General features: G+C 48.0%; 2 protein-coding genes across 3 annotated transcripts; both read right to left on the minus strand.

Annotated features, from left to right (window-relative positions):
* Window positions 1-4,223: 4,223 nt before the first annotated feature.
* On the minus strand, window positions 4,224-51,187 carry LOC137558535 (granzyme A-like). Of its 2 annotated transcripts, none has more exons than XM_068271749.1 (5): window positions 51,093-51,187; window positions 47,060-47,213; window positions 23,621-23,762; window positions 10,918-11,181; window positions 4,224-4,625 (listed from the first exon to the last, which is right to left on the minus strand). In XM_068271749.1, exons 1-5 carry the CDS (start codon window positions 51,145-51,147, stop codon window positions 4,437-4,439), a joined length of 804 nt encoding a protein of 267 aa, XP_068127850.1. In that variant the 5' UTR covers window positions 51,148-51,187; the 3' UTR covers window positions 4,224-4,436. The 2 variants fall into 2 exon arrangements, with proteins under 2 accessions (XP_068127850.1, XP_068127851.1); XM_068271750.1 differs by lacking the exon at window positions 51,093-51,187 and adding an exon at window positions 47,330-47,492.
* A 4,905-nt stretch (window positions 51,188-56,092) lies between these two features.
* Window positions 56,093-62,037, minus strand: LOC137541476 (uncharacterized). Its single transcript, XM_068262820.1, has 2 exons — window positions 60,683-62,037; window positions 56,093-60,452 (listed from the first exon to the last, which is right to left on the minus strand). Exons 1-2 carry the CDS (start codon window positions 62,035-62,037, stop codon window positions 56,093-56,095), a joined length of 5,715 nt encoding a protein of 1,904 aa, XP_068118921.1.
* Window positions 62,038-71,497: the final 9,460 nt, after the last annotated feature.

Raw genomic sequence — 71,497 nt, forward strand, 5'->3', positions numbered from 1 at the left:
CCTCAACCTGGTGGTACAGAGGTTCATGCGCACCTACCAGGGGATTGAGGAGCTGTTGGAAGCAGCTCGGAAAATTGTGCGCACTTTCTGCCGCTCAGCTGCTGCCACAGCAAACCTGGCAGCCATCCAGCAGAGCGAGGGCCTGTCACGACACCGCCTTGCCATTGATGTACCAACCTGCTGGAACTCCACCCTGGTGATGTTGGAGCGGCTGGTTGAGCAGAAGAGGGCTGTCCACCACTACATCTATGATGCCACTGTCGCCGGCAACACCAAACTCCAGCTCATCTCCAACGTGCAGTGGGTGCAGATGCAACAGGTCTGCTTGGTGTTGGCTCCCTTCCTGCAGGGAACCAACCTGGTGAGTGAGGAACGGGCATCCCTCTGCCAGTGGGTGCTCTATGTTTGTCTGCTGGACAGGGCACTGGGTGATTTGATGGATGTGGGAAGAGGAGTTGGAGGTGCTGGACGTTGCTGTTGAGGGGGAACAGCGGAGCGCAGCAGCAGTGGTGAGAGGGTGGAGAGAGGAGGAAGAGGCTCAGGGGCCAGAGGAGGAGGACAGCGACCTTGAGGCCACTGACCCTGATGTTCAAAATCTCAAGGCACATGCAGACCCCAGGGTTAAGCAGATGCAAGCGAGGGAGGACGCCTGCATCAGCATGATCCTGGACCGATGGCTGAGGGGGAGGGTGACTCAGTTTCTGCCTGCCGGATACCGTGAGCAGCGAACAAGGGAGTTGCAGGAGAGCCTTGTTCGGCGATTGGAGGAAGCCTTCCCCCAGCCTTCCACCCCCTCTGTCCCTGTCCAGCCAACACAGCAGCCGGTGCATGCAGACAGCAGCAGCATCAGGTGCCCAGGACACTTGCTGTCATTGACAAAGGCGATCTACCTGACGGTTGAGCAGCCAAGAGAGGAGGTGGACAGACTCACATTTCTGAAGATAAACCAGGCCTGGATTGAAGGCACGTTCCTGGCACCTGTTGTCGGCGAGAGGGGGTTTCTGTATAGGAGGATCGATTTAAATCAAGTGAAGCCACAAAATAGCGATCTGTTTCCAAAATTTTAGTTTCACACTTTATTATATTCACAAAAAATTATTTTTCTTCAAAAAGGTAGAAAATTCTTTGTAAAACAGCAGAAGAATTTGTGGTACACACATAAAAAAATCAATACAAAAAGCATATGATAGACACTGTGTGCTTTGTTTGATGAAAAAAGTAATTTTAGTTCAGGCGACGACACTAGTCCGTTTTGGGTTGTTAACCCTTCGTCAGGCCTTTACGAGGAATAGAGAATTATCTTGACCAGAGAATATGTACAGTCATAAAAGACCAAAAATGAATTTGATTAGTAAAGAGGTATCTGTTCCAACCAGACACAACCCAGCACCTGACTGATGGCTGACATAGGGAGACTCAGCTGCAAACACAGTGTCGGTGAGAGGAGGACATGAGGTGCCTGGGAATTATTGTTTGACATCAACCTTTAGTCCCTGGGTCCAGATAATTTGACCTGTTTTTTCTTTAGTTGCTGTGGTACTAACGCTAGGTACCATGGCCCGTGACATGCCTGCTTCCACACCTCACCCTTCCTCCTGCTGCTGCTGCTGCTGTATTCAACATCCTGCTGTCTGTGTTCCCACCGCTAGGGTCCACAGAATACATTGCCTGCTGCCAAATGTCACTCCTCCTCCTCCTGCTGCTGTGTTTATTTATTTATTGTATTTATAAAGCGCCAACATATTACGCAGTGCAGATTTTTATCCTCCTGCTGTCTGTGTTTCCACTGCCAGGGTCCACAGAATACATTGCCTGCTGCCAAACGTCTTTCCTCCTCCTCCTTCTGTTGTATTTATTTATTTATGTATGTATTTATTTATTGTATTTATAAAGCGCCAACATATTACGCAGCGTGGATTTTTATCCTCCTGCTGTCTGTGTTCCCACCGCGAGGGTCTACAGAATACATTGCCTGCTGCCAAACGTCACTCCTCCTCCTCCTCCTGCTGTATTTATCCTCCTGCTGTCTGTGTTCCCACCACCAGGGTACACAGAATACATTGCCTGCTGCCAAACGTCACTCCTCCTCCTCCTGCTGCTGTATTTTTTTATTTATTGTATTTATAAAGCGCCAACATATTACACAGCACAGATTTTTATCCTCCTGCTGTCTGTGTTCCCACCGCTAAGGTCCACAGGATACATTGCCTTCTGCCAAAAGTCACTCCTCCTCCTGCTGTATTTATCCTCTTGCTGTCTGTGTTCCCACCGCCAGGGTCCACAGAATTATGTGCTGCTGCCATGCGCCACTAGCTATTACGCCACTACAATAGCTATACACTGTTCTAAAAATAAAATTCTGAGATGTCTGGGTGGAAAACTGTGCTGTCCCAGTTGTGCATTGGACACAAGGGGCTTGATTCACAAAGCGGTGCTAACCTACTTAGCACGTCTAACGTCTTTAGGCGCGCTAACCAGGGTGCTAAGTAGGTTAGCACCATTTTTCTCAATTGATAAATCCGGTGCTAACCTACTTAGCACCCTGGTTAGCACGTCTAAAGACTTTAGACGTGCTAAGTAGGTTAGCACCGCTTTGTGAATCAAGCCCAATGTGGGCTTCACGACTTCTGTCCAGAACCTCCTGCTGTATGGTGTTTATTATTACAGCCGTGGTACCAACGCTAAGTGCCACGGCCTACGACATTGCCTGCTGCCACATGTCACTCCTCCTCCTCCTGGCTTCACGACTGCTGTCTGGAACCTCCTGCTGTATGGTGTTTATTTACAGCCGTGCTACCAACACTAGGTACCATGGCCCGTTACATTGCCTGCTGCCACACGTCACTCTTCCTCCTCCTGCTCCTCCTGCTGCTGCTGTATTTAACCTCCTGCTGTCTGTGTTCCCACCGCCAGAGTCCACAGAATTATGCGCTGCTGCCATGCGCCACTAGCTATTGCGCCACTACAATAGCTATACACTGTTGTAAAAAAAACAAAAAAAAATCTGAGGTGTCTGGGTTGAAAACTGAGCTGTCCCAGTTGTGCATTGGACACAATGTGGGCTTCACGACTACTGTCCAGAACCTCCTGCTGTATGGTGTTTATTATTACAGCCACGGCCTACTACATTGCCTGCTGCCACACGTCACTCCTCCTCCTCCTGCTCCTCCTGCTGCTGCTGTATTTAACCTCCCACCACCAGGGTCCATTTTTATTTATTTTTTTTAAATTACAACTATTTAAAGGTGATTTCCCATTAAAAAAAAAGGCCTACCGAATTCTCGAACACGAATATTTCCCGAAGTGATGAACACGATCACGAACCGAATTCGAATCGAATTTGGTGGTCGTGATCGAATTCGAATCCGAATTAGCCCTGACCCGAAGTCGAATGTTGGCAAATTGAATTTAGGTACATGTAAGCATGCCTGCACACAGGAGACTGCATTACAGCCAGCAGTATGTGTGCCTCTGCCCATTACTGTGCACAGCAGATGAACAGAGAGCTACAGAGTTAACCTGTACAGAGCACTGAGGGAGACAGGCACCAGGTACTCACTCTCTGTTGAGCAATATACAGCCTTTGTGCATACCTAGCATTGAGTCTCTCGCAGTGCACCAGGTCCCTTCTCTGCTCCACCCCCTGAGTCACATAATACTGAGCAGACTCAAGATCCCAGCTGCCCTTGTGTTTTCTGCAGGCACAGGGAGGAGGAAGAGAGTGATAATGGACACAGTAGCACTGCGCCCCCTTATGGTTTGAAGGAGGAATCGCCCATGACACATGCCATGCATGCACCCCTGTAAATGGGCATCTGCAAGTGTAACTATTATGTTTCCCCACTTAACAAAATTCCACCATTATATTTCCATGTATAAATGCCACCATTGCACCCACTTTAATGTGTAACAGGTGCAGGCATCCTGCTATACATCATCCCCACTGTAAATGTACCAATCTTGTAGCATGTGGGCCCACATGCCCAGTGCTTTGCTATTGTGTGGACCTACTGGAGAGGGTTCTTTTACTGGGTATGACCACCTAAATAGTACATTAGAATGTTATGTTCTGTCTGTGCCCATGTCTAGTTATGCTGTAGCCAGGTGTCATTTTCCTGTAAAAATAATTGAAAAGAACAAAACAAAAACAAAACAAGCACAGGCGACTAAAATGAATGAAATACTTTATTTATTTGCGCAACACGCTAGAAAAAAGCAAGGCACAAAATTGCAGTTGTATTAAAAATAGATGGTCCAGACATTCTTACCTAATAAGAGATCTTCATTTTTTCATTTTTTTATGTGTTTAATTGTTGCTGCAATCTAACTGTTTTTCCTCCTCCTTTTCCTAGACAGCTAATAATATTGCATTATTGGTAGCAAATAAATGCACAAGCAAGCAATGAGAGTAAACAGTTGGCAGAAGCTGCTCATTTTCATTTCTTTATCATTTCTCTTTTAATCCAGTTGACGTTTTTGATTCCTCCTGTAATCCAGTTGACAATATTTTCATTGAGGAAAGCAAATCCTGGTGGATATTCAGCATTTCCACAATTATTTTTTGGTCCAAAAGAAACAACTCCTCGGAGCTGCCCCTGGCAAATCAAAGGTCCTCCAGAATCACCCTTAGGCAAAAAAAAGGAAAGAAACATCAAATCTATATTATTGATTGTACTGATTGTTGCCCATTGTTGTCTGCAATGAAGTGATATGTTTTCTGTTTAAACGGTAATTAGCACAGTATAAAGTAAAAGGCACCCATAGTAAGAACCCAATGGCCAACATACAGTACATCATTGCTCACAACTGTCCCTCTTTGGGAGCCCTGTCCCTCTGTCCCTCTTTCCTCCTCATTTGTCTCTCTTTCAGGGCTTTGTCCCTCTTTCTATGTAAATATCTATCTATATATATAATTGAGTAAGTGCCTCAACCTTCAAGCAAGAAGAAGAAGTAGCGCCCTGCCCCCAGGGCCGGTCCAAGCAAGAAGAAGGGGCTGGTCCAAGCAAGAAGAAGAAGTAGTGTCATATCAAACCAAGGGCAAAGAGGGATAATTTGCATATTCAGTAGCAGTGCATTGTGGGTAACCACAAATGTTCACTTATAGCTGAATTATTGCAGATTTGCTTCTGTTTTAAGAAGGAAAATTACACCAAGCTTTGCTTATTTTAGTAGGAGGGCTTTTTGATCTCTTTTTTTTTATCCTCCTATACATTCTTAATAGTTTGGGTCACCCTGAGCTGCTTGGTTAGTCTGTTGTACTGGTCCAAGCCCTATCTCATACAGCCTTATCAATTCTTGCTATCTACTGATGAGGGCCAAATGTCTGAAATAGGCTGGCACGTGTGGGTTTGATATGACTGTGTAAAACTTAAAGCTATAGGCATGCTTGACTTTTCATGGGTGAAAAGGAATAATTTGCATATTTAGTAGCGGTGCATTGTGGTAACCACAAATGTTCACTTATAGCTGAATTATTGCATATTTCCTTCTGTTTTAAGAAGGCAAATTACATCAAGCTTTGAATATTTTAGTAGAAGGTCTTTTTGGTCCCTTTTATCCCCCTATACATTCGAGTGGTTTGGGTCACCCTGAGCTGCTTGGGTTCTCTGTTGCACTGGTCCAAGCCCTATCTCATACAGCCATATCAATCCCTGCCATGTACTAATGAGGACCAAAAGTCTGAAACAGGCTGTCACATGTGGGTTTGATATGGTTGTGTAAAATGTAAAGCTATAGGCTTGCTACACACCAGTGGTTCTGGATGCTTGCTTGACGTACTAAGGGTGAAAAGGAATTATTTGCATATTTAGTAGCAGTGCATTGTGGGTAACCACAAATGTTCACTTATAGCTGAATTATTGCATATTTCCTTCTGTTTTAGGAAGGCAAATTACACCAAGCTTTGCTTTTTTTAGTAGGAGGTCTTTTTGGTCCCTTTTATTCCCCTATACATTCCGAGTGGTTTGGGTCACCCTGAGCTGCTTGGTTACTCTGTTGTACTAGTCCAAGCCCTATCTCATACAGCTGTATCAATCCCTGTCATGTACTGATGAGGACCTAAAGTCTGAAACAGGCTGTCTACATGTGGGTTTGATATGACTGTGTAACATTTAAAGCGATATGCTTGCTATACACCAGCGGCTCTGGATGCTTGCTTGACTTACCAAGGGGGAAAAAGGGTAATTTGCATATTTAGTAGCAGTGCATTGTGGGTAACCACAAATATTCACTTATAGCTGAATTATTGCAGATTTCCTTCTGTTTTAAAAAGGCAAATTACACCAATACAGTGTGCGGCGTTGCAGGAAGTGACGACAGTGGAACGCACGATGGAACACGGAAGAGGTGAGTCATCCCCGCCCGCTGCCCCTTGACTAATAGTGGCGGCTGCTACTGTGCTTAAGCAGGAGGGGGAGTGCACATGGGGGACCCAGGTGAGGGGGGGTCCAATCCCCCTCCCCGCCGCTGTTCCCAATACCAGGGCCGGAGCTACCATAGAAAAAAATAGGCAGCTGCCCCAGGGCCCCAGAGCCTGTAGGGGCCCCCAAGTTGTCCCTCCCCATCTTAACTGTTGCTCCCCAGGGACTCTGCAGAGTCTGTTAAGTTGGGAGGTGATTGGGGGAGGGTCAGCAGCCAGCTCAGGGGCCCAGGAGGGAAATTTAGCTGCAACAAAGGGCCTCTAATGATGCTTTTTCGTCGGGGGGTGTCTGTTGGGGGGCCCCCAGGCTAATCTTGCCCTAGGGCCCCATTGTTACTTGAACCGGCCCTGCCCAATACCCCCTTCCTGCCCTCTACCCTCTTATGCGGCGTATGCTACGCCGTGGGTCGGCTAGTCTATATATATAATTGAGTAAGTGCCTCAACCTTCAAGCAAGAAGAAGAAGTAGCGCCCTGCCCCCAGGGCCGGTCCAAGCAAGAAGAAGAGGCTGATCCAAGCAAGAAGAAGAAGTAGTGTCATATCAAACCAAGGGCAAAGAGGGATAATTTGCATATTCAGTAGCAGTGCATTGTGGGTAACCACAAATGTTCACTTATAGCTGAATTATTGCAGATTTGCTTCTGTTTTAAGAAGGAAAATTACACCAAGCTTTGCTTATTTTAGTAGGAGGGCTTTTTGATCTCTTTTTTTTATCCTCCTATACATTCTTAGTAGTTTGGGTCACCCTGAGCTGCTTGGTTAGTCTGTTGTACTGGTCCAAGCCCTAGCTCATACAGCCTTATCAATTCCTGCTATGTACTGATGAGGGTCAAAGCTCTGAATTAATGTTTGTGTCCAGTCTCCATTGTAGTTCACACACTGTTTAACACATACGTTATACAACACACACTGTGAATGTAGCTTTAAAGGACAACTGAATTGAGAAGACTATGGAGGCTGTCATAGTTGTCTAATTTTAAACAGGCCTGTTTTTAGGGGGCGTGCGGCACGTGCGGCTGCCCTGAGTGCTGAGGGAGGGGGAGGGCACCGTGTTGGTGGGGGGAGCCGCGGCTGTGGGGAGGGTGGCCCGACCTCTCCCTCCCTTCCTCTCCCCGGGACCGCCCTCCTTGCTCCCCTCTCTATGCAGAGGAATGCAGAGGAAAGCGAGAAGAAGAGCAGAGGAACTCACCTTCTTTCATTCTGATCGCCATTCACTTGCCGCTGGTCTATTCTGCATAGCCGGAGAAACACACTCTACTTCCTGTATAGCAGGAAGAAAAGCCTGTATCTCCGGCTATGCAGAAGAGACCAGCTGCAAGTGAACAGCGATCGGAATGAAGGAAGGTGAGTTCCTCTGCTCTTTTCCTCGCTTCCCTGCACATTACTCTGCATAGAGGGGGGAGCACACAAGGCAGCCCCGGTGGAGAGGAAAGGAGGAAGAGGTTGGACCACCCTCCCCATGGCTGACTCCCACCTCCATTTTGTGAGGCACCTACCTAGCTCACCTATACTGGGGGACCTACCTATCTCACCTATACTGGGGGCATCTATCTATCTCACCTACATGGGGGGGGACCTACCTATGTCACCTATACTGGGGGCACCTACCTATTTCACCTATACTGGGGGGACCTACCTATCTCACCTATACTGGGGGACTTACCTATCTCACCTATACTGGGGGCACCTACCTATTTCACCTATACTGGGGGGGGGGCTACCTATCTCACCTATACTGGGGGGACCTACCTATCTCACGTATACTGGGGGCACCTACCTATCTAACCTATACTGGTGGCAACTATACTGGCTACCTATATTGCAGGCACCTACCTAGCTAACCTATATTGGGGGCAACAACTGTACTGGCTACCTATACTAGAGACACCTACCTGGCTAAGGTTTGGGGCAATTATACTAGTTACCTATACTGGGGCACCTATGCCTGGCTTCCTTTACTGGGGTGGGCTATAGCTGGCCACCTATACTGGGGGCAACTAGACCTGGCTAGCTTATACTGCAGGCACCTATACCTGGCTCCTGGGAGGGGGGGTGCAATTTTTACACTCCGCCCTGGGTGCAATTTAGCCTAGAAACCGCCCTTATTTTAAACAATGCCAGTTGCCTGCAGCCTTGTTGATCTCTGTGGCTGCAGTAGTCTGAATCACTCAAGGAACAAGCATGCAGCTAACCTTGTCAGATTTGACAATACTGTCAGAAATACCTGATCCAGTGTCCTCTCCGAGAGATGCTTCAGTGTGGCCGGTGGCGTGGTCACAGAGAAGCGCTCTCGGCTTTCCCACGCCTCTATGGACAAACTCACCTTCCTGAAAATAAACCAGGCTTGGGTGGAAGGTGAGTGCCGGCCACTATTGTCGGACACAGGGGGACATGAAGTGGCTGCTGCAATGTGTTAACCATGCCTGCCTTTGTAAAGAAAGTTACAACCTGCTTATCTTGGTTCATTTTTTTGGCTGTGGTACTACCAGTGAGTTGCCATGGTCCTTCTGTGCTGCTGAACTGACCATCCACTTTGTCCTCCTGACTCAGTCACTACTACACTCTGCGTTCACACTGCCCGGGTCACCAGACGCATTGAATTTTTTGGGCAGCACTATTACACTGTGGTACTACCAGTGAGTTGCTATGGTCCTTCTATGCTGCCGAACTGACCGGCCGCTTTGTCCTCCAGACTCAGTCGCTATTAAAGGCTGCGTTCACACTGCCCCGGTCACCGGACACTTCTAATTTTTTGGGCAGCACTATTACACTGTGGTACTACCAATGAGTTGCCATGGTCCTTTTCTGCTGCGGAACTGACTGGCTGCTTTGTCCTTCTGACTCAGTCACTACTACACTCTGCGTTCACACTGCCTGGGTCCACTGACAACTCTGCTGTCATGTCATTGCTAATCGCTGCAAAAAAAAAAAAAAAATTACAAAAACCTCTCTGGGTCTTTTTGGCGTCAGCCACTCATCCTCCTCCAGTGGTACCATCACTGCCAAGTGCCATTGGGACTCACCTTCACCTCTGTGATTGCCTAAAGTGTATTTCCCTGTTTAACCACTTACCAATTTATAGCCCCATTTAAAGTGTTGATTTCACTTTAAAATCCATTTTCTCTAAAACAAAAAATTATTTTTTGAATTTTTTTTGTTTAAGTTGTAGCCCCTTATCACCTTGATAATCCATGCAATTTGGGGGATTGTAGCATGTATGGGGGCTTTGCTATTAACGTTAAAAGAAAATCCGGATCCGGTCTTGGATCCGGACGTGATTATGTAATTCACGGCTGAAAATCCGTGTCATGGCATGGGTGCGTATCAAAATTCGGAACCAATCACGCCAGATTTCTTTTTTTTTCGCAACGCCCTTGGTTGCCGAATTTTGGATCGGGACATCCGAGCACCCCTGCTTGCAAGTCTCCACTGCGTGGCTCTTGGGTGACACCAACCCCACCACAAATGGCAGTCATGCCTTCAGCTGCCGGCAGCCTGACACCTGCTGACTTTGTTTAGTTTTTTTTATTTTTTTAATTGTCATTGAAATTAGAATTATCACCTTGAATTGTTTTTTTTTTTTTATAAATAAAGTTGTTTTTCTTACTAACAAATCTATACTTACTGTAAATAACTTTCAATATTTTTTTTCATGAACCTACGTTTCCCTGAAACTTATAAAAACTGATACTACAAATTGAGATGGCATAGGTATTACTTTGTGCCCAACACAAGTTCTTTATGGCACTGTAGAGGTCATCGCTTGTCGACACTCACCAGGTACTAGCTCTGGAATTATCACAGTTATCAAAGTAACATATCAGGAAAAATAATTGTAGAATTTCATAAGTAACTTCAATTTTCAATTAATGAAAAACAAAACATATTTTTCAATTTTCATCATCATGGCCTTCACTCTCGCCAACGTGCGCAAGAGCACGGCCATTACTACACAAACATTGCCACCGAGAGGACTGACAGTTTATGTCCTGGGAGTGTCAACTAATGACAACCCTTTGCTGCTGTTTGCGGTGCGTTAAACAGTGAGTTTGGTCTGTCAGTGTGAAGCAGTACACTACTTACAATACCTGATCGATGTATACACACGCAAGATGTTTTAAACCACTTTATGCCTCCAATTTAGCAATGGAATGTGATTTCAGCCCTTTAGGGATTATAACCATACTCTTCGTCAAATATGTAATTTTCCCTGGGATTTTTGGCATGTATCCCACTCCGCCATGCCCCCTCCAGGTGTTAGACCCCTTGAAACAACTTTTCCTTCACTTTTGTGGGCAGGAACAGTCTTTTTAGATTTTAAAATTTGCCAGCTCATTGAAGTCTATGGCGGTCCGCCCAGTTTGCACAAACTCAAACTTTTTTGAAAGTTCGCGTCTGCAGTCCGCAGACCCAAAATCTGTGGTTCGAGCCATCTCTAATTATAATACAAATCTAGTTATAGGAATCTTCTCATATAAACTAAAGTATTGTATACTTACATTGCATGTAGTTTTTCCTCCTAGGGCATCCAAAGTGCACATCATATTTTTGGTGATTTTATGAAGTTTCCACATGGCAGCACATTTCTCTCTACTTATAGCAGGCAGGTTGACTTCCAATAGCTTGTCTGACCCGCTGTTTGAGTCATTACTGGTTATGCCCCATCCTGCTGATTCACAAATGGTCCCAGGTTCCACATCACTGAATGTTGTTGGCAATTTCCGAGGCTTCACACCAGTGGTTAACTTTGCTTTACCAGAGAGCTGAAAGAAGAGGTTTTGTAAAGACTTGGCTCAGGCAACAAGTCAAATCGCTCTAATAACTCTCAATTTATCCATTAAAGTATCACAGTTACAGAAAAATCTGAGAACTTTCTCAGGTCCCAAAGTATACATTCTATTTTGGAATTATAGTAGGGCCTGCGCTGCACTAGCCTGGAATTATTTTTAATGAAAATATATTAGTTATATTCAAACATTGCTGTTATTTTGGAGGTCAATGCAATGTAATGTATTAGTGTGCTAAAGCCCATCTCTACGTTTGAGCACGTTTGCCTTCTCATCCTACCCTCAAACAAACTCAAAGCTTTTCCTTACAATCCCCCTTTTATTTGAAAGGGGTGTGTGCGTGTGTGTGCGTGTGTGTGTGTGTGCGTGCGCGCGCGTGCGTGTGTGTGTGTGTGTGTGTGTGCGTGCGTGTGTGCGTGTGTGTGTGTGTGTATTGCAGTAGCATAACCTCATAGGAGTTTCACAATCCTTCCCTTAGACTCTGATTGGAGTAAATGATAGGGGTAAGGGGACGGTTATGTGGTTCATTGGAAGAGTGGTAATGTAACAGTGAAATTAAGATTCTTGGGGAAAAATGCAGAGGCTCTTGAGGTACAGTGCTGTACAGTGCAGCAGACAGTGGTGCTCGGAAAGAACCCATTTACAGATTTGAGTGGTTTCGAATACGGCTTCACCAGCTTCCGATTTAATCATAATCATAATTACGAATAGAATAGGAGTTCCAATTCGAACGTGGTTACGAATCGGAATTACGCTTTACATCCGTAATAACGAGTCGGAGTCCACAATTAATTTAGTGGTTAATAGAGAAAAACACCGTATGTGCCAGAAACAGAAAAATCAAATTTGCAGGGCATGTTAAGAAGAATAGTGGAAATAAAAGGAAAAACATTCAAAAATAACTTATAGTTTTTGAAAAAAATCATTTTTAAAGTTCTCGCTCTGAGTGTGGGAAATTACTTTAGCAGTCAATAGCAAAGCCCCCATAAGTGCTAGAAACGCCAAATTTGCATGGTATGTTAAGGGGCAGTGGGAGTAAGAGGGAAAAAATGTTTTCAAAAAGACTTAATATTTTTTTTTACATGATGTTAAATTAAGAAGGAAAAATTAGCCACTACACTAAAATTACAGATAATGTATTAACATGTATATAATCTTTTTTTATATGTTCAGTGTGTGGGAAATGTAAAAAAAAAAAAAAATGATGTGGAGTCCCACCTCCTGAGTTTCTTTAATCCCTTGTCCCCTTGCAGGCTGGGATAGCCAGAATGTGGAGCCCCAGATATGTGGGGCTTTGCACCCTGAGCTAGACCCACCTGCATGGTCCATGGCATGGGGGGGGGGGGGCTCCAGGGGAGAGGGACGGCCAAGCCTTCTTCTCTCCCCACAGCATTTGTCCAATCTATGGACAATGGGCTCTTCCCCACCTCTGGTTCCCCAGGAGGAAGTTAGGGCTGACAACACCATGGGGGAGTTCATTATGGCATCTGGAAGTCCCTTTTAAGAAGGGGACCCCCAGATGTCAGCCCCCCTCCTAGGAGAAATGGGTATAGGGGTACGTAGTACCCCTTTCCCATTTCCACAAAGGGGTAAGTGACATAAAAACGCAACAACGTGTAAGTCCTTAAATATTCTTAATTAAAGGTAACCTCCAGACTAAAAATCTACTCAGCAGCACTGAAAAGGCTTGGTGTTTCTTTAATAGTTTCACAGCATCAGAACCTTTTTTTTCTTACCCAAGCCTCATTTGTAACTGCACAGAAGAAAACTGCCTGGGAATTTTTACCCTGATGCTGTGCAAAGCATGATAGGATTTATGATGTTGTTGCTCTCCTTCTGCTCTCCTTCTGCTGTTTTGCACAAATTTGTTTTTTACATTTTGAATTTGAGTTTTGAAGCCTAGCGCACAGCTAGGAGGGGTGATCAGGACACAGGACAGTTGGAACTGTGTCTCATGCTCCCTGTCACCTCCTTTCAACCGAAAAGATGGCTGTCCCCATGAAAAAGATGTCTGCCCCCATGAAATCACAAACATTTGCCTGTTCTTTTAAAACAGTGTGGGTAAGAGTAGTGTTCAGCCGAAATGTTTGAAATTTTATGTTTTCTTGATAATGGACGCAAATTTTGCAGCTCCGACACGAATTCGTAATTTTGCAATTGCCATACAAACCGTAATTTGGAATTCCATAAGCGAAATTTTGCTTTTGTAATTTCGAGTTTCGTCGCAAATTCGTGTTTAACAAAGTTATTTTAGTTACAAAAATGAACATAATATTGTTTCTAATAGTAATTATGCGCATTTAGGTATTGACTAAACTCAGGAAAGTCACTCATTGATTGAAATTACTGATAATGCAAAGGCCCCTGCACATGCTGTCACTTTAAATGTATCAGAAGGCTCTATCTGCAGCCACTTCTAAGACAGGTGCTCTTTGCCATGGCACTTAGGACCAAAAGTCCGAAACAGGCTGTCTACGTGTGGGTTTGATATGGCTGTGTAAAACTTGAAGCTATAGGCTTGCTATACACCAGCGGTTCTGGATGCTTGCTTGGCTTAACAAGGGCGAAAAGGGATAATTTGCATATTTAGTGGTAGTGCATTGTGGGTAACCACAAATGTTCATTTATAACTGAATTATTGAAAATTTCCTTCTGTTTTAAGAAGGCAATTACACCAAGCTTTGCTTTTTTAGTAGAAGGGCTTTTTGGTTCCTTTGATCCCCCTATACATTCCTAGTAGTTTGGGTCACCCTGAGCTGCTTGGTTACTCTGTTGTACTCGTCCAAGCCCTATTTCATACAGCCTTATCAATCCCTGCCATGTACTGATGAGGACCAAAAGTCTGAAACAGGCTGTCTACATGTGGGTTTGATATGGCTGTGTAAAACTTAAAGCTCTAGGCTTGCTATACACCAGTGATGCTTGCTTGGCTTAGCAAGGGTAAAAAGGGATAATTTGCATATATAGAGGTAGTGCATTGTGGGTAACCATTTTTAACTGAATTATTGCAATTTTCCTTCTGTTTTAAGAAGGCAATTACACCAAACCATGGCACTTAGCTGTCATGTTGAGACACTTGGTTTTGGGCCTTGCAATATCTGATAATGTAAAGGTCCCTGCCCTTGCTGTCACCATAAATTTATCAGGAGGCTTTACCTGCAGCCACTTCTAAGACAGGTGCTCTTTGTGAAGGTGCACTTAGCGGTCATGCATGCTGAGACACTTGGTTTTGGGCGTTGCAATATCTGATAATGCAAAGGTCCCTGCACTTGCTGTCACTGTAAATGTATCAGGAGCCTCTGGACTGGAACACAATTTTGAGAAAAGTTGAATTTGCGTGTTAAACATGAAATTCTGATTTGTTTGGGTTACATAAACGATCGTAATTATAAAAAAGATCGTAATTATGAAATTCCCCATAAACACAAAATTTCGCGTAATTTCGTGAAATTCACGAAATTTCGATTACGGCCCTAATTGTTATTTCGTGAATTATGTGAAATTTTGTGAAATTTAGTGTAATCATAATTTGGTCATTACGCTCATCACTAGGTAAGAGATTATACTACCTATCTATTTTAATTAAAATAACTAAAGTAACTTAATGACAGTATGTTTGTTTAGGCTGAAGCTCCCCTTCAACCAGAAATACTTACCTGTACCTTTAAAAAAAAGATCACATGCCAATATCCTCGGAAATGGTCCCACGCCAATATCCTAAATATCCTATAATCTTGTGATCTTGTAACCTTGATGGATGATCTTCATGTACCTGGCGCCACACACCACTGCCCCCCCCCCCCCCCCACACACACACACGCAGCTCTAGCTATACTAAGTATAGCTAAAGCTAAAAAATATCACATTTAAGTTTTGGCTCCAAGGCTCTCCAGTGAGGATCCTCCTGATCGTCTCCTGACTCCCAGATTTTACCATGAATTCCCCCCAAGGCGTCATTGACCCCCAGCTCCTCCTGAGGCAAAGGAGGTGAGGAAGAGCTCCTTGTCCATGGATTGGACAAGGGCTCTGGGAAGAGGAAAGGCTTGGCCACCCCACTCCCCAGAGCTCTCCCATATCATGGACCATGGGCTGGTATATCTCCTCAAGTCGTGAAGCTTCACATTCTGGCTATCCCGGCCTGCATGGGGGACAAGGGGTTAAGAGTAGTGTTGGGCGAACATCCAGATGTTCCCAAACCCAAACCCAACCCAAACCCAACCCGAACATGTCCCTTTGGGGCCCCCTATAGGGTCCCAGCATAAAGGGAGAGCATGCCCCGAGCGCAGGGGGGGGGGGGGGGTCGGAAATGCCCCCCACCCCTCCCCGCTAAGCTCTCCCTTCTGCTGGACCCTATAAAATTACATTGAAGTCCCCCAAAGTACCTGGCAGGAGGAGGGCAGGAAGCGGACAGCCGGAAATCACAGGCGCTAGTTCCATCTGGTACTTCCGCCCTCTCTCTGACGCACTTCCTGTTTACATTTGTAAGTCGCGTCAAGAGAGAGCAGAAGTACCGCGATGACGTGTACGAGGGTACGCGTCATCTACATGATGACACGTACCCTCGTACGCGTCATCGCGGTACTTCTGCTCTCTCTTGACGCGACTTACAAATGTAAACAGGAAGTGCGTCAGAAAGAGGGCGGAAGTACCAGATGGTACTAGCGCCTGTGATCTCCGGCTGCCCGCTTCCTGCCCTCCTCCTGCCAGGTACTTTGGGGGACTTCAATGTAATTTTATAGGGTCCAGCAGAAGGGAGAGCCTAGCGGGGAGGGGTGGGGGGCATTTCCGACCCCCCCCCCCCCCCCCGCGCGCTCGGGGCATGCTCTCCCTTTATGCTGGGACCTTACAGTGGCTGGATAGTGTAATGGTTAAGGGCTCTGCCTCTGACACGGGAGACCTGGGTTCAAATCTCAGCTCTGCCTGTTCAGTATGCCAGCACCTATTCAGTAAGGAGTTTCGTGGGCAAGTCTCCCTAACACTGCTACTGCCTACTGAGTGCGCTCTAGTGGCTGCCTTACAAGCTCTTTGAGTCCGACAGGAGAAAGGCGCTATACAAATACTGGAATTATTATAGGAGGCTTTGTTCGGCCGGACACGGCTGTGTTCGGCCGAACACAGAAGGCGAAGGCCTGTTCGGGTTCGGGCAGCGTGGCCGAGCACCCTCCCGAACACCATGAGGTGTTCGGGGGGTGCCGAATAGTGTTGGGCGAACAGTGTTCGCCACTGTTCGGGTTCTGCAGAACATCACCCTGTTCGGGTGATGTTCGAGTTTGGCCGAACACCTGATGGTGTTCGGCCAAACCGTTCGGCCACATGGCCGAACTAAGAGCGCATGGCCGAACGTTCCCCGAACGTTCGGCTAGCGCTATGATTGGCCGAACGGGTCACGTGGTTCGGACCCGAACGCGCTCTGATTGGCTGAACTGTCACGTGGTTCGCGTAAATAAATACCCGAACCACGTCATATCTCCGCCATTTGTCTGTGGGTTTAGCTTTGGGTAGGCAGGCAGGGTAGTTTGCGCTCCAGCCACGCTAGCCAGTGTCCCCCCAGTCATTGTGTCGCTGCTGGGAATAGTAGTACACCGCTCGCTCAGCCACACTATATAGCATTGTGTTTACTGCCACTCTGTGTACCTCGCTCAGCCACACTATATAGCATTCTGTTTACTGCCACTCTGTGTCTGCTGGGAATAGTAGTACACCGCTCGCTCAGCCACACTATATAGCATTCTGTTTACTGCCACTCTGTGTACCTCGCTCAGCCACACTATATAGCATTCTGTTTACTGCCACTCTGTGTCTGCTGGGAATAGTAGTACACCGCTCGCTCAGCCACACTATATAGCATTCTGTTTACTGCCACTCTGTGTACCTCGCTCAGCCACACTATATAGCATTGTGTTTACTGCCACTCTGTGTCTGCTGGGAATAGTAGTACACCGCTCGCTCAGCCACACTATATAGCATTGTGTTTACTGCCACTCTGTGTACCTCGCTCAGCCACACTATATAGCATTCTGTTTACTGCCACTCTGTGTCTGCTGGGAATAGTAGTACACCGCTCACCCGCCACTGTATAGCATTGTGCTCTGTGTCGCTGCTGGGAATAGTGGTACACCGCTCACCCACCACTGTATAGCATTGTGCTCTGTGTCACTGCTGGGAATAGTGGTACACCGCTCACCCACCACTGTATAGCATTTCTGTACTGCCACTGTACTGCTGCCAGTCAGAGTGTACAATAAGTGAAATGAGGAAGAAATCCGGTGAAAGAGGGAGGGGCAAGGGAAGAGGTGTTTCTCCTGACGGTTCACGTACAGGCCACAGGGGAGCACCCAAGAAAACCCACTCAATACCGCCCATGTTGTCCAGGACAACAACCCTCACAAATCCAAAAGAACAGGACCAGATAATTACTTGGATGACCTCTCAAGCGTCCAGCAGTGGGTTAAGCAGCACCAGCACATCACGCACGAGGTTCGAGTCCTCAGCCAGTTACAAGGAGCCAGTGGGCACAAAGCTGACACAACCGGCAGCGACACCACGCACACAACTGCCAGATAACCAGTCCGATGAATTACCTCAGGACACAATGGGGTATTCGCAGGAGCTATTCCCAGCCCAACAAACTTCCACCTTTGAAAGGTCAATGGAGGAACAGCCAGAAATGTTGTGCCCGGATTCACAACCATTAACTGTGGGAAATGCACCGCGCACTGAAATGCAAGGCGAGTCCGAGGACTTTGAAACCCAAATCCCAGAGCAAGTTGGGCAGGAGGGGTTGCAATTGCAGTAGGGCAGCCAACAACAAGATCTGGAAGACGACGTTGGAGTGAGCTGCGCAGAGGTTGTTCTGGGGAGCTCTACTCCACGGCGGCGGCCCCCCACAATGACATATGAAGAGTTTGAGGAGATGGAAGAGGAGGGTATGGACAATGTGGACATAGACCCAGATTTTGTTTGTGAACGAGAACATCGCCGTCGTAGCAGCAGCACAGATGAGTCTGTTGAAGAACCCACTGCTGCACGAGTTCGCCTTGTGCCACAAGGTAGGCGGCGCGCAATTTCAGGCACCACAAGCGTGGAAGTTCAAGTGAGAGGCAAAAGAGGCGCAAACAGAAATCGCCAGCAAGGCAGGTGCTCCAAAGTCTGGGCTTTCTTTGAAGACTGCACTGAGGATGGTACTATGGCGATTTGCAAGGTGTGCAAGACCCGCCTGAGCAGGGGGAAAAGTATTAACAACCTCTCCACCACCAGCATGAGCCGCCACATGCTATCCAAACATCCCACTCTGTGGGCAAACGCGGCAGGACAGGGTACCAGCAACACTGCCTCCCTTGGGGTCACCAGACTCACCACCAGACCCGCCTCAGCAGCAGCAGTAGCCCAGCCATTGCGTGGTTCACAACATTCACAAACATCAGACGCTGACACTGTCACTTTCCGGAGTAGTGCTCTTGAGGTCTCCCAGTGTTCATCAAACACAACAACCAACAGCCCTTCAGTGTGCAGCCCTACGATTCAGTTGTCTGTCTCGGAGATGTTTGATCGCAAGAGGAAATTGCCAGCAAATGACCCCCGGGCCGTGGCAGTAACAGCCAGCATAGCCAAGCTTCTGGCCTGCGAAATGCTGCCATATCGAGTGGTGGAGACAAACAGCTTCAAGGGCATGATGTCAGTGGCCATCCCACGTTACGTGGTTCCCAGCCGCTACCACTTTGCGCGCTCTGCAGTGCCTGAGTTGCATGAGCACGTGGTCAGCAAAATAACCCGAAGCTTGAAGAATGCTGTTGCCTGCAAGGTTCACCTCACCACTGACACCTGGACGAGTGCGTTCGGCCAGGGTCGATACATCTCCCTTACCGCGCACTGGGTGAACCTTGTGGAGCCTGGCAGCGATTCCTCACCTGCTACGGCGCGGGTGTTGCCCACGCCGTAAACAGCTGCACCGCCGTCCCTCCCACTGGATAACAACAGCAGCACCTAACTCTCTGACTCCTTCTCCTCCAACGCATCTCAAAGCTGTACCTCATCCGGAAACGCTAACCCAACACCAGCAGCAGTAGGATCGTGGAAGCAGTGCAGCACAGCTGTTGGCATGCATCAGCAAGCGTTGCTGAAGCTGATCTGCCTTGGGGATAAGCAGCACACAGGGGAGGAAATTTGGAGGGGAATAAAGGAACAGACGGATTTGTGGCTGGCACCGCTGGACCTGAAACCGGGCATGGTTGTGTGTGATAATGGGAGTAATCTCATTCGCGCTTTAAGGTTGGCTAAGCTGACACACATCCCTTGCCTGGCACACGTGATGAACCTAGTAGTTCAGCGGTTCCTGAGGACATACCCAGGCGTGGCCGATCTTCTGTTGAAGGTGCGACAAGTGGCCAAACATTGTAGAAATTCCAGTACTGCTTCGGGGGCACTCGCCAAGATGCAGGAGCGCTTCAATCTCCCCCACCATCGCTTGCTGTGTGATGTCCCTACGCGCTGGAATTCTATGCTGCACATGCTAGCCCGCTTTTGCGAGCAGAAGAGTGCAGTGGTCCAGTACATGACGGCGCAGTACCGAGGCACATCCGGACAGCTGCCAAGCTTCTGTGGATCCGATTGGGCCAACATGTTGGACCTCTGCCAAGTCCTCCAAAATTTTGAGCAGTCCACGTTGCTTGTGAGCAGTGACAACTCTTCAGTCAGCATTACCATACCACTGCTGTGTTTACTGAAGAGGTCAATGTTGAAAATCAAGGAAACAGCTGTCATGATGCAACTGGGGGAATCTGAAGGAGAAAACGATCAGCGTGATGGTACCAACATCAGGCCATCCGCCTCAGGAAACGCTGGCCCCAGCAGCTATGACGAAGAAGAGGAGGAGGAACAGCTGGAGTTGGAGCAGGAATTTCATGCCACCACTGACGAGGGCCAGAGCGGTGCACATTGGACTTCCACAATTCAGCGCGAATGGTCAGCAGAAGCAGACCAGGAAGAAGGTGACGACTATGATGCATCACAACAACTATCACAACGCTCACAAGAGGATGATGAGGATTCTGGCAGGATTCTGTCACACATGGCTCAATTCATGCTAGACTGCATTAAACGCGACCCACGCATTGTGCGCATTCTGGACAACACCAATTACTGGGTTTATACACTTCTGGATCCACGGTACAAACACAATGTTCCAAAACTGCTTGAAGAAAGAGTCAGACAGGTCAAAATGGAAGAATACCAGCAGGCCCTTGTGGAGACTTTAGAGAGGAGATTGACATCCTCCCCCTCCTCTAGCCAGTTGTACGCCGACAGACTGACTTCCGCAAACCCAGGACGACCAGGAGGGCAGCAAACAACACAAGCCGCAGCTAGTGCCCAAAAGGGAATGGTATCGGCAGTGTCCTTGGAGTGGGAAAATTTTATGACACCCATGCAGCAGCAGCCCACAGAACAGCAAGCGTGCAGATCCACCTCCAACACCGATCGCCTGGAGAAGATGGTCAAGGACTACATGTCAGATGGCGTAGCTGTGTTGAACAATCCATCTGCACCCTTCAACTATTGGGTATCGAAGCTAGACACCTGGCACGAACTGGCAATGTACGCAATAGAGGTGCTGGCTTGCCCGGCAGCCAGCGTTATGTCGGAACGCTGTTTCAGTGCTGCCGGAGGCATCGTCACAGATCGGCGTATCCGCCTCTCCACAGAAAATGCAGACCGTCTGACTCAAATTAAAATGAATCAATCCTGGATTGGAAACGACTATGCAACACTCCCGGACCCCAACCAAGTAACATGAACAATGACCATCTGTGATGGGTTAACGTTGCCGGTCCCTGTTTATGGAACCTCTCATCTTTATTACATTTATGATTGCATGGCGGTAAAAAGCATGCTATCCGCACGCTTCTTGTCCTCATGCAAGGCCTGGGTTGTTGTGTCTCAAAGCGTGGCCTTCTCCTCCTGCGCCTCCTCCTGTTCCATCACGTGTGCTGCTGCTGGTGCTGGGTTAGCGTTGCCGGTCCCTGTTTATGGAACCTCTCATCTTTATTACATTTATGACTGCATGGCGGTAAAAAGCATGCTATCCGCACGCTTCTTGTCCTCATGCAAGGCCTGGGTTGTTGTGTCTCAAAGCGTGGCCTTCTCCTCCTGCGCCTCCTCCTGTTCCATCACGTCTGCTGCTGCTGGGATAGCATTTGCGGTCCCTGTTTATGGAACCTCTTATCTTTATTACATTTATGACTGCATGGCGGCAAAATGCATGCTATCCGCACGCTTCTTGTCCTCATGCAAGGCCTGGGTTGTTGTGTCTCAAAAAGCGTGGCCTTCTCCTCCTGCGCCTCCTCCTGTTCCATCATGTGTGCTGCTGCTGGTGCTGGGTTAGCGTTCCCGGTCCCTTTTCCTGGAACCTCTTCTCTGTATTACATTTATGACTGCATGGCGACAAAAAGCATGTTACCTGTGCAAAGAAACATGACATTTTCCACATTTAAAAGACAGTTTTTCCTTTGAAACTTTACAATCAATTTTCTCAAAAACTATAAGCTCTTTTTCAAATATTTTTTTCCCTCTTGTACCCACTCCCAAGGTGCACATACCCTGCACATTTGGGGTATGTAGCATGTAAGGAAGCTTTACAAAGCACGAAAGTTCGGGTCCCCATTGACTTCCATTATGTTCGGAGTTCGGCGCGAACACCCGAACATCGCGGCGATGTTCGGCAAACGTTCGCGAACCCGAACATCTAGGTGTTCGCCCAACACTAGTGCCGAACTGAACCCGAACAGGCCAAAATCCGGGCGAACCCGAACAGTGGCGAACACTGTTCGCCCATCACTACACTCTGAACATATAAAAAAATACATTTTTTATACATGTTGATACATTATTTGTCATTTTACTGCATTTAAATCACAACTTCTTTCCTCTAATTTTAATACATTATCTGTCATTTTAGCGCAGTGACCTTGCTGCTTTTTCCCTCTAACTTTAACATCGATTTTCTCAAAAGCTATAAGGTCTTTTTGATTTTTTTCTTCTTGTTCCCACTGTTCTTCTTAACATACCCTGCAAATTTGGAGTTTCTAGCACTTACGGGGGCTTTGCTATTAACCGCTAAAGTCGGCAGCCGCTGAAACATTTCCCACACTCAGAACAAGAAATTTAAAATTGATTTTCTCAAAAACTATTTTTGAATAAAAAATCCTCTTGCTCCTACTGTCCCCCGTGAACATACCCTGCAAATTTGGTGTTTCTAGCAAAAACGGGGGCTTTGCTATCAGTAATCATGGCACTCGTAATTCCGACTCATAAGCCGGAATTATGGGTCTAATACTGCAGCTGATCATGGATGCTGATTCCATAATTGGTGAAATCTTCCCATAATTACAGGTTACCCATAATTACGAGGTTGTGAGTGATGAGCAGAACTGGTGGCAGCATCAATTAAGCCAAAGGGGCCTTGGATGTGATTCTGCCCCATGGACTGTCTGGATAAATGGTAAGGTCATGTGACTTGAAAGATAAAGCATTTGGAGGAGAGAATAAGAAGGATTTGGGGTGCAAATTTAGTGACAGTCTGGGGTAAATGCAGTTGAAAAGAAGGTAGAAGTAAGCCTCAACAACTGCAGAGCATGCAGTGGAGTAAAAGGTATTAACTTAACTGTTGAATGGTGTGTCTCTTTCACCATGGCTACACACAGCGTCAGTGTTCCTGTGACTTGCCGGAATGTTGCAAGGTTCCATGAGAGACAGGACTAGATGTGCTGGCAGAGAAGGGAGTGTGGTGGCAGGACAGGTAAGACAACCTTCTGTCTACAGCTGGATATTTTTTTGGGTGTGGGGGAGGTGCCAGCAACCTAATTCTGATGTGAGAGTTGAGAGCTGTCAGTAGGAAACCCTATTATGATGAATCCTAGCGGGGCTACAGGCAATATAATATTGATGGGGAGGAGGGTATCAACTGCAATCTTGAAACTGCCATAATAAACATGCATCAGTTCACTATCATGATGACGATGAGCCCACTCTCTTCAGTAAGCATAAACTGTGCAGTTTTCCTGTCAGGGCTGTTAGATGTCAGATGATGCTCCATTCATTGCTATGGAGCACCGGAGGACTTGTGCCAAGAGAAAAAAAAAAGAGAGAAGAGGACCTGCATTAGTTAGTACACTCTCTCTTCCCCATGCGGATCGCTCAGAAACAGCCGTATCAGTCCGCCGACAGTGCGTACACACGCCGGACTGTCGTTGGCACGCCCACCCAGCGGGAGGTAACGACGGACCCGTCGTTGCCTCCAGTCCGGCGTGTGTACGCACCTTAAGGCACACTTTATGATTTGTAATCAGATAAGGATCAGGAGAAGTATTGAAGAGTGCTTGTGCAGTAAGTGTCTGGCCCTGTTTGAGACTAGTGTACGTACCTGTACAAGCTGGACATCATTATCAAATGTTACTCTATTATAGTGAGGATGACGATGCCAATTTGACACCTGGAACGTCTGCACAAATTCGTCTTCTTTACTCAGGGAGTGGAGCCCCAATTTGATTGTCGTGGTATCCTTACTAAAAAAAAGAAAAGTATTGTAAATTTATGTCTTTAACCAGTTGTCAGAGCGGCAATATTGTATACGTTCATTGAGACTTAATCTCAGCATGCACGTCTTTTGACAGTGCCCAAATTACTGACTGAGCGCAGTTTCTAGGCTAAAATTTACCCAGGGCGAGGGTGTAAAAATTGCGCCCCCCCCCCCCCCGAGCAAGGTATGGGTGCCCGCAGTATAGGTTAGCCAAGTCTAGTTGCACTTAGTATAGGTCCCCCCAGTATAGGTAGCCAAGAATAGGTACCCCAGTATAGGTAGCCAGGCATAGGTGAGCCAGTATAGTTGCCCCCGCTATAGGTTAGCCAGGTAGGTGCCTCCAGTATAGGTAGCCAGTATAGTTGCCCCCAGTATAGGTTAGATAGGCAGGCGCCCCCGGTATAAGTTAGATAGGTAGGTGCTCCAGTACAGGTTAGCTAGGTGGGTGCCTCTAATATAAGTAGCTAGAATAGTTGCCCCCAGCATAAGTTAGATAAGTAGGTGCCCCCCAGTATAGGTTATTTAGGTAGGTGCCTGCAATATAGGTAGCCAGTATAGTTGCCACCTGTATAGGCTAGCTAGGTAGGTGCCCCCAATACAGGTTAGATAAGTGCCCCCAGTATAGGTTAGATAGGTAGCTGCCCCCCCAGTATAGGTTAGATAGGTAGTTGCCCCCCCCCCCCCCAGTATAGGTTAGATAGGTAGGTGCCCCTCAGTGTAGGTTAGATAGGTAGGTGCCCCTCAGTATAGGTTAGATAGGTAGGTGCCCCCCCAGTACAGGTTAAATTAGGTAGCTGCCCCCTAGTATAGGCTAGATTAGACAGATGCCCCCCAGTATAGGTTAGATTAGGTAGCTGCCCCTCCCCCCCAGTATAGGTTAGATAGGTAGGTGCCCCCCAGTATAGGTTAGATTAGGTAGCTGCCCCCCCAGTATAGGTTAGGTAGGTGCCCCTCAGTATAGGTTAGGTAGGTGCCCCCCAGTATAGGTTAGATAGGTAGCTGCCAACCAGTATAGGTTAGATTAGGTAGCTGCCCCCCGGTGTAGGTTAGATTAGGTAGGTGCCCCCCAGTGTAGGTTAGATTAGGTAGGTGCCCCCCAGTGTAGGTTAGATTAGGTAGGTGCCCGCAGTATAGGTTAGAGATAGGTAGCTGCCCCCCAGCGTAGGTTAGATTAGGTAGCTGCCCCCAGTATAGGTTAGATAGGTAGCTGCCCCCCAGTGTAGGTTAGATAGGTAGCTGCCCCCCAGTGTAGGTTAGATTAGGTAGGTGCCCCCCAGTGTAGGTTAGATTAGGTAGAAACCCCCCAGTGTAGGTTAGATTAGGTAGGTGCCCCCCAGTGTAGGTTAGATTAGGTAGGTGCCCCCCAGTGTAGGTTAGATAGGTAGGTGCCCCCCAGCGTAGGTTAGATTAGGCAGCTGCCCCCCATCGTAGGTTAGATTAGGTAGGTGCCCCCAGGATAGGTTAGATAGGTAGCTGTCCCCAATAATGGAGGGGGGAGCCGCGGGGAGGGCAGCCCTACCTCTCCCTCCCTCCCTCTCCTCTCCCGGGCGCCCTCCGTGCTCCCCCCTCAGATGCAGAGTCCGTGAGCAGGCAGGGAAGCGCTGTTTACAGCTCACCTGCCTGGCTCCAAGCGCTGCTCTCTCGCCGCTGGTCTGTCTCCTCTCTCTGTATACGTACTGATACACGCTGCTTCCTGTAGCCGGAAGCAGCGTGTATCAGTACGTATACAGAGAGAGGAGACAGACCAGCGGCGAGAGAGCAGCGCTTGGAGCCAGGCAGGTGAGCTGTAAACAGCGCTTCCCTGCCTGCTCACGGACTCTGCATCTGAGGGGGGAGCACGGAGGGCGCCCGGGAGAGGAGAGGGAGGGAGAGGTCGGGCTGCCCTCCCCGCGGCTCCGGCTCCCACCTCCGTTATAGCGCCCTTCTCCCAACAGCGCCCCGGGCGGCCGCACGCTCCGCACGGGGCAAGAAACGGGCCTGCCGTAATTAACATTATGGTGCCTACAAATTTCCTGCACCATTCAAGCCTGTCTTGGACAAAAGACCCTGTAGTTTTTTAGAAAACAGATTTTAAAAATTAAAAGGAAATTTTTTTTTTTGCTAAAAAAAAATTAATGTTTTTTTTTTCCTTTGCATTTTGTAAAATCAATTTTCCTGTGTTTTTCTTTCTTTTTTTTTTTTTGACTTTTTGACTTGTCCCCACAAGTTTTAGTGACAATGGCATGCATTATGGCTTTGCTATTAACTCCTAAATTCAGCATGTAATTACACAAGATTACATGAAATGGCACAAAAACATCTGGAAATATTCCTGAAAAAGGGGACTAGATCCCAGTTTGCATAATTTAACTCCATCAGTTAGCAATTAAAAGGTATTAGGGCCCGTTTCCACTACGGCGATTTCGCCGCCGATTCTGCAGAGTTTCCCCGCACATGATTCGCACAGGGAAACTCTGCCATAGGGGATGACGGGGCCGCGGCGGAATCGCTTGCGGGAGCGATTCGCCCGGAATACCCCACAGATTCGCCGCGGAGGCTGCGAATCCCATAGCCGTGCATGGCACGGCTCATGAGATTCGCCTGCGATCCCGCCCACCCGCTCAGTGCGGCGTGCGTCTATGAGACGCACGCCGCACTAGTGGAAACGAGCCCTTACTTTTACAAAACTTTGTTTTTTCTACCTACATGAAACTACGCGAAATTACAAATAGATTATGTGACATCAATTGAATGTTTAAATTGTTATTACATGTGGCTGCAATTGAGAAATCTGATGCAAAATTTTGCATCAGATTTCTCAATTGCAGCCACATGTAATAAATATTTTTTAATTACATTTTCCTATTTTTTATTATTCCCCTCCCCCTGTCTATTTCAGCCTATCACAGTGGTTCGCTTCTGTGTCCCCCAGGGGGACAGCTGTGTCACACGGCTGTCCCCAGTACAGCGCTGCTGTAGATCGTAGTGCTGTACATGCTAATTAGACCGTGGTTTCGTCATCTAACAATCTCCGAGCGGTGATTGCCGCTGGAAGACCGCTCCGCCTACCAAGCGGAGATACACGCACAGTGGCGCATGCGATCTCCTGCAAAAGCCAGCCCCAGGACTTTAAGCCGATCAGCATTAGACAGTCCTGGGGCTGCCTTCATAGTCACATCCATCGGCGTGACACAGTCCTCAACCTCAAGCAGTTAAAGGACTTACGAGGCAAACACTCAAAAAAAGGTTAACCTCCCTGGCGTTCTGATTCCCCAGGATTTCCGTGCAAAAAAGTGGTTCAATTAATTTCCAATAATTTTCAACCTTTTTTTTTTGCAATCAATTTTTTTAAAATATTGAATTCAATACAGGTTATTGTATTGAATTCAACAACAACAAAAAAAAAGTGTTTGCAGTGAGATGTTGATGACGCTGTGTGACCCTGGTGTCATCAACGCCGATCGGCGGGGGACATGTCATCGCTGAGGGAGAAGCAAAATCCGTACACGGACATGGAAGATGGCGCTGGGGAAGCTATCAGACGTACGCGACGAGGGATCAGCACGCCAATGGTGAGTATAAGACCCAGATGTGAAGCCAGGTGTATAGGGATCCACGTGTAGCCAGATGTATAGGTAGTCAGATGTCAGGGTAGCCAGGAGTGTAGCCAGGTGTAGCCAGGTATATAGGGGAGCCAGGTATATAGGGTGCCAGGTGTAGCCAGGAGTATAGGGTGCCAGGTGTAGCCAGGTATATAGGGTGCCAGGTGTAGCCAGGAGTATAGGGTGCCAGGTGTCGCCACCCTCCCGATCCCCCCCCCCTCGATCCTCGCTTTTGGGCTGGGAGGGGGATCCCCTTTCTGTGCGGCGGTATTTTAGGATGGGGATCCCCTTCTGCGGGCGGGGGGATCCCCCTTCTGTGCGGCGGTATTTTTGGATGGGGGATCCCCCTCTGCTGGTGGAGGGATCCCCCTTCTGTGCGGCAGTATTTTTGGATGGGGGATCCCCCTCTGCGGGTGGGGGGATCCCCCTTCTGTGCAGCAGTATTTTTGGATGTCCCCCTTCTGTGCGGCATGCCGGGGGCCTCTACCCCTCCCCCCCATCCTCGCTTCCCCCCCTTCCCTGTCTAAGCCCTTTGAGCAAATAGAACTACTCATACCGGGGCCCTCTCCAGCGCAACACTTCTTCCTCCATTGCAAAGTCCCGTCTCTTTACAGTTACATTACGAGACTTGGTGACGTCACCAAGTCTTGTAATGTAACTGTAAAGAGACGGGACTTTGCGATGGAGGAAGAAGTGTTGCGCTGGAGAGAGCCCGCAGAGGGGGATTCCCCAGCCCGCCCTAGCACATTCTCTCCCTAGGGATTCCCTAGGGAGAAGCATGCAGAGCCTGCTAGAGGCTGCTGCAGCGCTGCTGATCACAGCGTGAGAGGGGAAAGTGCAGGACGAGCTGAGCTCGTCCAGAACATTTCTAGCAAGTTTTCTTTGGACGACCTCAGCTCGTCCAGAACACTAGGCAGGTTAATTACCTTATGACCATTGCAGTCCTCCTTGCAGACTATCAGCTTCTCCCTTGTCACTGTCTGGTCCTCTGTTATCATAATCCAAGCTGTAGTGCTTGTCTCTGCTGAGGGGGCGTGGCTGTACCTCAATCAGTCATGTGGGCGGTCGTGCGGGCATGCCCACATGACGTAGAGCTCAGCTGAGCGAAGGGATCAAAGATGGGCAGGGGACAGGAGAGAGAACCTGTGCAGCTATACTAGCAGCTAAGAGAACTGCGCAGACGCAGGATTTTTAAAGCGGCGATTTTAAACGGGGCCTGCACTACAGCTTGGATTATGATAATAGAGCGCCAGACAGTTACAAGGGAGGTACAGATATAGTCTGCAATGGCCATGAGGTAATTAACTTTTTTTTGTGTGTTCGCCTCGTAAGTCCTTTAAGATTTCTGACAATTTTGGTGTTTCATTTGTTAGACCTAATAGGGTCACACTCACACCTAAATTTTAATGTGTATACTTTTTAACATAAATTTATTTTCCTCCAATTAAATAGTTATAGGCAAATACAAACAAACACAGAACACTTATATCATACTTTTCTCCTGGCAGACTCAAAGCACCAGGGCTGCAGCCACTAGGGAACGCTTTATAGGCAGTAGCAGTGTTAGAGAGACTTGCCTAAGGTCTCCTACTAAATAGGTGCTGGCTTACTGAACAGGCAGAGCTGAGAATCGAACCCAGGTCCCCTGTGTCAGACGCAGAGCCCTTAACAATTACTCCATTCAGCCACTACAATAGGTCAGTCAATGGGAGTTTACTGCGGACCAGCTATTCGTAGGGTATTAATACCACTGAATCATAAGTCATTCATGACTGAAACCTTAATTATTTTATTTATTTTATTTAAACATCTTATTAAAAAATCAACAAACAATAATATTGGAATAAAACTGGTATTATACTAAAAAAGGAAAAACATTGGGGGCGTGACCAAAATGGTGCCATAACAAGACATGTCGAAGAGAGCTCCGCTGCCTGGCCTAATCTTTAATAGAGTTGGGCCGAACCTCCGATTTTAGGTTCGCGAACCTGGTCCGCGAACTTCCGCGGAAGGTTCGGTTCGCGTTAAAGTTCGCGAACCGCAATAGACTTCAATGGGGATGCGAACTTTGAAAAAAAAAAATAATTATGCTGGCCACAAAAGTGATGGAAAAGATGTTTCAAGGGGTCTAACACCTGGAGGGGGGCATGGCGGAGTGGGATACATGCCAAAAGTCCCGGGGAAAAATCTGGATTTGACGCAAAGCAGCGTTTTAAGGGCAGAAATCACATTGAATGCTAAATGACAGGCCTAAAGTGCTTTCAAACATCTTGCATGTGTATACATCAATCAGGAAGTGTAATTAAGGTACTGCTTCACATTGACACACCAAACTCACCGTGTAACACACCGCAAACAGCTGTTTGTGTAGTGACGGCCGTGCTGGACTGGTGCGCACCATGGCGAGAGTGCAGGTTTTGGTGGCTTTACAGCCCATATGGTCGCCTGGCTGATGTAGCTGAATGACAGAACAGTGACTGTCCAGCTGATCAAATTTGGTCTGACCACAATGAGGCAACGACCTTATTATCGTGGGTGTGCCCCCCGAGACACTCATCTAGGCGCCGGTCATTGCTTCATTGTGATACGCAAGCCCCTTCACCACGGCAAGGTAATGATCACGAAGGGGAATGGGCGCATGTACATGCCTTTTCTTTTGTTGTTGCAGCTGCCCGCAGTGCAGCCAGAAAAATTAGGCAGTCATGTACACGCACCAGAAAAATTATTACAGCGGCCGCTGCTAGCAGCGGCCTAAAAAATTCAGCAATCCGCCTGGAGTCCCGGACCCTGTTGGTGGTGGCGGAGAAGGTAGTCAAGCGGCCTGCAGGCAGACATGCTGTGTGGAGGGACTGGGAGCGACTTAGTCTTCTTGGGGCAGGCCAGGCAGCCAGTCACACGGCGTGCAGGCAGAGATGCTGTGTGTGCGGGGACTGACTTAGTCTTGGGGCGGGCAGCAGCCCTCCGGGATCCATGCCTCATTCATTTTGATAAAGGTGAGGTACTTAACACTTTTGTGACTTAGGCGACTTCTCTTCTCTGTGACAATGCCTCCAGCTGTGCTGAAGGTCCTTTCTGACAGGACGCTTGCGGCAGGGCAGGAGAGAAGTTGGATGGCAAATTGGGACAGCTCTGGCCACAGGTCAAGCCTGCGCACCCAGTAGTTCAAGGGTTCCTCATCGCTGTTCACAGCAGTGTCTACATCCACACTTAAGGCCAGGTAGTCGGCTACCTGCCGTTCCAGGCGTTGGTGGAGGGTGGATCCGGAAGGGCTACAGCGAGGCGTTGGACTAAAGAACGTCCGCATGTCCGACATCACCATGAGATCGCTGGAGCGTCCTGTCTTTGACTGTGTGGACACGGGAGGAGGATTAGTGGCAGTGGTACCTTGCTGGCGTTGTGCCGTCACATCACCCTTAAAGGCATTGTAAAGCATAGTTGACAGCTGGTTCTGCATGTGCTGCATCCTTTCCACCTTCCGGTGAGTTGGTAACAGGTCCGCCACTTTGTGCCTGTACTGAGGGTCTAGTAGTGTGGCCACCCAGTACAGGTCATTCCCCTTGAGGTTTTTTATACGGGGGTCCCTCAACAGGCAGGACAGCATAAAAGACGACATCTGCACAAAGTCGGATCCAGTACCCTCCATCTCCTCTTGCTCTTCCTCAGTGACGTCAGGTAAGTCAACCTCCTCCCCCCAGCCGCGAACAATACCACGGGAAGGTTGAGCAGCACAAGCCCCTTGCGATGCCTGCTGAGGTTGTTCTCCTGCCGCTGTCCCCTCCTCCTCCTCCTCCTCCCCCAAAGAAACACCTTGCTCATCATCCTCTGAGTCTGACTCGTCTTCTGCACACGACTTCTCTTCTTCCTCCTCCTCCCCCCTCTGTGCTGCCGCAGGTGTTGAGGAAACAGCTGGGTCTGATGAAAATTGGTCCCATGCCTGTTCCTGCCGTAACGGTTCCTGGTCACGCTCATTCACAGCTTCATCCGCCACTCTACGCACAGCACGCTCCAAGAAGTAAGCGTAGGGAATTAAGTCGCTGATGGTGCCCTCACTGCGGCTCACCAGGTTGGTCACCTCCTCAAACGGCCGCATGAGCCTGCATGCATTTTCCATCAGTGTCCAGTTGTCGGGCCAGAACATCCCCATCTTCCCAGACTGTTTCATTCTACTGTAGTTGTAGAGGTAGTGGGTCACGGCTTTCTTCTGTTCTAGCAGGCGGGAGAACATGAGCAGGGTCGAGTTCCAGCGAGTCGGGCTATCGCAAATGAGGCGTCTCACCGGCATGTTGTTTTTGCGCTGAATTTCCGCAAAGCGTGCCATGGCTGTGTAAGACCGCCTCAAATGCCCACAGAACTTCCTGGCCTGCTTCAGGACATTCGCTAAGCCAGGGTACTTTGCCACAAATCTTTGAACCACTAGATTCATGACATGTGCCATGCAGGGTATGTGTGTCAGCTTCCCCATATGCAAAGCGGCAAGCAGATTGCTGCCGTTGTCGCACACCACGTTGCCTATCTCCAGGTGGTGCGGGGTCAGCCACTCATCCACCTGTTTCTTAAGAGCAGCCAGGAGAGCTGCTCCAGTGTGACTCTCCGCTTTGAGACAAGACATGTCTAAGATGGCGTGACACCGTCTTACCTGGCATGCAGCATAGGCCCTGCGGAGCTGGGGCTGTGTAGCTGGAGAGGAGAACTGCCACTCAGCCAAGGAGGAGGAGGACAGCGAAGAGCATGTAGCAGGAGGAGAGGAGGTGGCAGGAGGCCTGCCTGCAAGCCGTGGAGGTGTCACAATTTGGTCCGCTGCGCCCTGCTTGCCATCGTTCACCACCAGGTTCACCCAATGGGCTGTGTAGGTAATGTAGCGGCCCTGCCCGTGCTTGGCAGACCAGGCATCCGTGGTCAGGTGTACCCTTGACCCAACGCTCTTCGCAAGAGATGACACCACTTGCCTCTCAACTTCACGGTGCAGTTGGGGTATGGCCTTTCTCGAAAAATAAGTGCGGCCTGGCATCTTCCACTGCGGTGTTCCGATGGCCACAAATTTACGGAAGGCCTCAGAGTCCACCAGCCGGTATGGTAACAGCTGCCGAGCTAACAGTTCCGCCACGCCAGCTGTCAGACGCCGGGCAAGGGGGTGACTGGCCGAAATTGGCTTCTTCCGCTCAAACATTTCCTTTACGGACACCTGACTGCTGCTGTGGGCAGAGGAGCAGGAACCGCTCAAGGGCAGAGGCGGAGTGGAGGAGGGTGCCTGTGAAGGTGGAAGGGAGAAAGCGGCAGAAGCAGATAATGCACCTGATGGAGGAGGAAGAGGAGAAGGAGGGTGGCTTTGCTTTTGTGTGCTGCTGCTGCTTTTGCTCAGGTGGCCATCCCATTGCTGTTTGTGCCTTTTCTCCAGGTGCCTTCGTAAGGCACTTGTCCCTACGTGAGTGTTGGCCTTTCCACGGCTCAATTTTTGTTGGCAGAGCGAACAGATGGCTTTGGTCCGATCTGAGGCACACACATTAAAAAATTTCCACACCGCTGAGCCACCCTGGGATGTGGGCACTATGGGGACCTCAGCAGCTGATGCTGAAGGGCAAGTTGGCTGGCTGTACATAGGTGGCGATACATGGTGCCGGACTCTGCCACCAGCTGTTTCTGACGAAGAGCTGCCCCAGCTTCTTTTAGCAACTTCTCTCCTCCTACTACTCTCTGACTCCCCCTCTGAACTGTCCCCCTCTTCATCTCCTCTATTGGGAACATACAGAGGATCCCTATTACCGTCATCATCGTACTCATCCTGCCCAGCTTCGCTTGCCTCAGACAAATCCAAACTTGCACCATCAGTAGGTCCTTCATCCTCCTGACACGTTACATCCATAGTGTTGCCGCGTAACTCAGACATATGAGCTGGTGAAAATTCATCTGGCTGTAAAAACAATGGCTGTGCATCAGTGATTTCACCACTAAATAATTCTTGCGAAGTGTCAAATGCAGCGGAAGTGGTGCTAGTAGTAGCGCTGGTGGCTGAGCAAGATGAGGTGTTCTGTGTCGCTAAATACTCAACCACGTCCTGACAATCTTGGGAGGTGATGGGACGTGCCTTCTTCCGAGCACTGTACTGTGGGCCAGGTCCACACGAAATTACATTTACACGACCTCGCGCAGACCTGCCGGGTGGCCTTCCTCTGGCTCTGGCACTACCTCTTCCTCTACCTGTTTTGTCCATATCGGGTATGCACGGAGTGGTATATCACACTGCGTGCACTCACGTAGGTAGGTGGGTTCACTTAACTGCACAGGTATGCGCACTGATGCGGTGGGTTCACTGAACAGAACAGGTATACAGTGGCGGGTTCACAGAACAGGTATGCAGTGGCAGGTTCACTGAACACAACAGGTATGCAGTGGCAGGTTCACTGAACACAACAGGTATGCAGTGGCAGGTTCACTGAACACAACAGGTATGCAGTGGCGGGTTCACTGAACAGGTATACAGTGGCGGGTCCACTGAACAGAACAGGTATGCAGTGGCGGGTTCACTAAACAGAACAGGTATACAGTGGCGGGTTCACAGAACAGGTATGCAGTGGCAGGTTCACTGAACACAACAGGTATGCAGTGGTGGGTTCACTGAACAGGTATACAGTGGCGGGTCCACTGAACAGAACAGGTATGCAGTGGCGGGTTCACTAAACAGAACAGGTATACAGTGGCGGGTTCACTAAACAGAACAGGTATACAGTGGTGGGTTCACAGAACAGGTATGCAGTGGCAGGTTCACTGAACACAACAGGTATGCAGTGGCGGGTTCACTGAACAGGTATACAGTGGTGGGTCCACTGAACAGAACAGGTATGCAGTGGCGGGTTCACTGAACAGGTATACAGTGGCGGGTCCACTGAACAGAACAGGTATGCAATGGCGGGTCCACTGAACAGAACAGGTATGCAGTGGCGGGTTCACTAAACAGAACAGGTATACAGTGGCGGGTTCACAGAACAGGTATGCAGTGGCAGGTTCACTGAACACAACAGGTATGCAGTGGCGGGTTCACTGAACAGGTATACAGTGGCGGGTTCACTAAACAGAACAGGTATACAGTGGCGGGTTCACAGAACAGGTATGCAGTTGCAGGTTCACTGAACACAACAGGTATGCAGTGGCGGGGTCACTAAACAGGTATACAGTGGCGGGTCCACTGAACAGAACAGGTATGCAGTGGCGGGTTCACTGAACAGAACAGGTATGCAGTGGCGGGTTCACTAAACAGAACAGGTATACAGTGGCGGGTTCACAGAACAGGTATGCAGTGGCAGGTTCACTGAACACAACAGGTATGCAGTGGCGGGTTCACTGAACAGGTATACAGTGGCGGGTTCACTAAACAGAACAGGTATACAGTGGCGGGTTCACAGAACAGGTATGCAGTGGCAGGTTCACTGAACACAACAGGTATGCAGTGGCGGGGTCACTAAACAGGTATACAGTGGCGGGTCCACTGAACAGAACAGGTATGCAGTGGCGGGTCCACTGAACAGAACAGGTATGCAGTGGCGGGTTCACTAAACAGAACAGGTATACAGTGGCGGGTTCACAGAACAGGTATGCAGTGGCAGGTTCACTGAACACAACAGGTATGGAGTGGCGGGTTCACTGAACAGGTATACAGTGGCGGGTTCACTAAACAGAACAGGTATACAGTGGCGGGTTCACAGAACAGGTATGCAGTGGCAGGTTCACTGAACACAACAGGTATGCAGTGGCAGGGTCACTAAACAGGTATACAGTGGCGGGTCCACTGAACAGAACAGGTATGCAGTGGCGGGTTCACTGAACACAACAGGTATGCAGTGGTGGGTTCACTGAACAGGTATGCAGTGGTGGGTTCACAGAACAGGTATGCAGTGGTGGGTTCACAGCACAGGTATGCAGTGGTGGGTTCACTGAACAGGTATACAGTGGCGGGTCCACTGAACAGAACAGGTATGCAGTGGCGGGTTCACTGAACAGGTATGCAGTGGTGGGTTCACAGAACAGGTATGCAGTGGTGGGTTCACAGCACAGGTATGCAGTGGTGGGTTCAATGAACAGGTATACAGTGGCGGGTCCACTGAACAGAACAGGTATGCAGTGGCAGGTTTACTGAACAGGTATGCAGTGGTTGGTGCACAGCACAGGTATGCAGTGGTGCGTTCACAGAACAGGTATGCAGTGGTGGGTTCACTAAACAGAACAGGTATACAGTGGTGGGTTCACAGAACAGGTATGCAGTGGCAGGTTCACTGAACACAACAGGTATGCAGTGGCGGGTTCACTGAACAGGTATACAGTGGCGGGTCCACTGAACAGAACAGGTATGCAGTGGCGGGTCCACTGAACAGAACAGGTATGCAGTGGCGGGTTCACTAAACAGAACAGGTATACAGTGGCGGGTTCACAGAACAGGTATGCAATGGCAGGTTCACTGAACACAACAGGTATGCAGTGGCGGGTTCACTGAACAGGTATACAGTGGCGGGTTCACTAAACAGAACAGGTATACAGTGGCGGGTTCACAGAACAGGTATGCAGTTGCAGGTTCACTGAACACAACAGGTATGCAGTGGCGGGGTCACTAAACAGGTATACAGTGGCGGGTCCACTGAACAGAACAGGTATGCAGTGGCGGGTTCACTAAACAGAACAGGTATACAGTGGCGGGTTCACAGAACAGGTATGCAGTGGCAGGTTCACTGAACACAACAGGTATGCAGTGGCGGGTTCACTGAACAGGTATACAGTGGCGGGTTCACTAAACAGAACAGGTATACAGTGGCGGGTTCACAGAACAGGTATGCAATGGCAGGTTCACTGAACACAACAGGTATGCAGTGGCGGGTTCACTGAACAGGTATACAGTGGCGGGTTCACTAAACAGAACAGGTATACAGTGGCGGGTTCACAGAACAGGTATGCAGTTGCAGGTTCACTGAACACAACAGGTATGCAGTGGCGGGGTCACTAAACAGGTATACAGTGGCGGGTCCACTGAACAGAACAGGTATGCAGTGGCGGGTTCACTAAACAGAACAGGTATACAGTGGCGGGTTCACAGAACAGGTATGCAGTGGCAGGTTCACTGAACACAACAGGTATGCAGTGGCGGGTTCACTGAACAGGTATACAGTGGCGGGTTCACTAAACAGAACAGGTATACAGTGGCGGGTTCACAGAACAGGTATGCAGTGGCAGGTTCACTGAACACAACAGGTATGCAGTGGCGGGGTCACTAAACAGGTATACAGTGGCGGGTCCACTGAACAGAACAGGTATGCAGTGGCGGGTCCACTGAACAGAACAGGTATGCAGTGGCGGGTTCACTAAACAGAACAGGTATACAGTGGCGGGTTCACAGAACAGGTATGCAGTGGCAGGTTCACTGAACACAACAGATATGGAGTGGCGGGTTCACTGAAAAGGTATACAGTGGCGGGTTCACTAAACAGAACAGGTATACAGTGGCGGGTTCACAGAACAGGTATGCAGTGGCAGGTTCACTGAACACAACAGGTATGCAGTGGCAGGGTCACTAAACAGGTATACAGTGGCGGGTCCACTGAACAGAACAGGTATGCAGTGGCGGGTTCACTGAACACAACAGGTATGCAGTGGTGGGTTCACTGAACAGGTATGCAGTGGTGGGTTCACAGAACAGGTATGCAGTGGTGGGTTCACAGCACAGGTATGCAGTGGTGGGTTCACTGAACAGGTATACAGTGGCGGGTCCACTGAACAGAACAGGTATGCAGTGGCGGGTTCACTGAACAGGTATGCAGTGGTGGGTTCACAGAACAGGTATGCAGTGGTGGGTTCACAGCACAGGTATGCAGTGGTGGGTTCAATGAACAGGTATACAGTGGCGGGTCCACTGAACAGAACAGGTATGCAGTGGCAGGTTTACTGAACAGGTATGCAGTGGTGGGTTCACAGCACAGGTATGCAGTGGTGGGTTCACAGAACAGGTATGCAGTGGTGGGTTCACAGCACAAGTATGCAGTGGTGGGTTCAATGAACAGGTATACAGTGGCGGGTCCACTGAACAGAACAGGTATGCAGTGGCAGGTTCACTGAACAGGTATGCAGTGGTGGGTTCACAGCACAGGTATGCAGTGGTGGGTTCACAGAACAGGTATGCAGTGGTGGGTTCACAGCACAGGTATGCAGTGGTGGGTTCAATGAACAGGTATACAGTGGCGGGTCCACTGAACAGAACAGGTATGCAGTGGCAGGTTCACTGAACAGGTATGCAGTGGTGGGTTCACAGCACAGGTATGCAGTGGTGGGTTCACTGAACAGGTATGCAGTGGTGGGTTCACAGCACAGGTATGCAGTGGTGGGTTCACAGCACAGGTATGCAGTGGTGGGTTCACAGCACAGGTATGCAGTGGTGGGTTCACAGCACAGGTATGCAGTGGTGGGTTCACAGAACAGGTATGCAGCCAGACAGGAACAAGTTAAGCCTAACTAATCTTTCCCTGAGAGACAGTCTGCAGCAGCTCGCCCTACTCTCACTAACGCAGGCAGCACACGAGTGACCGTAATGGCCGCCGCTGCCTGCCTTATATAAGGGGGGGTGGGGCTCCAGGGGCTAGTGTAGCCTAATTGGCTACACTGGGCCTGCTGACTGTGATGTAGAGGGTCAAAGTTGACCCTCCATGTGCATTATGGGGCGAACCGAACTTCCGCAAAGGTTCGCCTGCGGGACGCGAACGCGAACCATTGAAGTTCTCATGGAACCGTTCGCAGGCGAACCGTTCGGCCCAACTCTAATCTTTAACAGACCTAAGCCATTATTCAAGCAGTTTTCTGCACTGCTAATTACCTCCCGGCAAGCGATCACAGCACTGTGTACACTCTGAATGAGTTGTAGTGATGCTCAGATACCCCCAATTACGGATTTGACTGAATTTGGCTGTGGCTGAATCAAAATCGGCGTGATTTTGATCTGGACTTGAAATGGACTTCCGGATTCGACTCGAATTTTAGCCGTGATTGCCTCTAAAATCCGGAATCACTTGCCGTCATCTGGATTTCCCTTTAACGTTAATAGCAAAGGCCTCATATGCTACAATCCCCAAAATTGCATGGATTATAAAGGTGATAAGGGGCTACAACTTAAAAAAAATCAGAAAACAACTTTTAGTTTTTGAGAAAATGGATTTCAAAGTTAAATTAACTTTAAATGCTGCTATTAATTGGTAATAATTGATTTTAAACAGGGAAATACACTTTAAGCAATCACAGAGTCCTTAGCAAACTACAACCATGCAGTCAGGAGATGATGAGTCCCACCTGGCGGTGGTGGTACCACTGGAGGAGGATGAGTGGCCAATGCCACAAAAACACCCAGTGAGGTTTTTGTATTTTTTTTTTACTTGCAGCGATAGCAGTGACATGGCAGCAGAGTAGTCCGTGGTGGTGGGAACGCAGACTTTAGTAGTGAAATAGAACATCGGCATCAACATCAGCAGCAGCAGTAGGAGGACTAGGCAGTCAGTGCGGCAGCCCAAAAAGCTATGGTACCTCACTCGTGGTACCACAGCATGATAATGCTGCCCCAAAATTATATGCATCCATGGACCTTGGCGGTGAAACTCAGCAGACGCAGGAGGAGGACTAAGCAGTCAGCGCAGCAGCACAAAAGACTGGCACCCCACTGGTGGTACCACAGCATGATAATGCTGCCCAAAAATTATATGCATCTGTGTACCCTGGCGGTGAAAATCAGTGGAAGCAGGAGGACTAAGCAGTCAGCACGGCAGCACAAAAAACTATGGCACCTCACTGGTTGTACCAAAGCATGATAATGCTGCCCAAAAATGATATGCATCCATGGACCCTGGCAGTGGGAACACAGATTTTAGTAGGGATTTAGGGAAATGCCGCAGCAGCTTTCACGCATCTGGATCACCCGGGGGTCCTTGCGAAGGCAGCGCAACATGTGCACAGACATGAGGAAGAGGCTGTCATTGGCAGGCACCTCTTCGTCATCGTCCGATAGGACATGCCTGTCCTCTTCCTGTGCCGTGTCCTCCTCCTCCTCAAACCGCCAACCCCGTACAATGGCAGCGGCGCTCTGCTGCTTCCCCTTAGCATTCAGGTTAGGGACCTCCAACTCCTCATCCTCCACTATCTGTAAGTCCTCCTCCTACTCCTCCTGTGAGGTGCATTGTTCTGCCTGCTCCTGATCCAGCTGGCTCAGGGCTACCTTCCCCTCTTCCATCAGATCACACATTGCCCTATCCAGCAGGCAAACCAGGGGCACCCACTCACAAACTGATGCCCGCTCACAGCTCACCATGTTGGTTCCCTGCAGGAAGGGAGTCAACACCAGACACAGTTGCTGCATCTGTGTCCACTGAGATGTGGTGCTGATGACTTGCAGGTTGTCTTGATCACACATGTACCTCTTAAGAGCCATCCTGTGCTGCCACAGTCGCTCCAACATTGCCAGAGTTGAGTTCCAGTGAGTTGGGACATCAATTATCAGGTGGTGTGATGGTAGGTCCTTGCTCTGCTGCAGGTTGGCCAGGGTTACAGAGGCAGTGGCGGAGTGGCAGAAATGGCGCACCACATTCTGGGCATCTTCCAGCAGGTTGTTCATCCCCCGGTAGGTGCGCAGCAAGCGCTGCACTACCAAATTAAAAATGTGGGCCAAGCAGGGGATGTGCTGGAGGTGTCCCTGCTGCAGTGCGGCCACCAGATTGGCCCCATTATCGGACTTCACATAACCCACTTTCAGGCCTCTAGGGGTCAGCCACCTCTGCTCCTGCACCCTGAGGATGGCAAACATGTAGGCGGCCATAAGCTTATCCTTCCCTAGGCTGACAAATTTCAGCAGCGCTTGACAGTGGCGAGTCTTTGCGCTGCTGCTGCTGAGGTGGGCTTGCTTGCGGGTTGTGGAGAGAATGGGATCAGAGGAGCCTACTGCATCCCCCCTGATCCTGCGTGGTGGCACCACCAAGTGGCCTGCTGCTGCATTCTTCTCATTCCCCTCTTCCACCATTGTCACCCAGTGCTCAGTGAAGAACAGGTAGAGGCCTGTCCCAAATTGGCTGCTCCATGAGTCCATGGTGATATGGACCCACTCTCCCACAGCGTAGTCAAGCGAACAGGCCATGTTTGCCACCACAAATTTGTGCAGTGCTGGGATGGCAGTTCTTACAAAGTTGTGGTGGGTGGCTGGGGATTTGCCACTCTCGGATGCCAAACTGGAGCAGCTTGCACATATCGCTCCCCTCCTGCACCAGGGAGTAAAGACGCAACTGGGAATACATGGCCTGGGCCAGCAAGCCATTGGGCTTACAGATGCACCTGTGACCAGGAGGCGGAGGCTTGGTCAAACCGTGAAAGCTGTCGCTCAGCAGGGTCTGCCGCCAATGTCCTGCAGGGGAAGCTGAGGAGGGAGCAGTGAAGGCCTATGAGGACTGGCTTGCCTTACCAGCCTCAATGTCTGTGTCATGAGCTGCCGAGGGTGCACTGGAGGGAGAAGTGCATTTGCGTGCTGCTGCGGTGGCTTCACAACCCTGAGGGAAAGATGATGCTGCTGCGGTGGGTCTCCTGCTCTGAACACCCTCTTCCTAGTCCTTCAGCCTATTGAACTTTGCATAATCATGACAGTGTTGGCTCTTCAGGTGGGCCTGGAGGGATGGGGTACCCATCTTGGACATGTTGCACCCACGGCTCAAGGTTTTTTTGCAGGAGTTACACACTGCGTACCTTTCATCCAGGGTGGACCCATGGAAAAAACATCCATACTGAGGATGTAAACAATTCCCTACGGCCCACCAGAGCCGGGACAAGGTCCTCCAGCACCCAAGGCTGAGACACCAAAGTGCGCCCCTCCATCCCTGCCACCCTAGCCATCACACACTGATTGCTATTAGACTGAGAGGCGCCACAGGGCCCACAACCTCCGCAACACCTTAATATCTAGTTATATGGCTTGCAGTCACTGCCATGTATCCCCTTTTCTTATTTCTTTCTGCTTCAAACACAATTAGGAATGACAGCTGAATGAATTCTGCGCGTCTAGTGAATAATGGCGCCCCCTTCTGCCCGATATATGTTTAAAACGATATTTATCGTTTTAAAGGTTAAAATAGTGCAGACCTTTAAAAACGAAATTTATTGTTTTAAAACTTTTTTTTTTGTCCTGCCTGAACGATATTTATCGTTTTAACCCCTGCTTTGCTGCCGTTTGGAAAATATCTGCCCGCCGGCTTTAATGTTTAATAGCAAAGCCCCCTTAAAAGCTAAAAACACCAAATTTGCAGGGAATGTTAAGAAGAAAATTGTGAACAAGAGGAAAAATTTTTTTTCAAAAAGACCTTATAGTTTTTGAGAAAATCGATTTTGAATATTCTTCTTTTGACCGTGGGAAAATTAAACGCCCGCCGACTTTAGCGGTTAATAGCAAAGCCCCTTTAAATGCCAGAAACACCAAATGTGTAGGGAATGTTAAGAAGAATAGTGGGAACACGAAGAAAAAAAATTGTTCAAAAAGACCTTATAGTTTTTGAGAAAATCGATTTTAAATCTTCAAAGAGGAAAATGTATCTATTTAAATCGCGTACTGACATTTCCGCGGCGCAAACAATTCCCGCCGACTTTAGCAGTTAATAGCAAAGTCCCCTTAAATCCTAGCAACACCAAATTTGCAGGATATGTTAAAAAGATACTGGGAAACAATATTTTTTTTAAAAAATTTAAAAATGTTATTTATTTTTTTTTTAAATTTAAATTTTTGGGTTATGTTCAGAGTGTGGGAATTTTTTTGAAAAAAATGATGTGGGGTCCCCCCTCCCGAGCCTCTGTAACCCCTTGTCCCCCATGCAGGCTGGGATAGCCAGAATGCAGAGCCCCGGCCGACTGGGGCTTCGCACCCTGAGCTATACCAGCCCGCATGGTCCATGGTATGGGGGGGCTTCGGGGGGGAGGGGCGGGACAAGCCTTCCCCTCCCCCCCGGAGCCCTTGTCCAATCCATGGACAAGGGGCTCTTCCCCACCTCCAGTGCCCCAGGAGGAGGTGGGGGCGACGACTCCCTGGGGGTGGGTTCATGGTGGCATCTGGGAGTCCCCTTTAAGAAGGGGAACCCAGATGCCTGCCCCCCTCCCAGGAGAAATGAGTATAGGGGTGCACCCCTTACCCATTTCCATAAAGGGTTAAATGAAATAAAAACGCAACAACGAGAAAAGTCCTTTAATGTTCTAAATTAACCAGAAATACTTACCTGTACCTTTAAGAAAAAAATCCCAAGCCAATTAGGTCCCACGACAGTATCCTCCATCTTGCGATCTTCAGAAATACTTACCTGTACCTTTAAGAAAAAAGTCCCACGCCATTATCCTCGGAAAAGGTCCCGTGCTATAATCTGTTATGTCCCAAGACGACAGTATCCTCTGTCTTGCGATCTTCAGAAATACTTACCTGTACCTTTAAGAAAAAAATCCCACGCCAATCAGGTCCCACGACAGTATCCTCTATCTTGCGACCTTCTGTTACATGTTAATTGAAGATCTCCGCCGCCCCGACGCCACACACGCCGCCTCCGCCGCACTGCTCTCAGCTATACTAAGTATAGCTTAGAGCAAAAAGCATCTTTAAATTTTAGCTCCAATGGTCTCCATTGGTTCCTTAACAGACCAATGGGGATCAGGAGGATCCCCATTGGTCGATAAGGAACCAATGGGGAGCCTTGGAGCCAAAGTTTAAAGATGCTTTTTGCTCTCAGCTATAGGTATAGCTGAGAGTGCGTCTAGGCAGACGCATTAGCGCTAGCTCCCGCTGCCCTCCCTGCCTCTCTCACACCTGTCACCCTCACCCATGCTGGCACCCATGGGTGCATTGGGTGCCAGCATGGGTGAGGGTGACAGGTGGGGGGGAGGCAGGGAGGGCAGCTGGAGCTAGCGGCAATGCGTCTGTATAGACGCACTCTCAGCTACAGTATACTTATAGCTGAGAGCAAAAAAGCATCTTTAAACTTTGGCTCCAAGGTTCCCCATTGGTTCCTTATCGACCAATGGGGATCCTCCTGATCCCCATTGGTCTGTTAAGGAACCAATGGGGACCATTGGAGCTAAAATTTAAAGATGCTTTTTTGCTCTTAGCTATACTAAGTATAGCTAAGAGCAGTGCGGCGGGGGCGGCGTGTGTGGCGTCGGGGCGGCGGAGATCTTCAATCAACATGTATCAGAAGGTCGCAAGATAGAGGATACTGTCGTGGGACCTGATTGGCGTGGGATTTTTTTCTTAAAGGTACAGGTAAGTATTTGTGGTTAATTTAGAACGTTAAAGGACTTTTATCGTGGTTGTGTTTTTATTTCATTTAACCCTTTGTGGAAATGGGTAAGGGGCACTTTGTACCTCTATACTCATTTCTCCTGGGAGGGGGGTGGGCATCTGGGGGTCCCCTTCTTAAAGGGGGCTCCCAGATGCCACCATGAACCCCCCCCCCCAGGGAGTCGTCGCCCCCCGCCTCCACCTGGGGCAAGGGAGGCGGGGAAGAGCCCCTTGTCCATGGATTGGAATCATTTGATTCAATACAAAAAGAACCGGCTCATTTATGAGCCGGTTACTATACCTTAGGATGCGTCCTCTGCGGACGTATAGCTGCCAGCTCCGCTGTCTCTCCCCGTCTGCCTGCACCTGTCACCGTCACCTAGGGTGGCACCCATGGGTGCACCAGGTGCCAGGCTAGGTGAGGGTGACAGGTGAGGAGGCGGGGAGGACAGCGGGAGCCGTGCTATGCGTCCCTACGCAGGACGCATTGTAAGGTATAGTATTCTAATTGGCGTGAGAGATCTTCAATCAAGTTAATTGAAGATCGCAAGATAAGAGGATATTGTTATTCGTTGGATCATTTCCGAGGATATATTGGCGTGGGAACATTTTTTTAAAGGTACAGGTAAGTATTTGTGGTTAATTAAGATTATTAAAATACTTTTCTCGTGGTTGTGTTTTTATTTCATTTAACCCTTTGTGGAAATGGGTAAGGGGCACTTTGTACCTCCATACTCATTTCTCCTGGGAGGGGGGTGGGCATCTGGGGGTCCCCTTCTTAAAGGGGACTCCCAGATGCCACCATGAACCCCCCCCCCCCAGGGAGTCCTCGCCCCCCGCCTCCACCTGGGGCAAGGAAGGCGGGGAAGAGCCCCTTGTTCATGGATTGGACAAGAGCTCCGGGGGGGGGAGGGGGAGGCTTGGCCGCCCCTCCCCCTCAGAGCCCCCCATACAATGGACCATGCGGGCTGGTATAGCTCAGGGTGCGAAGCCCCAGTCGGCCGGGGCTCCGCATTCTGGCTATCCCAGCCTGCATGGGAGACAAGGGGTTACAGAGGCTCAGGAGAGGGGACCCCACGTCGTTTTTTTCAAAAAATTTCCCACACTCTGAACATAACTTAAAAATTTAAATTTAAAAAAATAAATAAATAAAATTTTTCAATTTTTTTTTTAAATATTGTTTCCCAGTATCTTTTGAACATATCCTGCAAATTTGGTGTTGCTTGGATCTAAGGGGACTTTGCTATTAACTGCTAAAGTCGGCGGGAATTGTTTTCCGCCGCGGAAATGTCAGTACGCGATTTAAATAGATACATTTTCCTCTTTGAAGATTTAAAATCGATTTTCTCAAAAACTATAAGGTCTTTTTGAACAATTTTTTTTCTTCGTGTTCCCACTGTTCTTCTTAACATTCCCTACACATTTGGTGTTTCTGGCATTTAAAGGGGCTTTGCTATTAACCGCTAAAGTCGGCGGGCGTTTAATTTTCCCACGGTCAGAAGAAGAATATTCAAAATCGATTTTCTCAAAAACTATAAGGTCTTTTTGAAAAAATTTTTTCCTCTTGTTCACAATTTTCTTCTTAACATTCCCTGCAAATTTGGTGTTTTTAGCTTTTAAGGGGGCTTTGCTATTAAACATTAAAGCCGGCGGGCAGATATTTTCCAAACGGCAGCAAAGCAAGGGTTAAAACGAAAAATATCGTTTGGGAGCAATACAAATATAAATATAAACGATAAATATCGTTTTTAAAGCCGCCGCCGTTTTTTAGCTGTCAAAAACGAAAAACAACTAGCGATAGTGGTTCTCTATGGGGCGCCGTTTTTTAACTACGATAACTGGTGCCATTTTTAACGGACTCTGAATTCTGCGCCCCCTCCTACACTGCGCCCTGAGGCTGGAGCCTCTCCAGCCTATGCCTCGGCCCGGCCCTGCGGCCCACAGAGAGTTGGTTGGGGGTTGTGTGGTGGTGGTGGTGGTACTGATGGCAGTGCCAGCTGAAGCAGCGTCCTGTGTGCCACGCCCACTGCTGGACCTGCCCCTGCCTGACATGTGGCGATACAATTGCCTACATTCTGAGGTGACTCATCCTCCTCCAAGCTTTCTCCTTGGACCTCAGGCACATAAGGACAGTCCTGATAATCATCATCCTTTATGTCAGAAAACATTTCTTCTTCTGACACCCCCACCACCTCTTCCCCCCAACATCCCCAGACACAGACTCTTCCTCATCCTCAAAAAATGCTTGTGCTGCTGTCCCGAGTACAACATCCTCCACATCACCAGACCCCATGACCTCATCATAGGTAGCCATCAAGGCGCTCCCAGACCCCGGACTGAGGGACAGAGCATTCTTGTCCAGGGAGGGCCGACCACTGGCTTTTGGGGTGGATGTCACAGCAAGCGGGGGGGCATTGCTTGCTGCTGCTGGTGGGAGTGCTGGTCACAGTGGAGGTCTGGCAACAAGTAATGGGCTGCTTTTCCACCATCATCTCCACCACTGTCTCTACCTTTCCCTCCTGAATGACCACACGGTGACCCAAGGTGCTGAAAATGGGTAGCCATTGGTTTACCCATTAATAGGTAGCACCAACCAGCATAGGAAGCCAAAAGTGACCTCTAGTACAGGAAGCAAGAGTTACCCCCCAGTTTTAGGAAGCACCCTAGTATGAGTAGTCAGATGGGCCCCCAGTATAACATAGCCCTTCCCAGTATGGGTAGCTAGATGGACCCCCAGTATTAGGTACCACCCAGTTTTGGGGCACAATTATGGCCCCAGTATTAGGTAGCCCTCAGTATAGGTAGATAGAAGTAGTTTCACAACTGGCATTGTCTGTCTTTTAAAACCAGCGAGACGGCACTTGAGTCGTGGAGATGGGGATGCCTAGAAGAAATTCATTGCTGGTGGGTCCTGGAAAGGTGAGCTACTTTTCTCCTCCATTTCATTCACTACTCTGCACCTAAAGGCATCTCCAGTGTTCCTCATGTTAAGGGCCCTTTTACACTGCGGTGGTGCAGTGCAGTAAATTTATCGCACCCCACCGCAGCCTAATGAAGGTGGCCACAGTGCACGCCAATCTGCAGTGTGAAGCCGGCCTAATGCCTTCAGTCACTAACACCATCATAGCAGTCACTATAGCTGTTATGTATAGTGTGCTGGGGGGGCAATGTAAAACTTGCACTATGGCCCGGCCACAACTTCTTAGCTACTCCATTGTGCCTTGGTGACCCCTTACCACTAGTGGGAGTTACACAGGCCATACTAATTATTAACCAACCATTAACCTGTGACCGGCATGGATTCAGCAGAAAAGGGCAGTTGCAACTTAAATAACATTGTGCACTTTTATAAATCAGCCCTCAAAGTGTAGTAAAAAGCTTAGCAATCCAAATACTCACATAGTACAGTGAGCGGCAGTCAGCACCCAGCTCTGATTAATCAAGGTACCGCCACACAGTTCTGGTCCATGATTTCCTGGAGTAGATATATAAGCTATGAATGGCCACGAATGAGGTATGGCCTCACTTCCTCCGATGATTTCCATGCACAGATCTGAAACAAATTTACATAGAAGGAAATAGATAAAGTCTGTATTGTGGAACAATAGAAAGAAATATGTAACGTTATAGTATAGCTGAGATGATTGGGAGAAAAGGATTTTTACTTACCTGGGCCTTTTTCCAGCCTCCTGTAGTCCATCAGCTTCTTCGATGTTCTCCTGGTCCCATCCACTATGCCGCTGTCAGGCCTGTAAAGTCTTCAGCTCAGCTCAGTCATGGACTACTGCGCATGTGCAATACTGGGCTGCGCGCACCCCCTGATCACACTGCCATTTGTTAAGTCCATAACTGCACCTGCGGAAAACTCAGAAGCATTGGACCAATCAGAGAATGCAGAATTTTTCAGTGAAAAGCGGATTATCTTGGTAATTTTAGATTAATCACAAAACTCGGAAACTACAGAGTATCCCTGAGTCTTGTGAGTGGCTTAAAATCTCTGTGGTATTCTGATTCCAATTCTGTAAAATTCTTCTCTGATTGGTCCTATACTTCCAAATCAACTCGGAAGTATTTGGCCAATCAGAGAATTCCAAAAATGACTAAAAAAAACACCTCGGAAATTGGAAATTGGCATTAGCAGAAATCGAATTTCTGCGGTATCGGAAATCGGCATTTCTATCCATCCCTAGTCCCAGAGTAATTCTGAAGACTCAGGAGCTGTTTAACCCAGCTACTCAGGACCATTTGCTGCAAGCCTGCACACTACACAGCTGAGCCCTGTAAGAGGAAAGAGAGAGCACTGCCCTAGTGAGAAATAGAGACAGGGGCCCATATGCAATTCACTTTTTCTCCTGAGTTTTCTCCTATGTGATATTTTTACAACTTGTCATAAAATGCATTTTAAATCACCAGCAAGCAAGAAAATACTCAAAATAAATTTGTTAGTACTTTTTCATCAAGTTTTGGCTACTTTTTCAATTGTAAAATGCTAAAAAATTAGTTTACAGAGAAAATGAAAATGATCTCCGAGGAGATAACTCAGGTGAAAACATGAATTGCATATGGGGCCATGCTGTGTCTGTGCAAACTTGCCCCTACTGGAGGACTTAGCAGGGACGATTGTGGAAGATAGAGGAGGCGGTGGAGGATGGCGAGGAAATAATCAGGCTGGTGGGAGCTGAAGGAAGCCCCAGGTATATATACATTTTCTCTCCTGCTCCATCTCAGGTACACGTTAAGCCACCAGCAAGCAAGAAAATACTTGGAATCATTTTGACAGGACCTTTTTCATCTACTTTTTGGTATATTTTCAGTTGCAGCATGCTGAAAAGTTATTTTAAACAGAAGGTAAACATTATCTCTTGGGGGAAATAAAAAAAACTTTAGGGGAAAAAGTGAACTGAATAAGGACCATAAGTTCTCAGACGTGTCCAGTGAAAAATGGCGCCGGTTAAATAATGGCGCCCCCTTCTGCCCGATATTTGTTTAAAATGATATTTATAGTTTTAAAGGTTAAAATAGTGCAGACCTTGTGAACATAATTTATCATTTTAAAACCTGCTTTTTTTGTCCTGCCTGAACGATATTTATCGTTTTAAGCCCTGCTTTGCTGCCGTTTGGAAAATGTCTGCTCGCCGACTTTAATGTTTAATAGTACAGCCCCCTTAAAAGCTAAAAACCCCAAATTTGCAGGTTATGTTAAGAAGAAAATTGGGAACAAGAGGAAAAATCTTTTTTCAAAAACACCTTATAGTTTTTGAGAAAATCGATTTTAAAATTCTCCTTCTGACCATAGGAAAATTAAACGCCCGCCGACTTTAGCAGTTAATAGCAAAGCCCCTTTAAATGCCAGAAACACCAAATGTGTGTGTTGGCCGGGGCTCCGCATTCTGGCTATCCCAGCCTGCATGGGGGACAGGGGGTTACAGACCCTTGGGAGGGGGGACCCCACGTCATTTTTTTTTTCAGATTTCCCACACTTAGACAGAGCATTCACCAAAATTAAAAATGTTTAATTTTTTTAAAATATTGTTTCCCACTATCTTTATAACATATCCTGCAAATCTGGTGTTGCTAGGATGTAAGGGGCCTTTGCTATTAACTGCTAGGAAATATTTCCCACACTCTTTGACCGGCGGCATTTAAATGTATGGTTTTTTTTCTTTGAACTTTTAAAATCAATTTTCTCAAAAAGTATAAGGTCTTTTTGAAAAAAAATGTTCTTCTTGTTCCCACTGTTCTTTTTAACATTCCTTACAAATTTGGTGTTTCTGGCATTTAAAGGGGCTTTGCTATTAACCGCTAAAGTTGGCGGGCATTTAATTTTCCCGCGGTCAGAAGGAAAAAAAATGTTGTCTTGTTCGCAATTTTCTTCTTAACAAATTTGGTGTTTCTAGCTTTTAAGGGGGCTGTGCTATTAAACGTTAAAGTCGGCGGGCAGACATTTTCCAAATGGCAGCAAAGCAGGGCTTACGACGATAAATATTGTTCGGGCAGGACAAAAAAAGCAGGTTTTAAAACGATAAATAACGTTTTGACGGTCGGCGCCATTTTTTAACTTTATAAAACGATAAATATCATTTAATAATGATTTTCAATGAGGCAACATTTTTATAGCGCCCGCGCCTGGTGCCATTTTTTACTGCTCCCACATAGACTATATAGTTAGAAAATGGCATCAACTTATTTTAGAATACAGCATAAGTGACAATCCATGGACCCAACCTTCCTTTTTATCATATAGTGTATAAATCAGGTTATCTGAATTTTGTCCCTCAGTTTGTAACTCAATTCTAAAGTAATTGTAAAAAAAGACCGCGCTCAGAAGCCAAGATGTAATTGAAACACTTATACAGTTTACCACAATGATTCAGTACAGTTCAGTCCTCTTTCTTGCATGTGGTACACACGGTGGTATAGACCACGTTGTTATCAATATCACATCAGGGCCGACACGTCATATGCAAAAAGAAAGAGAAAACACATATAGTGCGTAACTGCACTTCAACAACTCCACGTGTAATACTCGCCGTCACCTCAACCCAACAACACCAGTGCCAGGGACACCCCCCTTTGTAGTATCATAGGCATATCAATACAGGAAGAGTCCCCGGGCAACCACTCTGCAAGATGCCGTTCTGAATCCAGCTCCTCTCGTTTGCATCCCTGCTCTTTAACTTAGATGCTTGTTTGCCTAATGAAAGCGAACGAGAGGAGCTGGATTCAGAACGACATCTTGCAGAGTGGTCGCCTGGGGACTCTTCCTGTATTGATATGCCTATGATACTTCTCCGCTTGTGAGTGCAATATCTTATCTTTTTTCATTAAAACGTAGGTTTTACACTATCTTGACGCTTCTTAGTTTTTTAGAGCCCTGCTTGGATTAAGTGGAACTGATCGTGGATTAAGCCTCTATGGCCCCCTAAGCTGTCATTCCCACCTCCGGATAATTGGGAGGTCTCAGGGGTGAGTGCGGGCACAAAGGGGGGTGTCCCTGGCACTGGTGTTGTTGGTTTGAGGTGACGGCGAGTATTACACGTGGAGGTGTTGAAGTGAATATTATCGCAGTTACGCACTATATGTGTTTTCTCTTTCTTTTTGCATATGACGTGTCGGCCCTGATGTGATATTGATAACAGCGTGGTCTATACCACCGTGTGTACCACATGCAAGAAAGAGGACTGAACTGTACTGAATCATTGTGGTAAACTGTATAAGTGTTTCAATTACATCTTGGCTTCTGAGCGCAGTCTTTTTTTACAAGATATATTATTTGTTTACACAGCAACTGGAGAACGCGAACCACGTTTGCAAAATGTAGTAATTATCCTGAGCGCAATTTTAAAGATATTTTTTCAATTCTAAAGTAAGCCTTATCGGCTCTGGTATTAATATTATTATAAAAAGTAGGAATTTATATAGATATACTTACATGGATGGATGAATAAGGTGAATGCTGCAGCAAATAGTGGCAAGAAAGCCCTCATGGTGACTGCAGAGTGTTGTCACTTGAGTGGTCAATGCACAATACAGTGAGAAGTTAGAGCAGCTTTTGTATTGTTGAAGCAGACCCATAGCTGAAAGCTGTAGAAGTCTGATTGGTGGAGTGTTGATCTGGTCACTATAATAGGAACACCCTGAGCTCTGCCCCTTAACTTTCATCACACGCTTCTAAATCATCCTCTTGTGTAACACCTTCCTGGTCTTTCCAGTTACTGGTCATGAAATAACGTCCACACTGACAGAATGCTGGAAGACAACTTACTATTTATTGCTTTTTATTTATAAAGTGACATCTTCCATGGCACTGTACAGAGTAATAAACAGTCAATAGAGAGGACCATAATTGCAAACATAGTTAGTGCTATTCGGATTTTAAAAAATATCCGAATTGCTATTCAAAGTTTGGATAGTGGAAAAAGTTCGGATTATCTGGGTAGTTCGGATATCCGGAATCCGGATGAGCACCACTGATCCTGGGGGACGTCTCCACCTATAGATATAAGATAGGGTGGGATATTTTAAAATGTGAAGGATCAAAACACAGTCCTTCTAAAGGGCAGTCCACCTTGCCCACTTAAACCTTTATTGCCTTAGAAAAAGAACTCTATATCAAAAACAGAACCGAAGTGTAATCTCATAATGCAGAAAAGTCTTTAGAAAACACGTTATTGAAACATATAGAAAAAGGTATAGCAAAAATTGTAAAAAATGGGGTTCTCCAATTACATACAGTCAGTCTTCATACAATCAACAATATTTTAAATGACCAAAAAGTAAGGCTGAAACGTAGTTTGATTCGGCTTGATAAATGGTTGTAACCTTTATGGGTATTTATCTCAAAGGCAATGACACATGTTCGTTTTGGGCTTTGTATATAATTTATGTGCCCTTCATCGGGCCATGATACCCAACTCTGTATGGCTCAACCTGAAGTAAAGAAGCCAAAATAGATATAAGGAGTAAAGGGGGCATCTGAACCCACCAGATGCACACAATGACCTTCCCAATGGCGTAGGGCAAAAGACGCTGCTAAGTGGGAATCCACCTAACTAGCCTATTCTGGGGGACACCTGTACCTACTTAGCCTATCATGGGGGACACCTGTACCTACCTAGCCTATACTGTGTGACACCTGTATCTTCCTAGCCTATACAAGGGGACATCTGTACCTACCTAGCCTATACTTATCAACACCTGTAACTACCTAGCCTATACTAGGTAACACCTGTACCTACTTAGCCTATACTGATCGACACCTGTACCTACCTAGCCTATACTGAGCAACACCTGGACCTACCTAGCCTACACTAGGGGACACCTGTACCTACCTAGCCTATACTGAGGTACACCTGTGCCTAGCTAGCCTATACTGGGGGCACCTAGATGTGGCTACCTACCTACAATAATCTGCGGGGGATTCCGAAGACAGATGGGCACCACACGGTGGGCGACACAGGACAAGTGATGTATAAATGCACACACAGGAGTACATTTTTACACTGGGGGCAGCAGCGAGGCAACGGGTGCGGCCAATTCCCAAGCGATTTCATGTTGAAATTTATCGGGAATTGGTTTGCGGAGTATGGGCAGCTGACTGATCTCTATCTAATCAGATTTGATTAGAGAAAGATTTGTCTGTTGGTGAAATCTGCTCATTATCTCTAGATATAGGACTATCTTTACATTTGTATTAGAACAGGTTGAGCAGCTGCAGCTTTTATAATTTAAGTATTTGAAATTATTGTTAAATTGACACTAGATCAAAGTGTGGTTAGGCTCAAACATTTCACTGAAATTCTGCTTCTTTTCACCAGAACAGGTGGTGCAACACAATCATGAACTGAATTTCTTCAACGGAAGAAAGAAATAACTGAACATAAACTTTCCAAACTGCTTACACCAGTATACTCACCCGTATGTCTAGTGGGCAGAAATGGTTGTGGATACATTTTGTTTTCATCCATGACTGAAAAAGAAGACACATGCATGAGAGCTTCTGCCTACCAGGCATGCACGGCTTATAGCCCAGTGAAGCTCCACTAATGCATGGCTGTACATCATGTTCCTATGAACCCTAATTTGTCTCTCAAAGGTGTTGTCTGGGAGTCTAAAGTCTTGTAAACCACATGCAATTATCACTTAATACCCCTGGCGGTAATCCCGAGCCTGCCTTATTTGTACAGTTTCACAATTTCTTAAGTTTATTAATACATTTAATTAATTCAAAAATTTTGTGTTCCAGTCTTTTATTTATATTATGCAGAATGTCTACCAGGCTTTTATTCTATTCTGCCCACTTTTTCTACCCCTAACACACAAACACTAAATTATCTAGTTTGTAAGCTTTGGGGTCCTTGGCATCAATAATTTGTATTTTCCCACTGAAATTAAATAAATCTGATTGGCTGTTTGTGCTCCACTTCATTTTCTGAATTTTAAGCCCAGTCACCCAATGACCAACTGTACCAGATTTGAGACTTGTGCCATTAACAGTGCATGAATGACAGCAATTTAAATATTCCCCTTAAAAAACAATAGGTGAATTTTGATTGGCTTTTTTTAGGATCCACCCACTTTTCTGAATATTATTCCCAGTCAGTGGTGCTCAGCAGAGCTCGAATATTCGAGTAGCTCGAATATTCGAGCTCTTTCTCAGCTATTCGAGCTCGGTATTCGAGCTCCGAATAGCTGTAGCTATTCGAATGGGCTATTCGAGTACACTCGAATAGCCCATTCACTATTCGAGCTATTCGAGCAAACGGCGCTATTCGAGCTCGGTACCGAGCTCGAATAGCGTCATAGCCCAGATTGATGTCCTTAGAGCCAATCAGAGGGCTCCCAGGCCCTCTGACGGCAGCCAATCACAGAGGGGGACCCTGGCCAGCCCCGACCCTATAAATAGCGGCCGCCATGTTAGGTTTCTCCGTGCTTGCCTGAGACTTGTACAGAGAGAGAGTTGCTCCTTTGTGCTTTGGCTTAGCAAGAGCTCTATTGTGGTCATTTACCTAGCGTTTTTGCTCACATACACCTCCTATATACACCTATATTGTTGTTAGTTAGATAGACATTGTATTTTAGTTAGTAGCTTTTGTGTTACATAGACAGAGACAGCTGCTGCAGGCAAGCTTACACAGCTTTAGGCCTCAGGGCCTGCCTGTGTGGGCAGCTGTTCTCTCCTGTCCTCTGTTAGTATATTTCTCTCATCTATACCAGTATTTCTGCTGTCCTTTACTACTGATTGATTCTGTATTTAGTATTGTAGTTATACTGTACTAGGACACTCACTGTCACTGTTCATAGGCTAAGGCTACTAGTTCCTGCGTGTGTGCACTCACTGTCTGTGTACTGTACACACACACTCTATTTCCTTCTGATTACTGATTGATTATTGTAATTAGTTGTACTTACTGTTACTACTTACTCTTACTGTACTTGGAGTCTAGGACACTCAGTCACTGTTCATAGGCTACTAGCTCCTGCGTGTGTGCACTCACTGTCTGTGTACACACAACACACACTCTATTTCCTTTTGATTACTGATTGATTATTGTAATTAGTTAGTTGTACTTACTGTTACTACTTACTCTTACTGTACTAGGAGTCTCTAGGACACTCAGTCACTGTTCATAGGCTACTAGCTCCTGCGTGTGTGCACTCACTGTCTGTGTACACACAACACACACTCTATTTCCTTTTGATTACTGATTGATTATTGTAATTAGTTAGTTGTACTTACTGTTACTACTTACTCTTACTGTACTAGGAGTCTAGGACACTCAGTCACTGTTCATAGGCTACTAGCTCCTGCGTGTGTGCACTCACTGTCTGTATACACACTACACACACTCTATTTCCTTCTGATTACTGATTGATTATTGTAATTAGTTAGTTGTACTTACTGTTACTACTTACTCTCTTACTGTACTAGGAGTCTAGGACACTCAGTCACTGTTCATAGGCTACTAGCTCCTGCGTGTGTGCACTCACTGTCTGTGTACACGTGTAGCACTCACCCCCTAAGGAGCGGCTGAAGATAGATTTGGGTTCCCTACCGTACCAGCTGCAACTCACTTCAGAAACTGGACCCGACAATAATCATAGTAAAACCACTAACAGTGCGGCTTTAATAATAGCATATGAAGCCTTGTTAGAGCGGAATTTAGATAAACAGCAAACACATAAACATCAAACATGCAATAATAAACTGAGTGTGGGATAAATCTGTCTATCACTTTAAGTCCCTGTCTTTCCACTGGCCAGTGGCTATATAAGTTCTATGATGGCCGGCGTTGGGGCCCTTTGAGAGCGCTCCGTCCCTTTAAAGAGGGCACTTGTAATCCACAGGGAATGAAGGCAAACTATATAAAATGTATTCCGAAAGAGAGGATAAAAATAAAGGGTTTCTCAATCCTGAGAGTCAGCAATAAATCCAGAAAAAGAAAAAGGGATCTCTGTTATGGCTCCTATAGAAACTGTAATCAATTCTCTGCTTTCAGTCAGAAATAAACATGGCCGTGAGGCCTCTCACCAAATCACTGCTGGCCACAGTCTCAGATGAACCTGGGTCAGAATGCAGGCAGATAGTCCACAAGTCCCTCTGTCCAGATGGAGGTTCTCCTTCCCTCTCAGATGATGGAGGTACTCTCACCCGCAGCAATGTTTTTGTCCTGTGCCAACAGTCTGGCTGGAGGGGTTCAGTTCTGTGTCCTTCCCACACCACTCTCTTCCCTCTCCACCCCTGTTCCCCGTTCTCACTCCTCCCTCGGGAAACAAAAATCAGCTCTAAAAGTTCCACTCTGTTTAGGGGCAGGCAATGCATTTTGGAAAACAATTAAACAGCACCACCTAGGGGCTACACACTCCCCCCACTAAAAGTCTTTGGTCCCCAAAGATAGGTTGGTAAGTTACAAACTAACCAAACTTTTGAACTTAACCGTTATATGGGGCCAGATAACAATTTGTAATATATTCATTAGACAGAGGTACTTTCCACCATGGGATGTCAGGAGCAGAGTGAAGTGAGTCACAAACTGATACAGCAGCTTGGGGTATTTGAGCCTCTAGGTTCCTGCGAACAGTGGTGATAGCTTGTTCAGAGCTCTTCCCCATGAAGTCATAGGTCAGCCTTTTGGGGGGTTGAATTGCATGCTTTCCTCTTTGTTCCAGAGGTAAAGGTGGTTCAATTTCAGCCAATTGTTCTGCAACTTCAGTAGATGGAGGTGAAGGTACTGCTACCGAGGTATTAGGTTCCAGTTCTTGCTCAGACCCAGGTAGACTTTCTTCAGGTTCTTGATCACAACTTTGTGGCATGAACTCTGGAGCGTCAGCTCTCAATGGGCTAGAATGAGGTTCAGCTACAGTTAAAGGGTTTGTATCTGCATCTGTTGGCCACAACCACTGCGCTCCTAAGTAATATTCCCAATCATTGTCCTCATCTTCATCATCATCTTCCTCTATCAAAGGGGGTGGCGAAGATCGAGTTACTGGAGCTCTTCTAGGAAGAATTCGTTCTACTGGTTGTGACACTCGTACGGCTTCACTGAGTGGTAGAAGGTGGTTGCGGTGCCAAGTCTTCAGGGGACCAGTCTTTCCCTCAGGACGAATTTGGTACACAGGAAGACCAGGTAGTTGAGCACACACAATATAGGGCTGTGAGCTCCACCTATCACTGAGCTTATGTTGTCCACGAAGACCAAGATTTCTCAGAAGGACTCGATCACCTGGTTGCAGATGGTGGATCCTCACTCTTAGATCATAGCGTCTTTTATTCTGCTGTTCCCTACTACTGGATGCAATTTGGGCCTTCTCATAAGCAGTCTTGAGGTTTCGCCTAAGTCGATCAACATATCCCTTGTGGGACGTAATAGAGGTATCATCAGGTGAGATGCCAAAGGCTAAGTCCACAGGCAATCTGGCTTCCCTGCCAAACATCAATAAGTAAGGGGAGTGCCCAGTAGAATCATGCTTTGTACTATTGTATGCATGAACCACAGCAGATATATGACGACTCCAGTGCTGTTTCTTTTCTGAAGGTAATGTCCCTAGCATATCTAGGAGTGTCCGATTAAATCTTTCTGGCTGAGGGTCCCCTTGAGGGTGGTATGGGGTAGTTCTTGATTTCTTCACACCCAACATACTCAGTAACTCTTTGATGAGTTTGCTTTCAAAGTCTCTGCCCTGATCTGAATGTAACTTTTGAGGCAGGCCATAGTGAACAAAGAATTTCTCTATCAGGACTTTGGCTACGGTAGATGCTTTCTGGTCTTTGGTAGGGAAGGCTTGGGCATAGCGGGTGAAATGGTCGGTCACCACTAGAACATTTCCCTGTCCGCTAGAGTCCGGTTCCAAACACAGAAAGTCCATGCACACCAGTTCCATGGGACTTTGACTCTGTAAATGGCCCATTGGGGCAGCTCTGGAAGATAGGGTCTTCCTCTGTATGCATCTCAGGCAGGAATGACAGTAGCTTTCGACCTCAGCTTTCATGCAGGGCCAATAGAAACGGTCTCTGACTAGATGAAAAGTCCTTTCTGCTCCAAGATGGCCATGTTCATCATGTAGGGCTCCCAACACGGTAGTTCTGTGTTTCTTTGGAAGGAGCAACTGCCACTTTTCCTGTATGTCATCTACAGGTGCTTGTCTATAAATCAGTCCATTTCTAAGCTGAAGTCTGTTATATTCCTTGTAGACTAATTTTGCCTCCTCTGGAACTTCAGTTTGTAAGAGTTCTGGTTGCTGGCTTTCTAAAGCTTTCAATGTCAGTCGGCAAAGAGGGTCTTCTAATTGATCTCTCCTTAAATCTTGTCTGCTGAGGATGGGCAGACCTCCCTTCTTTACTAGAGTCAGATTGCAGTAGAAATCAGGGACTCCTGCAGCACTTACTCCAACAGCTCCTGCCCCTGCAGCTCCTCTGACCCTATGTTCAACCCCTTGACACAGGGCTTGGATCCCTTCTGGGGTCAATCGTATCCACTCTTCTTCAGATACCTCTGTATTGTAGGGTCTCCTAGACAGTGCATCAGCATCTCTGTTCCCAACCCCTGGACGATACTTCAGGCTGAACCGAAATCCAGCCAAGGCTGCCAACCACCGGTGACCTGTTGCATCTAGCTTGGCGGTTGTGAGAAGGTAGGTGAGTGGGTTGTTGTCTGTCTTGACTTCGAATTCAGCACCATACAAATAGTCCTTCAATTTGTCAACTACTGCCCACTTCAAGGCCAGGAACTCAAGTTTGTGGGTAGGGTAGTTTTTCTCTGATGGGGAGAGGCTTCGGCTCACATAAGCCACTGGTCTCAATTGTCCATCATGTTCTTGGTACAACACTCCACCGATCCCCTCTCGGCTAGCGTCAACATGTAGTTCATAGGGGCGAGCTGGATCAGCATAGGCTAAGACTGGTGCATGTGTCAAACCCCACTTTAACTTCTCAAAGGCTTGCTCACATTCATAAGTCCATTCGTCTTCAATAGCCTCTTTTGACTTCTGAGGTCCTTTGGCTGATTGGCTATGATTAGGTGGCTTAGAGTCATCTTCTTCACCATAATTTTTCAAGAGCTCATTGAGAGGTCGGGCAATCTTAGCAAATCCTTCTACGAATCTTCTATAGTATGAACAGAATCCCAGGAAGGATCTTAGCTCTGATACAGTTTTCGGTCTTGGCCAGGTTGTCACTGCTTCAAGTTTCCTGGGGTCAGTGGCCACCCCTTCAGCAGAAACTACATGCCCCAGGTAAGTAACAGAAGGCATGCAGAACTGGCACTTTTCCAAGGATAACTTCAGCCCCTCTTCCCAAAGCCGGTCTAGCACTTTTTCTAAACGTTCTTCATGCTCTTCTAGAGTTCTTCCAAAAACAATTATATCATCCAAGTACACCAAAACTTCCACCAGGTGCATGTCACCCACTGTTCTTTCCATCAGACGCTGAAATGTAGCTGGGGCTCCAGTCAGGCCTTGAGGCATTCGGTTAAACTCAAAGAACCCAATGGGACAGATGAAAGCAGTTTTTTCTTTGTCTTCAGGATGCATGGGGATCTGATGGTAACCACTTCGAAGGTCCAAGACACTGAACCACTTTGCCCCTGAAAGGCAGTGCAATGCATCTTCTATGCGTGGTGTGGTATACTGGTCGGGAATGGTTCTTCGGTTTAGAGTGCGGTAGTCGATACACAGTCTGATTGACCCATTTTTCTTTCGCACCACCACAATGGGGGAGGCATAAGGACTCCTTGATTCTCTAATTATTCCTGTTCTTTTCAGTTCTGCAATCTGCTGTCTCAAGTCTTCTAAGTCACCAAACGGGATCCAACGTGATCTTTCTCGAAAGGGCTTGTCATCTTGCAGACGAATCCGATGTTGGGTACTATTGGCACAACCCACATCAAACTCATTTTTGGAAAATAGCTCCTGTTTTCTCAGTAACAGGTCCTGAAGACTCTTCTTCCATTCAGTGGGTGCAGGAGAATTTTCTGGATAGAAGCATTCTGTGGAAAGCCTATCTGCTGCTCCCCCCACTAAAACAGATGGTGAAACAGGGGTGGCTGAATTCACTTGTCCAAGTAGCATTTGGGAATTAAGTTTCACTGGGGAATCAGTAGTGTTACGAAGGCTTACAGGAACTCTTCCTTTAGTTCGCTGCAAATCTTTAGTTGGGACTACTTCAGGCACTAGCTGTAATCCAGTTTCTTCACCCTTTTTTCGATCTGCTTCTAACATAATATAGGGCCCTGGCTGTTTCCAACTCAGCCGTACTTCAGCTCTGAGACAGGCTACTTCACCAGGTTGCAGAACTCTCTCTTCTTTACCAAGCAGCCATAACTTCCCCACTCCCTCAGCTGGAGCTTCCTGTTCCTGGATCAGACCTTGGTATATGGGCCGCAGCAATGGGTGTAATTCCCCCTCAGCTAGATGAGCCTCGCGGGACAGTAATGGTTCTAGCATTCTCCTCACTAGATGTGTGTTTGTTCCCACTATCATGGAGCTCCTATCAGACCCTGGGGGTCGAGAGCACACAATCGCAAGGGCATCAAATGTTCCAGACTGTCCGAAGATCAATGGATCAGCTGATATCTTGATCTGGAGATAACCATCATAGGGAAACTTCTTAGCACTAAGACCCCAGATTTCAAGATCTTCCAGCTTCTGCAAAGGCAAGTGTTTTAAATGCTTATCATAGAAGTCTTTGTACAAAAGGGTCACTTGTGCACCTGAGTCAAGGAGGGCTTTGGTGTAAATTCCTTCAACCTGAACAGGTATCACTGGTGATGGTCCTATTAGCTCAGCTGGGAATCTCCTGGAAACACTTGGGGCAGCGGGTCCTGCAGGTTTAGCATGTATCCTTCTCTTTCTCCTGACCCGTTTGTAGCAAGGTATCTCACAAGGTATTTTGGATTGTAGTGTATTTCTTTCCTGTTGAATGGAGTCAGACACAGAGGCAGGGGTTTTAAAATCTCCCTTTACTTTGTTCCTAATTTTAGGGATGGAGCGGACAGAGGAAGGTGGGCACCCGGGTGGCTCCTTCACCGAGGCCCTCTGTAGTTTCCCTGTGGCTTTCCAGGGCATCCTTGGTTCTTGTTGTACTTTAACCCAACCTCTTCTTTGATCCCAATGGGACTTGAGCAAGTGCTTTTATAATGTCCTAGCCCTCCACAGTTGTAACAGATTCCTGGACTAGCTGGCTTCTTTAAACCAAGGGAAGACACAGCCTTTGTTTGCTCTAATACATCCTCTTTCATCTGATCTTGATGTTTGACGGTCAACTGGGTCAGCATGTGCATCATTTGGGACATTTGAGATTTAAGAGTGTCTATTTCGGAATTGACATCATCAGCACCCACTACTGCAACTTCAGCTGATCTTCGTGCATTGCCTTGTTCTATGTCTTTAGCTTCTAACATAGCTTCTTCCTCTCTCACTGTCCTTATCAACTCAGGATAATGTAGTTCCTCATAATCTTTACTTGTCCTAAGTTGGAGCATGATGGGGTCTAAAGGTTGCGCCCCTCTCAAGACCTGTCGAACTCTAATCTTGTCCACCGTGCTTGGGACTAAGCCTTTCTTGAGTAATATTTGGTGCAGGATCTTATCCAGCCGTCCCATATATGAAGACAATTTTTCTCCTTTCTTCTGATAAGTGTGTTCAAATTGATACAGAAGGTCTGAGATCTTTTCTGTTCTCCCAAATACATCTTGTAGAATACTGAGATAGTCATAGGCTGTGCATTCAGGCTGACTGAGTTTTAGATTTCTCACTGCATCAGAAGCAGCTCCTCTCAAACTTTCAGCAATTCTTTGTTTCTTTTGCGCCTCAGGGACATCCCACTCATCCAGCCCCTGCATAGCCTGGTCCATCCACCCCTCAAAGTCTTCTTCTCCAGATGGGACAGGTGTTTTTCCTGAAAAAAAACGCAGCTTTCTATAGCCATATCCTGTTGGGGCATCAGGGACCTTCAGGCAGCGCTCCATGACTTTCTCAAATTTTTCAAAGAAGTTTGCTTGTGAGTCTGTGCTAGGTGCAGACATGCTAGGGGCTAAAACATTTGGTGGGCGTGCCTGTGTTGTATCAACTTTGCTTGCTTGTGAACCTGGGTGGCATTTAGGGGTTATGATATCAGCTTCTAAACCATCGGACAGCAGTATTTTCTGAGCCTGAAAGCAAATGGGTACTTCATCTCGCCACTCTAACAGTGCATAAGTCCGAGGCCCTTCAGAGTCCTCTGTACAGTCCAGAACATAAACTCTGCTTTCAGGCGAAAGTGCTGTGACCACGTGGCGAATGCGGGCTGCAGACCATTCATTTCCTGGAAGGCTAAGTATAATGCACAGTTCTGGCCTAGCTTTCTGATGGTCACACCACTTGGTAGCAGCTTCTGGGTCCATTCTGCCTTCGCTCATTTTCTCTGGCAGAGGGGTAGGAAATCCAAGGACGAGCCCCCACGTGTAGCACTCACCCCCTAAGGAGCGGCTGAAGATAGATTTGGGTTCCCTACCGTACCAGCTGCAACTCACTTCAGAAACTGGACCCGACAATAATCATAGTAAAACCACTAACAGTGCGGCTTTAATAATAGCATATGAAGCCTTGTTAGAGCGGAATTTAGATAAACAGCAAACACATAAACATCAAACATGCAATAATAAACTGAGTGTGGGATAAATCTGTCTATCACTTTAAGTCCCTGTCTTTCCACTGGCCAGTGGCTATATAAGTTCTATGATGGCCGGCGTTGGGGCCCTTTGAGAGCGCTCCGTCCCTTTAAAGAGGGCACTTGTAATCCACAGGGAATGAAGGCAAACTATATAAAATGTATTCCGAAAGAGAGGATAAAAATAAAGGGTTTCTCAATCCTGAGAGTCAGCAATAAATCCAGAAAAAGAAAAAGGGATCTCTGTTATGGCTCCTATAGAAACTGTAATCAATTCTCTGCTTTCAGTCAGAAATAAACATGGCCGTGAGGCCTCTCACCAAATCACTGCTGGCCACAGTCTCAGATGAACCTGGGTCAGAATGCAGGCAGATAGTCCACAAGTCCCTCTGTCCAGATGGAGGTTCTCCTTCCCTCTCAGATGATGGAGGTACTCTCACCCGCAGCAATGTTTTTGTCCTGTGCCAACAGTCTGGCTGGAGGGGTTCAGTTCTGTGTCCTTCCCACACCACTCTCTTCCCTCTCCACCCCTGTTCCCCGTTCTCACTCCTCCCTCGGGAAAAAAAAATCAGCTCTAAAAGTTCCACTCTGTTTAGGGGCAGGCAATGCATTTTGGAAAACAATGAAACAGCACCACCTAGGGGCTACACACACAACACACACTCTATTTCCTTTTGATTACTGATTGATTATTGTAATTAGTTAGTTGTACTTACTGTTACTACTTACTCTTACTGTACTAGGAGTCTAGGACACTCAGTCACTGTTCATAGGCTACTAGCTCCTGCGTGTGTGCACTCACTGTCTGTGTACACACTACACACACTCTATTTCCTTCTGATTACTGATTGATTATTGTAATTAGTTAGTTGTACTTACTGTTACTACTTACTCTCTTACTGTACTAGGAGTCTAGGACACTCAGTCACTGTTCATAGGCTACTAGCTCCTGCGTGTGTGCACTCACTGTCTGTGTACACACAACACACACTCTATTTCCTTTTGATTACTGATTGATTATTGTAATTAGTTAGTTGTACTTACTGTTACTACTTACTCTTACTGTACTAGGAGTCTAGGACACTCAGTCACTGTTCATAGGCTACTAGCTCCTGCGTGTGTGCACTCACTGTCTGTGTACACACTACACACACTCTATTTCCTTCTGATTACTGATTGATTATTGTAATTAGTTAGTTGTACTTACTGACTGTTACTACTTACTTACTGTACTAGGGACACTCACTCAGTCACTGTTCATAGGCTAGCTCCTGCGCGTGTTTGCGCGTGCGTGCACTCACTGTCTGTAGTGTACACACACTAAATTTACTTGTGATTACTACTGATTATTGTAACTGCTAGTTGTACTTCCTGACTGTTACTACTTACTCACTGTACTAGGGACACTCACTCAGTCACCTCACCCACCAACCCACTCCATTAAAGTACCCCACTTTTCACCCGCCCTTATAAAAAACTTTTGTCTATACGCCCAAAACATCGAAGATGTCTGGAAGTGGCAGCCAGCGCGGTTTGGGCAAGGGGAAGGGCAGCAAGGGAATCAGGAGGAGAGGGAGCAGCATTGCGGCAGGCCGCGGCCGCGCCACCATGCACAGTTCCGCAGCAGCAGCAGCAGCGTCAGTGGCTAACATTCCTCCCATAGCCACTGGCCGTGGACGCCTTGGGCGCCGCCCAGCAGGAGCATCTGCAACTCACGCTGCAGAGACACAGCAGCAGCGTGTAGCACCTGCTCCGATTTTCCTCCAGCCGGGTCGGAAACGTCCCATTGAGGAAAAGGATGCAGACACTGTGGTGCAACTGATGACGGAGGATGAGCAGCCCGCCATCAGCTCTGCATCCGAGGCCTCCACCCTCACCACCACCACCACCACCACCACCCCTGTTCGCAGCAGCCGCCCAGCAGGGCCTGGGGGGAGGAGGAGGCCAGTTCACCGTCACAAGTTGGCGACCTGTCACTCAGCAGTATTTTTACCCCAGGCACCATCAGGGTATTGTCTGCTGTTGTTGGCGATTTTGAGGAGGAGATGCTGATGGGCACTTTGGGGGATGAGGGATTGGACAGCAAGACTGTGGCGACAGTCAAGCAGCCCATCCATGCATCAGGAGAGGAGTTTGGGGGGTCATCATCCCAGCAGGACATGTTTCAGGAGGGGGAGGATGATGGTGATGACCCAGTGACAGAGAGAGACTGGGTGCCACCACCTCCAGGGGATGTCGTCCTCAGCAGCTCGGAGGAGGAGGAGGATGCGCTTGCTGGCCTTGCAAGGAGGCGCATCATTGCAAGCATTGGCAGCAGTAGGCAGGTCCCACAGCCTGCTGGTGTCTCAGGCTCAGCAGCAGCAGCAGCAGCATCTGCCAGTACCACCACCAGCCGCACCCAAGCCCCCCCCCTTAACCACCACAGGGAGACAGGCAGCAGCGCTTCCATGCCGTAGGGGGATGTTTTTGTCACCAATCTGGCGATTTTTCACCATGCCCACTGTGTACAGCAAGTACGCCACTTGCAACCACTGTCAGCGGAAGTTGAGCAGAGGTGCAGACCCCTTAAAGTTCAGCACCAGCTCGCTCATCAACCACCTTGCTGCGAAACATTTCCACCAGCATGAGGAGTTCCAGAGGCTGAAGGCATCTGGTGCTGGCAGTGGCACCACACCCATCACTGCACAGCCTTCAGCAGCAGCAGCAGCAGCAAAAGCAGCCACCCGCCCTCCTGCTCCTCCAGCAGCACCAGCAGGAGTGCGGAAACGCACTGCTCCTCCCCCCTCTGCGACTCCTGCCGCCGACACTGAGGCCTGTTCTGGCAGCCAGTCCTCAGTGGCCTCCTCTGCTGTGTCTGCTGATTCCCGTGCCAGCAAAAGGCCACGCCAGAGCCTTTTGAGCGAGTCCTTCCAGGGGGTGGTTAGGGCTCTGCCTCCCAGCAGCCGTCGCGTGCGGCAGCTGAACGGCTTGCTGGCACGGGCCATGTGCTCCCAACTCCTGCCGTTCACGCTCGTGCAGGAGGGGAGCGACATGCGGGCGCTGCTTGCTTGTGCAGCCCCAGACTGGCAGCTCCCCAGCAGACACTTTTTCTCCCTCAAGGCCATTCCTGCACTGCACCGCTTTGTGATGGCCAATGTGGAGCGAGGGCTGGAGCACGCGGTTGGTGAAAGGGTCCACGTCACCATGGACTCCTGGAGCAGCCGCTTCGGGACAGGCCGCTACCTGTCCTTCACTGTCCACTGGGTCAGCTTGGTGGAAGGGGGTGAGGATGGGAGAGCAGCAGTGGGCACAGCAGCAGCAGCAGCAACACAGTGGGTGGTGCCACCCCGCAGGGTCAGGGGAACTGCAGCAGGTTCCTCCGATCCTCTGCCATCCTCCGGCACACCTGGCCAAACCCCCCGCCTCAGCAGCAGCGTGAAGGCCCGCCACTGCCAAGCGCTGCTGCACTTGGTCAGCCTTGGCAAGACCAAGCTGACGGCAGCCCATGTGTTGGCCAAACTCCAGGAGCAGGAGAGGATTTGGCTGACCCCCAGAGGCCTCAGAGTCGGAGAGGTGGTGGCCGACAATGGGGCCAATCTGGTTGCTGCAATTGACAGGGGAAACCTGACCCACATCCCCTGTCTTGCCCACGTGCTGAACCTGGTGGTGCAGAAGTTCCTGCGCACCTACCAGGGGATGGGCGAACTGCTGGAAACGGCAAGGAACGTTGTGCGTCACTTCCAGCGCTCGGCTGCAGCCTGTGCGAGCCTGGAAGACGTGCAAAAGGAGCTGGATCTGCCACGCCATCGGCTGATCCTTGACGTTCCGACTCGCTGGAACTTCACCCTGGCGATGTTGGAGCGTCTGGTTGAACAGAGGCACGCTGTCAACCAGTACCTTGCCCTGGCCACTGTTTCCGCCGCTCAGAGAAGGGACAAGACCAGCAACATCCCGTCCATCGTCCCCGATGATGACTGGAGGCACATGCAGCAGGTGTGCTTAGTGCTGGCTCCCTTTCTGCAGGCCACCAACATGGTGAGCAGGGACCATGCTATGGTCTGCGAGTGGGTGCCCCTGGTTTGTCTGCTGAACAGGGCCCTCGATGCTTTGCTGGAACAGGGAGCGGCAGCCTTGGACCAGCAGGAGCGGCAAGCAGCTGCACAGTCCACCTCTGAGGGGGAGGAGGAGGAGGACTTGGTGGAGGTCCCTGACCTTGCTGCTGATGAGGGGGAGCAGCACAGTGCAGCTGAGTTGGTGCGGGGGTGGAGAGAGGATGAGGCTGACGAGGCAGAGGAGGAGGATGAGGACAGCACTGCCATCGATGTGCCAGCACACGTGGCCCGCCTCTTTCCAATGGCAGCGCACATGCTGGCGTGCCTGCGCAAGGACCCCAGGGTGATCCAGATGAAGCAGAGGGAGGACATCTGGATCAGCATGATGTTGGACCCACGCCTCAAGGGGAAGTTGAGCCAGTTCCTGCCGCCTGCAGGAGGAGACCCAGCGCAACAAATAAGGAGCTTGCAGCAGGCCCTTGTTGAGCGCTTGGAGGAAGCCTTCCCCCAGCCTTCCACCCCCACTGTCCAGCAGCCAGCACAGAGGCAGCAGCAGGTGCCTGCATCCAGCAGCAGCAAGCGCCCCACAGACCTGCTGTCTCTCAGCCACGAGCTCTACAGGACTGTGGAGGCTCCGGCAGCAGTGACTAGAGAGGAGGTGCATGATGCAGCAGCATCCTCCTCCGGTCACAGCCAGCGCCTGACCCGCATGGTGGCTGACTACATGGGGTCCTACAGCGGGCTTGGCAGCGATGCCCCTGTTGATCCCATGGAGTATTGGGTCAAGCGCCTGGAGATCTGGAGCGAGCTGGCGCAGTACGCCCTGGAAGTGCTGTCCTGCCCCCCTTCCAGCGTGCTGTCCGAGCGCTGCTTCAGTGCAGCTGGTGGCGTGGTCACCGAGAAACGCTCACGTCTGTCTCACAAGTCTGTGGACAGACTGACGTTTCTCAAGATGAACCAGGCGTGGGTGGAAGGCGAGTTCCTGGCCCCTGTTGTCGGCGAGAGGGGGACATGAACTGGCTGCCGGAACTTAGAACCATCGTTAATGTGCCTTACCACTCTTTACCACCTCCTGGCTCCTGCTCACTAAGCCAGCCTGGTTCACTTTGACTATTACGTCGCCTGCAGCCACACATTTTACACCTACAGTGGGCTGCTGTGTACTGCCCTTCTGCTGTCTGTCTGTGTTTCCCACTGCCAGGGTACACAGAATTAAATTCTGCTGCCACTCTGCCACCAGCTATTACGTCAAACAATAGCTATATTGGTTGTAAAACCAAAACCAAAAAACCATTAAAAAAAAAAAAAGGTTTAATTTTTCTGAGGTGCCCGGGTTGAAAACTGTGTTGTCCCAGTTGTGTATTGGACACGATGTGGGCTGCACGACCGCTGTCTGGGACCTCCTGTTGTGTTTATTTACAGCCCTGGTATCACCGCTAGGTACCAGGGCTATTATGTCACGCTGCCTACCTGCTGCCACACTCACACTGCTCCTCCATTCCTCCTCCTGCTGCTGCTGACTGTCTGTGTTTCCCACTGCCAGGGTACACAGAATTACCTTCTGCTGCCAGTCTGCCACCAGCTATTACGTCAAACAATAGCTATATATCTGTGTAATTTGTGTTAAAAACAAAACAAAAAAACCATTACAAAAAAAAAAGGTTTAATTTTTTCTGAGGTGCCCGGGTTGAAAACTGTGTTGTCCCAGTTGTGTATTGGACACGACGTGGGCTGCACGACCGCTGTCTGGGACCTCCTGTTGTGTTTATTTACGCCCTGTTATCACCGCTAGGTACCAGGGCTATTATGTCTCGCTGCCTGCCTGCTGCCACACTCACACTACTCCTCCATTCCTCCTGCTGCTGCTGCTGTCTGTCTGTGTTTCCCACTGCCAGGGTACACAGATTTACCTTCTGCTGCCACCAGCTATTACGTCAAACAATAGCTGCTCACATTACTCCTCCATTCCTCCTGCTGCTGCTGCTGTCTGTCTGTGTTTCCCACTGCCAGGGTACACAGAATTACCTTCTGCTGCCACTCTGCCACCAGCTATTACGTCAAACAATAGCTATATATCTGTGTAATTTGTGTTAAAAACAAAACATAAAAAACATTACAAAAAAAAAGGTTTAATTTTTTCTGAGGTGCCCGGGTTGAAAACTGTGTTGTCCCAGTTGTGTATTGGACACGACGTGGGCTGCACGACCGCTGTCCAGTGCTGGGCCGAAATTACGCATTAGCGTAATTACGCATCGTAATTCACTACAAATGCACCGTAAGCGTTACGTGTAAGGTTACGGTATTACGCATAATTAATTACGCGTAGACCGTGGGTTACGTTTTACGCGTAACAAATTACGCGTAAGACAGTAAACTCCCATTGAAATTACACAGTCTGCCGTAATCGCGTAATATTACGCTCCCGTATAATATAAAAAAGCCGCCGACTTTAAGGGTTAATAGCAAAGCCCCCTTAAGTGCTAAGAGCCTCAAATTTGGAGAATATATTAAGGAGATCAGAAGGAATAAGAGGAAAAATTTTTTTTTCAAAAAGACTTTATAGTTTTTGAGAAAATCGATGTTAAAGTTTCAAAGGAAAAATAGATACATTTAAAAACCCGCCGACTTTAACGGTTAATAGCAAAGCCTGCTTAAAATTTAGAAACACCAAATTTACAGGGTATATTAAGGGGATCAGTGGGAATAAGAGGAAAAATTTTTTTTTCAAAAAGACCTTATAGTTTTTGAGAAAATCGATTTTTAAGTTTCAAGGGCAAAAATGTCTTTTAAATGAGGAAAATGTCAGTTTTTTTTGCACAGGTAACAATAGTGTTTTATTTTCATAGATTCCCCCAAGTGGGAAGAGTTTTACTTACTTCGTTCTGAGTGTGGGAAATATAAAAAAAAAAACGACGTGGGGTCCCCCCTCCCAGACCTCTTTAACCCCTTGTCCCCCATGCAGACTGGGATAGCCAGAATGCGGAGCACCGGCCGCGTGGGGCTCCGCACCCTGACTATACCAGCCCGCATGGTCCATGGATTGGGGGGTCTCGGAAGGGGAGGGGCAGCCAAGCTTTCCCCTCCCCCTCCGAGCCCTTGTCCAATCCAAGGACAAGGGGCTCTTCTCCACCTCCGATGGGCGGTGGAGGTGGAGGCCGCGATTTCCTGGGGGGGAGGTTCATGGTGGCATCTGGGAGTCCCCTTTAAAAAGGGGTCCCCCAGATGCCCACCCCCCCTCCCAGGAGAAATGAGTATAGAGGTACTTGTACCCCTTACCCATTTCCTTTAAGAGTTAAAAGTAAATAAACACACAGACACTTTGAAAAAGTATTTTAATTGAACAAAAAACATAACCACGAAAAAAGTCCTTTAATATTCTTAATTAACCATTAATACTTACCTGTCCCTTTAAAAGCCAGTTCCCACGCAATATCCTCGGAAATATACTAATCAGTTACAATGTAACAAAGCTATTACAATGTAACAACTTTGTTACTTTGTAACACCACCGCACCCGACGTCACTCGCCGCCACCGCCGCGTCTGCGCTGACCCGACAGAGCTCTGAGCTATATAGCTCAGAGCTCCCTAAGCATCTTTGTATTTGGGCTCCAAGGAGCCCCATTGGTCCTTAGCAGACCAATGGGGTTCCTTTAAATCAGAAGGAACCCCATTGGTCTGCTAAGGACCAATGGGGCTCCTTGGAGCCCAAATACAAAGATGCTAAGAGAGCTCTGAGCTATATAGCTCAGAGCTCTGTCGGGTCAGTGCGGGACGCTAAGTCCCCGCCGCCTCCCGCTGTCAGCCCCGCCCACATCTGTCACCCACATGTCACCCACATGTGGGTGACATGTGGGTGACATGTGGAAGAGGCGGGGAGGACAGCGGGAGGCGGCGGGGACTTAGCGTCCCGCACTGACCCGACAGAGCTCTGAGCTATATAGCTCAGAGCTCTCTTAGCATCTTTGTATTTGGGCTCCAAGGAGCCCCATTGGTCCTTAGCAGACCAATGGGGTTCCTTCTGATTTAAAGGAACCCCATTGGTCTGCTAAGGACCAATGGGGCTCCTTGGAGCCCAAATACAAAGGTGCTTAGGGAGCTCTGAGCTATATAGCTCAGAGCTCTGTCGGGTCAGCGCAGACGCGGCGGTGGCGGCGAGTGACGTCGGGTGCGGTGGTGTTACAAAGTAACAAAGTTGTTACATTGTAATAGCTTTGTTACATTGTAACTGATTAGTATATTTCCGAGGATATTGCGTGGGAACTGGCTTTTAAAGGGACAGGTAAGTATTAATGGTTAATTAAGAATATTAAAGGACTTTTTTCGTGGTTATGTTTTTTGTTCAATTAAAATACTTTTTCAAAGTGTCTGTGTGTTTATTTACTTTTAACTCTTAAAGGAAATGGGTAAGGGGTACAAGTACCTCTATACTCATTTCTCCTGGGAGGGGGGGTGGGCATCTGGGGGACCCCTTTTTAAAGGGGACTCCCAGATGCCACCATGAACCTCCCCCCCAGGAAATCGCGGCCTCCACCTCCACCGCCCATCGGAGGTGGAGAAGAGCCCCTTGTCCTTGGATTGGACAAGGGCTCGGAGGGGGAGGGGAAAGCTTGGCTGCCCCTCCCCTTCCGAGACCCCCCAATCCATGGACCATGCGGGCTGGTATAGTCAGGGTGCGGAGCCCCACGCGGCCGGTGCTCCGCATTCTGGCTATCCCAGTCTGCATGGGGGACAAGGGGTTAAAGAGGTCTGGGAGGGGGGACCCCACGTCGTTTTTTTTTTAATATTTCCCACACTCAGAACGAAGTAAGTAAAACTCTTCCCACTTGGGGGAATCTATGAAAATAAAACACTATTGTTACCTGTGCAAAAAAAACTGACATTTTCCGCATTTAAAAGACATTTTTGCCCTTGAAACTTAAAAATCGATTTTCTCAAAAACTATAAGGTCTTTTTGAAAAAAAATTTTTTCCTCTTATTCCCACTGATCCCCTTAATATACCCTGTAAATTTGGTGTTTCTAAATTTTAAGCAGGCTTTGCTATTAACCGTTAAAGTCGGCGGGTTTTTAAATGTATCTATTTTTCCTTTGAAACTTTAACATCGATTTTCTCAAAAACTATAAGGTCTTTTTGAAAAAAAAATTTTCCCTCTTATTCCTTCT

The sequence above is a fragment of the Hyperolius riggenbachi genome, chromosome 1, assembly GCF_040937935.1.
Source record: "Hyperolius riggenbachi isolate aHypRig1 chromosome 1, aHypRig1.pri, whole genome shotgun sequence".
Classification (NCBI taxonomy): domain Eukaryota; kingdom Metazoa; phylum Chordata; class Amphibia; order Anura; family Hyperoliidae; genus Hyperolius; species Hyperolius riggenbachi.

What these genes read in the sequence shown, in the direction of transcription:
- LOC137558535 (XM_068271749.1), bottom strand. Translation starts at nt 51,147, where the DNA reads ATGAGGGCTTTCTTGCCACTATTTGCTGCAGCATTCACCTTATTCATC. An exon ending in ACTGCCGCTCACTGTACTAT is followed by an intron (nt 23,763 to 47,059) that starts GTGAGTATTTGG and finishes TCTTTTTTTTAG; the next exon opens with TAAGGATACCACGACAATCA. An exon ending in ATGATGTCCAGCTTGTACAG is followed by an intron (nt 11,182 to 23,620) that starts GTACGTACACTA and finishes CTCTTCTTTCAG; the next exon opens with CTCTCTGGTAAAGCAAAGTT.
- LOC137541476 (XM_068262820.1), bottom strand. Translation starts at nt 62,037, where the DNA reads ATGGACCCAGAAGCTGCTACCAAGTGGTGTGACCATCAGAAAGCTAGG. An exon ending in GGAAACTACAGAGGGCCTCG is followed by an intron (nt 60,453 to 60,682) that starts GTGAAGGAGCCA and finishes AAGTGTTTCCAG; the next exon opens with GAGATTCCCAGCTGAGCTAA.